The 62,337-nt window shown below is 39.7% G+C and overlaps 3 protein-coding genes and 1 long non-coding RNA gene across 5 annotated transcripts in view; 3 read left to right on the top strand and 1 right to left on the bottom strand.

The window, feature by feature from the left end:
• Positions 1-6,729: 6,729 nt before the first annotated feature.
• On the bottom strand, positions 6,730-15,434 carry LOC143124826 (uncharacterized). Its single transcript, XR_012987102.1, has 3 exons — positions 15,346-15,434; positions 7,277-7,364; positions 6,730-7,187 (listed from the first exon to the last, which is right to left on the bottom strand). It is a non-coding gene; the product is annotated as an uncharacterized LOC143124826 (long non-coding RNA).
• Positions 15,435-18,595: 3,161 nt separating this feature from the next.
• minpp1a (multiple inositol-polyphosphate phosphatase 1a) lies at positions 18,596-37,187 on the top strand. The gene is made up of 5 exons (XM_076285351.1): positions 18,596-19,215; positions 20,405-20,599; positions 25,542-25,639; positions 25,970-26,100; positions 36,278-37,187. Exons 1-5 carry the CDS (start codon positions 18,654-18,656, stop codon positions 36,651-36,653), a joined length of 1,362 nt encoding a protein of 453 aa, XP_076141466.1. The 5' UTR covers positions 18,596-18,653; the 3' UTR covers positions 36,654-37,187.
• Positions 37,188-37,665: 478 nt separating this feature from the next.
• On the top strand, positions 37,666-53,451 carry LOC143124070 (bifunctional 3'-phosphoadenosine 5'-phosphosulfate synthase 2-like). Its single transcript, XM_076285350.1, has 12 exons — positions 37,666-37,849; positions 40,644-40,758; positions 46,162-46,397; positions 46,720-46,858; positions 47,134-47,252; positions 47,979-48,092; positions 48,552-48,663; positions 49,290-49,495; positions 49,964-50,099; positions 50,832-51,100; positions 51,753-51,982; positions 52,451-53,451. Exons 1-12 carry the CDS (start codon positions 37,823-37,825, stop codon positions 52,590-52,592), a joined length of 1,845 nt encoding a protein of 614 aa, XP_076141465.1. The 5' UTR covers positions 37,666-37,822; the 3' UTR covers positions 52,593-53,451.
• A 5,724-nt stretch (positions 53,452-59,175) lies between these two features.
• Positions 59,176-62,337, top strand: part of LOC143124069 (phosphatidylinositol 3,4,5-trisphosphate 3-phosphatase and dual-specificity protein phosphatase PTEN-like) — a 16,972-nt gene continuing 13,810 nt past the window's right edge. The window contains exon 1 of one of the 2 annotated variants that reach the window (XM_076285349.1): positions 59,176-60,186. In XM_076285349.1, coding sequence (XP_076141464.1) covers positions 60,108-60,186 — 79 coding nt within the window. In that variant the 5' untranslated portion in view covers positions 59,176-60,107. The remainder of the gene's footprint in view (positions 60,187-62,337) is intronic. The other variant, XM_076285348.1, reaches the window with a different exon arrangement.

Genomic DNA, 62,337 nt, shown 5'->3' with positions numbered 1-62,337 from the left:
TCTAGGCTACGAAGTAATAGCTCAGGTGAGGGGAAGTTTTAGGCCTTCAACTCCAGAAATATTTTTTTGGTGGTGAAAACAAATAAACCACTATACAACAACATTCAAAATGATTTTTAATATGTTGAAATATACCTAGACTGTCTTATTATAGCCTACCCGTCATAATCAACAGTAAAGAGTATGCCTAGGCTATGGACAAACACAAACCAACAGCCGATGCATATTATGCCAATGCTAGACTGGGTCAAATGTTAGAAATGGCAAAACAGCGGTATGTTACAGTGACATTTTCCTTTAAAAACTCTGGTATAAAGTGTGGTTGGTCCCCTTGCTTTCATGTTTGTAGCGCTATGTGGTAAATGGTAAACACGCTCATCTCATCACTTTAAGATAGGGGTCTCAAACTCAAATGAGCCAGGGGCCACTTCTGCCAATGTCATCTCGTTGGAGGGCCACTTCAGTGTTAAAGAATAATACAAAAAAATAACGGCTATTTCCTAAAATGCAATGTTTTTTCAAACACAAAACTACAAACAGAAAGTGCAAGACTAAATGTATCTATTTTTAGACACCTGTGCTAGCATCCTTAGCTTACAAATAAAATAATGATTAAATAAATATGAATACAAATTATAAAAACAAACAAATAAGCATAAAAACAGGTAGGCCTATGTGTGTGTTTCACACCAAATAAAAATATTTTCTTCTCATAACTGTTTTAAACCTGGCAAACTAGGCGTCAGTGTTTAGAAAGCAACCATTGGATTTTTATATCAAAATTTCAAAAGGCCATGGCTTGAAAGTGGCCAGAGATAAAGTATACTGTAAATGTGAAACAAAAGTTTATGAAGGGCGTACATTTACCCATCTAATTTGCCACTGGATGGCAAGCAAATTATGCACCTTTCAGTAAATGCTGGATGAACATATTTGAGCAGATTTAGGCTACTTTCTTTTTTTGTCATATTACCCACATAACAAATTAACAGGAAAACACCTAAGATGTATACCAACAATAGTAAACTATTACTAGCCTATAACCACAAGGCTTACAATAAAGTATCCTGGTCAAATCACTTCCTATATCGCGGGTGACTTTGTAGTTCTTCAGAGTCCTATTTCTACAACCCCTGCTGTCTGTACCACGTCCATTACGGACATCATCAGGATTACCACTGCAACCTCCAAGCTATGTTGGGCAGAGGCACGGAAAGACGCACCTCCATTCACACCGTGACCATCACTGTCAATAGACGATCGATCATAATCTCCAACAGGATATTCTCCTTCAAAATCAGAATAGGTGAATATATGGCAAGCGATTTTAACATTTACCCGCTAGACTGGATATGTATTGCAGATATCTGTAATTCAGTTTTGCCTGGTCAAAACGAACATTTTAGATATCTGCAATTGAATTCTTCCTATCCATAATTGTCATTTCAGATATCCACAAAGACATACTTCCTAGGACAAATGACGCCACATTTGCCATTCATTTCTATGGGGTTTATCATTACGGATATCTACAATTCAGTTGCAGATATCCACTATGTGAATTACGGATATCTGCAATTGAATTGTAGATATCTGTAAATCCACTTAGAGATAGGCCTATCTACAATTTGATTCTGAGTCATAACTCCAGTTGAAGATATCTTTAATTCACCTCAATTCAAGATATCTTCATGTTCCTTTTCAGATATCTTGAATTAAGTTTTGACTAGGCGAAATTACATATATCTGTAAATGGAATTATGACTAGTCAAAATGACGTTGTAGATATCTCAAACTGGAGTTAGGGATAGTCATAATTTGATTGTAGATATCTATTATCAAGTTGTAGATATCTTGAATGAGTTTTGATTAGAGATATCTGAAATTGGAGATATCTATAACTTTCATTCTGCCTAGTCAAAATGTAATTATAGATATCTTGAATTAGAGTTTTGACTAGGCGAAATGACGTTAGAGATATCTGTATTGCTATGCAAATTAGGCCCGCACTTTAGATTTTACACGAGCATGTGTATTTTTATAAACGAAGACATTTCCCTACGTTTGAGCCTTTCATTTAGACGCAAACGGAGAATTCGCCCCGCAAAACGGTTATCCAAAAAAACTCCGGCCAAGTGGTTTTTTTTTTGGAAAACTTTGTTTATGCGTTTGGTTGTAAACTGTGGTAAACAGAGTTTTGGGCAGCCAACGTCACAGTATGTGACGGAAGTACACCAAATGTGCTACCAACATTAGGCTTGTTCATCTTGTCTGAGTCTGACTTTCGTCTGGCTTTCTACGTAAACGTGATCTTCAGAGGAGAGGGAGTTAAGTCATTTTCCGACGAATGACCGTCGCAGGAAGTTGCGTCATAACAAAGGGACGCTAGACCCTCTTGTAACAGCTGTACTCGGTGATACTGCAGACTCGTAAAAGTAGTTAGAAAATAAGGCAGAAAAACGACAAGTTTCCTCATGCTGCTTCCATATGTTGGAATATGCAAAAATGTACAAACAATCAAGAGGATGCTTTCTTGTATGTGATTTCTGCAACAGTGATACTGCAAACGTGTTGATAGCCTATTGTTGAGCCTATTTTTATGCTGTAGCCTAGTGTAAAGCATGTCACACTAGCCTAGCCTACAGAAAACTAATTGATGTGATATAATGATAACTTGTATGCCTACAATGGTTTATTAAACATCGTAGTCATTTATTTAGCCAGTCATCATGTTCATGTTAATGAATAGGAAGGACATCTAAACGATACCAACATTTAAATAAACCAACATTTCGCGCAATATCTGCCGTGAGTCCCTATGCGTGAGTCACGAGCTCCTCCCAGCTGACTGGCAGATCACGTGGACAGTCAGTCGCGATCGATTATTTAATAAATACATGTGAATTACGAATAATAATAAAAAGATTCTACCTAATGTGACTATTTTTTCCATGAACTGTAAAAGAAAACACGTTTTTTCCCACTGTATTCTCCATAAAGAGTAAAGTAAATTATGTACTTATTTCTGGAATTGACGTCACTTCCTGGACTCGTCTGAGGCTGGTCTAATAGACCTCTGAAGTTCGCCTACAAAAAAGCTGCCATCTTTGACATCCGGTATCTGGCGATTTTTCCTATGGGAAAATAACATGGGGATTTTGAATAATCGCACCTGTTAAAGTCTCGTGGGGATGAAAAAGTCTGAAATGCAGACGTTTTCCTGAACACACTTTTGTCCTCTGCCTTCGAGTGGATACTGTGATCTCCGGTAAGTGAAGGCGGCACACTTAGATTTTTGCTACTCCAGAGCTAACTTGCAATGCAATTTGCCATAGGTAGTTAGCTTCAATTAACAACCGGATCTCCTTATATGGGCAAAGATGGCCGTTTTGGATCTTTTTTGTAGGCGAACTTCAGAGGTCTATGGGTCATTCGTCTCTATAAGACTTAACTCCTACTGCTTCAGAGGCTAGCCGGGAGGAGCTACAACAGAGGGCAGCTCATCCCGGACAGAAAGGCTACAGTCTGCCTGACGTGACTCGCGGGAGATATCGCGGAATGTTGTTTGCAATAAACACAGCAGAACTTTCATTCTTACTCATTAAAATGAGCATGATGACTGACGAAATAAATTCTTATGATGTAGTTTAAATAAACCACTGTTGTCATACAGTTAACAGGCCTGCATTGTAGCACATAAATTCAATATCAAGTGTTTTCCCTATATGTGTGTCTATCTATTTAGCCAACAGCAGAAAATAACAGAATATCCAAACTTTTTCAGTAGGCTAGCCTACCATTGTTGCAGAAATCACGTATAAGAAGCTATCCCTTCGATTTCTGTTTATTTTCGCATATTCCAACATAAGGAAGCAGCATGAGCCTCTAGTCATAATCGTCATGAGGACATTCCTCCCAAATGGCCCTATCACGTCTTTGAACTGACGTCATGAGGGCGTGTTTCAGCTCGTGCAGCTCGTGGAAGGCAACTGCAAGATCTGTCTGCAGGCTAATGGTGCATTCAGAGCACCTCGGAATGACAAGGACCGCCCCCATGGCTACTTTGTTTTTCCGACAGCAAGTGTTCATGTGCTTTGCCATCGGAATGTGTGACAAACACGGATGCCACAACAAAGGTTAAAACATACACTCACTAATCCTAAACAAACAACTGTATTTGCTTAAAAATATAGTGTAAGATGCTGGTGAAAGAAAGATATGCAGCTTTTAAGTGACAAAAACGGCAAATTCCCAAGTTCACATTAAACTGTTGGACATGAAAGGCCACATGGACTACAAACGAACTACAACGTGACGACAAAAGTGATGACGAGCCCCTAACTGGGCAACTCTGTTAGCAAAATCTAGCCCCAGTTTCCGACCTCTGACTCACACATTACGTGACGTGAATGACGCGGAATGATGATGTTTTCACTCGGAGAAAGGTTTTTACGAAGCCCATGAACGCTAGGTAAGACTCCCGCGATATTTTAAGGCCATGTGACATGGTGTCACGGTGGTAAGTCCCTCCCATAGACAGTAAAAGAAATGGACGAACAGACTCCGTCGTTTTCAATGGGAGGGCACTGAGTCAAATAGAACGATTTTTCAGTTGGTCCCCCCAGTACTGCGCAGACTCACACTTAACTTCGTGACGTTAGCCATCGAACTGAATCTTGTAACTCATATGATAGATATACACAGAAATTCTTCTCACACTTCCTTCGCCTTCAAAGTCATCAAAGTTAAACATTTATTTATGTATTATTAATAATATCATCCTCACCAAGTCGTGTTAATGTTGAAGCTACCATACATGATCATCTTCAAAAACAGTCATGCTAAAACAAAATTAAAAAGTTACAGCCTTGAAGCTAATCTTCTTTCCACTTTTCCGACCTACGGTCAATCCATCGAAAACCTCTGAAATGATTAGTGCCGTTTTTTAAAACATTAGGTTTACTTTTTTATTATTATTGGTTTGCCTCTGTGTAATGCTTTACCTTAACATACGGTCGTGTATGCTAGGTTTTGCTTATGAGTTACCGTCAGACAGTAAGGTGGACTGAGCTTCTTATCCAAACAATACGGTTATCTCCCTACGGCGCGAAGAAGAGATTACGTCAAAGCTAGCTTCCCTCCAACCGGACAAGCTAACCATTCTTCTTACGGGTAACCAACGTTACGGACGAGGTAGTGGAGTCTGTTTTGCCTTTGTAGTGTTTATGTGGATTACACAGAAGCTACAATATCGACACAGGATATATGTTATATGAAGTTATGGTATTTCAAAAAAATCCTAGAATGAATAGCCTTCTATGGGAGTTAGCAGAGAGGTGGTCCCTCCAGCCTACGTCGATTCTTCTACTTCCGGGAATTTGCCTGCCCCCTTGGTCCCTCCCCGGCTGACAGAAGTCGGACAGAATTTCTAACCAGTATGCATTGCGTCCATCCCAGTATGCATTGTGTTCAACCCAGCATGCATCACATCAAGTCAGATCTGCCGCAAGTCGAACTCCCCTAATTACATGTTCTCACGTGCACTTTTCAGGGTTCTGATTGGTTAATGTGAGCTTGAGCTTATCGTTAGACTGCCACTGTGGTTTGGCGTGCTCATGACAGCATGTACACAGGTTCTGTAAACACATTTAAAAAAAAAAACGGTCTCGTGTAAATGCAGTTTTATTTGCAAACGTAGATGGCCAGAAATTCGTTTAGGAAAATACCCTGCTTCGTGTAAACGTAGTCTTAGGCGGGAGCAGAGCGTATTGTTCAAATCATCAAATCACATAGCACCTGTTAACTGTTAACTTTGTAATTAGCACTAATTAGCATCATGTCAGAGCAGCCAGAGGGCAAGGAGTTTTTAATCGTCTTTTTAATGCTGCAGCCTATGCAAGACAGGAGCTGGCAGCAATAATTGATGATTCAATGTTGCTTTGATTTTTTCGATTAGCCTACAGCCAACACCATTATGATGCATTTAGTAGGCTAGCCTAGGCCTAGCTGCTACTAATTTATGTAGGCTACGAAACAGAGATCAGTTGATAACGTGAGAGTCTATAAACCACACGTGTCCCTGAGTTTTAGTTATTTTAGATGTCAACAAGACATTACAGCCATGACTGCTTCTTCCATTCATAGAAATAAGGAAATAAGCCCACTTCTTCTTCGATTATGTTGGGGAGGGGAAATTAGCCTACGGACAGAGAATGTCTAATAAGTAGCGGGCTCTGCTACGGATCTAAAGAGCAACGTCTTGCACAATAATTTGCACAAGTCTTTATGACGTTTGAGATATCTTCACCTTTCATTCTGCCTAGTCAAAACTGAATTAAAGATATCTGCAATTGTCATTTAAGATGTGTGACGAGTTGAATGTTGTTTTCAATGACGTGATGACAGATATCTGTAATTCAGTTTTGCCTGGTCAAAACTAAATTACAGATCTATCTGACGTTTCGATTAGTCACAATTACATTAGCCTACAGATATCTTGAATGACAATTCCAACTATCCAAAATGTAATTGTGACTAGTCAGAAAGATGTTGTTGATATCTACATGTTAATTCCAGATAGTCAAACTTAGCAGGTAAATGTTAAAATCGCTTGCCATATGAATAACATAGACTACCCAAGACTTCATCACACGTGAACGTTTTTCACCATTTGGTGTAGGCCTGCTATGTCTGCTTCAATTTGTGCAAAACTATTGCATCCCCAGCAAACACACTAACGTGGCCATCACGTGGCCGCAACGTGATTTTCCAACCAATGTTTACGTTGCCGCCACGTTAATTTCCAACGTGGCGGCAACCGGAAAAGTGAAAGACGCCTTGATGTTGCCGCCACGTTATTTGACAACATTACCGCGACATATCGGCGACATGCAGGCAACCTTCCTGCAACTTAATGGCCACGTAACCGCAACGTTATAGCAACATTGAAACCCATGTTGGAGGTCGCCAGAATGTTGTCAGGATGTTACAAAAACAGCTCTGGGCGGATCTGCAGATGCAGTCCTCATTTGCCCACTCACTTGGTTTAAGAAGATCAGAGCGACATTTCACATTTGATTACACCATTTATTTAAATTAATTTAATTTGGGAGTTCCTGCCGATGACTTGATGTGCTGCTGCTGCTGCTCCTCCTCCTCCCCTCCTCCTACTGCTGCTGCTGCAGGGCCTGCAAGCAAAGAAGAAAACCTTTAGCTTTCAGGTATAAGAGCTGCACTTTTTTTGAATTTGTGCAGACTGTCCTTAAGTTTTACTTACGTTTTATTGTGCTGCATACTCCGGGTTCCGAGCAGTGGCAGCTTATCCTTCCCCTTCAGGTTGCTGCCTCCAAATTTAGTAGTGTGGGCTACAGAAAACAACATTTCAATTAAGAGAGGCACAACATAGCCAACGTTTTCGGTCACCAACCATGAGAGAAAGGGTTCCACTTTCATCTCACACACACAGGCTACTAGCTCGTGTCTTAGAACATGCCAAACTAACGTCTTCTCTGGGGAGTCCGTTACTGCATATTCACCTTATTCAGCCCCGCCCATTTTTTACAATTCCACATTGTCTTTAAACTTCCGGTCGGTTAGCTACGTCTAGTTAGCTTCATTGGGATAACACATAGATATATACACTAGATGTCGCCTTCTGCTTCTCAGCATGCGTCAACACCGCCGCCATCTTTGTACAGGGATCTGAATCGCTAAACTAGTTCTCCTGTATTGTCAGCGTTACCTATTAGCGACGTTTGGCCATCCCCAGCGATAGAAAACCTTTTTAGCGATTAGCGACAAATTTGGGAACTTCTCACAATGATGGCAGATCGGCTTCTTTGTTGTTGAAACGTAAGAAAATCACCTTTCTCATGGCTTTGTCATTTATGAATTCAGCTACATCTCGTTTGCCCATGGCACTGACCCATGATTATAAAAGTAACGACTGGCGTAGCCTATGTAGTAGCAGAGGTAAATGTTCTACAGATCTACAGCAACTTCTGGTGAGATTACAACTTACATGAGTAAACGAGACGAGGGGTATGTGGCCTCAACCAGAGCCTGTCTACGAAGAGCCTGTTTACTTTCATTGTATCGAACCTGGTTGCAGTTTACTCATTGTTCCTCTAGGGGCCGCCGCTAGCTAGTGCAGAACGAATAGGAGTCTTTGGGGCTAGACGGGTAAAATGTATCTTTATTATCGTCTTAAGCTTAGTTTTCTGTAGACTCAACCATAAATACATGCCTGTCAGTTGGAACAACCCAAAAAATTAGATAATTGCTTGAGATTTTGACGATTTATGGTGATTTTATTTTCGCTAGATCTTTGCCCAGATTGACGCTAATGCATTATAGAGGAGTGGATCACTGAAGCAAGATGGCGTCTCGATTGACGCATTCGTTCCAATGAACAGCAGTAGTCAAGGCGACATCTAGTGTATATATCTATGGGGATAACACAGCAGAAGAGGATAGAGAGGCTAACTTGGGAGGAAAACGACAAATGCCATCATGAGGTCAGATTTGCAATTGTACTTCGCTACCCAAGGCTATTCACCCCTATGGAGTGGGTAGACGATATGCGGCAGTGGCCGCTGTATCGTATCGAGAAACTCGCAAATCCGTATCTGTTTGGTAACTATGGTAACTAGTTTAGAAAGGCATTACAGAACAGCCGCTCCAAAGTCAGTGTTTTCCTAACTTCAGATAGGAAAGGTGTATAACAGAAATGTCTTAAGTCATCAAAATCCTAAATAAACGTTCCTAACTTTAGGATGACCCATAACATATGATGCCAGTCATCTCGATAGAGCTCTGCTATCTCAATGTATCGCAATGGATGCTACTGCTCAAACGGAAGTTCGGAGACAATGTGGGCAAAGCTAGCGCCCCCATGTATGCGCGCGGAATAAGGTGAATATCTCATAAAATCATAGTACACCATCTACTAATTACACTTGTCATATTCAATAACATTCACATATCATATTAATATTAAAACACTAACATTAAAGTACAGTAACAAAGCAGTACAGTAAACGTAAATCTCCGATTGTTTTTTTTATATCATTCAATTAGCTCAAAGTTATCCTAGCATGCTACATGCTAGCCCCATTCTAATGCAATTGCTGCTACGCGATGCTAATCACTCGCTAGCCTTAACAATCTTTGCTAGCAGATAAATTACTCACCGGCGTTCAGAAGAAGTGGATAAAGACGTGAAAACAATGAGGGAAGATTAAGGACAAAGTAGAAATAGTAAAACGACTTAAGAGGTATTAAAAATGATTCACGATAGAAAGGTGTCAAGGAGTAAAAGGTTTTGATTCAAAGTCTATTCATTCAACCGAGGTGAAGTTAGTTTGATATTTGATATTCGGATATTCGACAGATATTCAAAAAAAAAAAATTATGCAGCCGGTTTCACCCCGTGTTTGCAGACAATGTACAAACAGATGACCTGTCTACTTGCTCCCAACCGACCTTAGGGACCGTCTAAAAAGTACCTTCTGAATTACCTTCATAGTCTTTTTTGTCAATAGCTTTGACATCATGTGACCTAGTGACTCCAAACCAATTCAAAATAGTTATCCTATATGGGACTCATCAGACATACCTCTTTTTATAGTCACTATATGCACACAGTATTTTATATGAATATTTTAAAGAAAAGACCTTATTTCCCATAAGAAATGGTCTCCTTTTTTCAATACCTCCCAAGCCATGTGACCTAGTGACTCCAAACCAATGCAGAATATTTATCCTATATGGGACTCATCAGACACACCTCTTTTTATAGTCACTGTATGCACACTGTATTTTATATGAATATTTTGTAAAAAAAAAACGTTATATCCTATATGAATGGTCCTCTTTTTTCAATACCTCCCAAGTCATGTGACCTAGTGACTCCAAACCAATGCAGAATAGTTATCCTATATGGGACTCATTGGGCACACCTCTTTTTATGATCACTGTATGCACACTGTATTTTTTATGAATATTTTAAAGAAAATATATTATTTCATATAAGAAAAAGTCTTCTTTTTTCAATACCTCTCAGGTCATGTGACCTAGTGACTCCAAACCAATGCAGAATAGTTATCCTATATGGGACTCATCAGACACACCTCTTTTTATGATCACTGTATGCACACTGTATTTTTTATGAATATTTTAAGGAAAATACATTATTTCATAAAAGAAAAAGTCTTCTTTTTTCAATACCTCACAGGTCATGTGACCTAGTGACTCCAAACCAATGCAGAATTGTTATCCTATATGGGACTCATCAGACACACCTCTTTTTATAGTCACTGTATGCACACTGTATTTTATATTAATATTTTAAAGAAAAAACATTATTTCATATAAGAAACAGTCTCCTTTTTTTCAATACCTCCCAGGTCATGTGACCTAGTGACTCCAAACCAATGCAGAATAGTTATCCTATATGGGACTCATCGGGCACACCTCTTTTTATGGTCACTGTATGCACACTGTATTTTACATTAATATTTTAAAGAAAATACATTATTTCATATCAGAAACAGTCTCCTTTTTTTCAATACCTCCCAAGCCATGTGCCCTAGTGACTCCAAACCAATGCAGAATATTTATCCTATATGGGACTCATCAGACACACCTCTTTTTATAGTCACTGTATGCACACTGTATTTTATATGAATATTTTGTAAAAAAAACATTATATCCTATATGAATGGTCCTCTTTTTTCAATACCTCCCAAGTCATGTGACCTAGTGACTCCAAACCAATGCAGAATAGTTATCCTATATGGGACTCATTGGGCACACCTCTTTTTATGATCACTGTATGCACACTGTATTTTTTATGAATATTTTAAAGAAAATATATTATTTCATATAAGAAAAAGTCTTCTTTTTTCAATACCTCCCAGGTCATGTGACCTAGTGACTCCAAACCAATGCAGAATAGTTATCCTATATGGGACTCATCGGGCACACCTCTTTTTATGGTCACTGTATGCACACTGTATTTTACATTAATATTTTAAAGAAAATACATTATTTCATATCAGAAACAGTCTCCTTTTTTTCAATACCTCCCAAGCCATGTGCCCTAGTGACTCCAAACCAATGCAGAATATTTATCCTATATGGGACTCATCAGACACACCTCTTTTTATAGTCACTGTATGCACACTGTATTTTATATGAATATTTTGTAAAAAAAAACATTATATCCTATATGAATGGTCCTCTTTTTTCAATACCTCCCAAGTCATGTGACCTAGTGACTCCAAACCAATGCAGAATAGTTATCCTATATGGGACTCATTGGGCACACCTCTTTTTATGATCACTGTATGCACACTGTATTTTTTATGAATATTTTAAAGAAAATATATTATTTCATATAAGAAAAAGTCTTCTTTTTTCAATACCTCCCAGGTCATGTGACCTAGTGACTCCAAACCAATGCAGAATAGTTATCCTATATGGGACTCATCGGGCACACCTCTTTTTATGGTCACTGTATGCACACTGTATTTTACATTAATATTTTAAAGAAAATACATTATTTCATATCAGAAACAGTCTCCTTTTTTTCAATACCTCCCAAGCCATGTGCCCTAGTGACTCCAAACCAATGCAGAATATTTATCCTATATGGGACTCATCAGACACACCTCTTTTTATAGTCACTGTATGCACACTGTATTTTATATGAATATTTTGTAAAAAAAAACATTATATCCTATATGAATGGTCCTCTTTTTTCAATACCTCCCAAGTCATGTGACCTAGTGACTCCAAACCAATGCAGAATAGTTATCCTATATGGGACTCATTGGGCACACCTCTTTTTATGATCACTGTATGCACACTGTATTTTTTATGAATATTTTAAAGAAAATATATTATTTCATATAAGAAAAAGTCTTCTTTTTTCAATACCTCCCAGGTCATGTGACCTAGTGACTCCAAACCAATGCAGAATAGTTATCCTATATGGGACTCATCGGGCACACCTCTTTTTATGGTCACTGTATGCACACTGTATTTTACATTAATATTTTAAAGAAAATACATTATTTCATATCAGAAACAGTCTCCTTTTTTTCAATACCTCCCAAGCCATGTGCCCTAGTGACTCCAAACCAATGCAGAATATTTATCCTATATGGGACTCATCAGACACACCTATTTTTATAGTCACTGTATGCACACTGTATTTTATATGAATATTTTGTAAAAAAAAACATTATATCCTATATGAATGGTCCTCTTTTTTCAATACCTCCCAAGTCATGTGACCTAGTGACTCCAAACCAATGCAGAATAGTTATCCTATATGGGACTCATTGGGCACACCTCTTTTTATGATCACTGTATGCACACTGTATTTTTTATGAATATTTTAAAGAAAATATATTATTTCATATAAGAAAAAGTCTTCTTTTTTCAATACCTCCCAGGTCATGTGACCTAGTGACTCCAAACCAATGCAGACTAGTTATCCTATATGGGACTCATCAGACACACCTCTTTTTATGATCACTGTATGCACACTGTATTTTTTATGAATATTTTAAAGAAAATACATTATTTCATAAAAGAAAAAGTCTTCTTTTTTCAATACCTCACAGGTCATGTGACCTTGTGACTCCAAACCAATGCAGAATTGTTATCCTATATGGGACTCATCAGACACACCTCTTTTTATAGTCACTGTATGCACACTTTATTTTATATTAATATTTTAAAGAAAAAACATTATTTCATATAAGAAACAGTCTCCTTTTTTTCAATACCTCCCAGGTCATGTGACCTAGTGACTCCAGAATAACTATTCTGCATTGGTTTGGAGTCCCTAGGTCACATGGCTTGGGAGGTATTGAAAAAAGGAGACCATTCCTTATGGGAAATAATGTATTTTCTTCAAAATATTCATATAAAATATAGTGTGCATACAGTGACCATAAAAAGAGGTGTGCCCGATGAGTCTCATATAGGATAACTATTCTGCATTGGTTTGGAGTCACTAGGTCACATGACTTGGGAGGTATTGAAAAAAGAGGTCCATTCATATAGGAAATAATGTATTTGTTTTACAAAATATTCATATAAAATACAGTGTGCATACAGTAACTATAAAAAGAGGTGTGTCTGATGAGTCCCATATAGGACAAATATTCTGCATTGGTTTGGAGTCACTAGGTCACATGGCTTGGGAGGTATTGAAGAAAGGAGACCATTTCTTATGGTAAATAATGTATTATCTTTAAAATATTCATATAAAATACAGTGTGCATACAGTGATCATAAAAAGAGGTGTGCCCGATGAGTCCCATATAGGATAACAATTCTGCATTGGTTTGGAGTCACTAGGTCACATGACCTGGGAGGTATTGAAAAAAAGGAGACTGTTTCTTATATGAAATAATGTATTTTCTTTAAAATATTAATATAAAATACAGTGTGCATACAGTGATCATAAAAAGAGGTGTGCCCGATGAGTCCCATATAGGATAACTATTCTGCATTGGTTTGGAGTCACTAGGTCGCATGGCTTGGGAGGTATTGAAACTATTTCTTATATGAAATATTGTATTTTCTTTAAAATATTAATATAAAATACAGTGTGCATACAGTAACTATAAAAAGAGGTGTGTCTGATGAGTCCCATATAGGGTAACTATTCTGCATTGGTTTGGAGTCACTAGGGCGCATGGCTTGGGAGGTATTGAAAAAAAGGAGACTGTTTCTTATATGAAATAATGTATTTTCTTTAAAATATTCATAGAAAATACAGTGTGCATACAGTGATCATAAAAAGAGGTGTGCCCGATGAGTCCCATATAGGATAACTATTCTGCATTGGTTTGGAGTCACTAGGTCACATGACTTGGGAGGTATTGAAAAAGGAGGACCATTCATATAGGATATAATGTATTTTTTTTTACAAAATATTCATATAAAATACAGTGTGCATACAGTGACTATAAAAAGGAGGTGTGTCTGATGAGTCCCATATAGGATAAATATTCTGCATTGGTTTGGAGTCACTAGGTCACATGGCTTGGGAGGTATTGAAAACAGGAGACCATTTCTTATGGGAAATAAGGTATTTTCTTTAAAATATTCATATAAAATACTGTGTGCATATAGTGACTATAAAAAGAGGTGTGTCTGATGAGTCCCATATAGGATAACTATTTTGAATTAGTTTGGAGTCACTAGGTCACATGATGTCAAAGCTATTGACAAAAAAGACTATGAAGGTAATTCAGAAGGTACTTTTTAGACGGTCCCTAAGGTTGGCTGGGAGCAAGTAGACAGGTCATCTGTTTTCACAGTCTGCAAACATGGGGTGAAACCGGCCGCATAATTTTTTTTTTTGAATATTTGTCGAATATCCGAATATCAAATATCAAACTAACTTCACCTCGGTATTCATTCAAGTGTAACGTTATCGAGTAGAACGTAAAATAAACGAATTCTGGTATCCAAGCAACACGCTTGTCAAAATAAAAGCATTTCCCGTTGACTAGAAAATCGTATGTCCTTCTTCTGGATTTTTAATTATTTTGTTATTTATTCAATTTATGTACCTATTTATTTAACATTGACAACTAATTTTGGGTTTAATAACCAATGCTTAGGTGGGTTAAACCTTCACCCCTCTCCATCGACTTTGTTTGTGCATGCACATAAAAATGTCAAAGCAAAATAAGATTTAGGTAAGCATAGACTCAACCTAATGTTACATCTAAAAGGCAAGCTCGAATTAACAATGTTTGGTCTCGTTATTGCCAATGCACAGGCTGCAGAGGGCAGCATGGTGGTACTCCTCCCATCTGGTGTAGAGTAGAGTTACAGGCATAAAAACAAGATCAGTCAAAGACTTTCCAATGAGGAGACAGCACTCAAAAAATCCTCCATAGAAATGGATGGGGTACTGTTGTCTACACATATCCCACCCCTTCTTCGCCAAAATGTCGACATGTGTATACATTGAGCCAATCATGTGGTGTGATGTGACTACATTGAGCCAATTATGTGCTGTGTTGTGCAGACATCGTGCCAATCATGTGTTGTGAACTCGCCACTGGAGCACACTGGTGTCGTAAAGCCTTGTGCACGCATATTTCTGCCGAATAGGATGCCCGATGAGTACCCAAAAAGTGTTGCAATATGACTGCCGAGTGGAGGGACTTGCCTAAAAGGACTTTGGAGCAGTCAAACTCAGCTAGCTAGACACAATTGTTCTTGTATAGCTGTCTATGCACACTTTTTCATTTCGCTTGATATTTTATTAAACTGTGAGTGTGTGAACAGAAAGTATTAAGACATTCTTACCTTTTTTTCTTTTCCAGGGACCGAACTGAAGAGGGATCGATCCACCATTTTGGAGACAACCGGAGGCAACATTGATAACCCTGACTCAGTTGCGACAGCAGAACCAGCATCTCTACGGCTTATGGACAACTTCAGCTTGATAGAAAACTTGCAACACTTAATTGACATATGAACTGATGTTGGATTGGCTCCACTTAGCCTACTTGCTGATCGAATAATTTGGTGAATACAATAATAATTGAATTATAATTAAGCTGGTGTAATGTAGAATTATTTTCTCATGCTATGATTTCATACAACATTTGGGTTCTATGGAATTATTTGTTTTCTTATTGGACAGGAGACAGCTATTCCCAAAAGTGGGAATATCCCACATCAATAAAATAATCTGGTGTTTTAAGGTTAATTAGTCGGCGGCAGAATTAATGTATTGAATCAACACAGCATTTGTGATCGCAGGGTTGTTACCTTCGCCACTCGGCCTCAGAACCTCGAGGTTACAGCCAAACAAAACACCTGTGATTATATCATTACCCAACACTCCTACTCACACAATTTCAAATTGCTTAACCTCTTTTCAGCCTTGGTAACTGAATACTAAAATTAAACTTAGGTTGATTGTCAGTTATCAGTCTTATCCTGTGGGTCATGTGCACTGCTGTTATTTTCTTATAACTTAATATAAAGCATAGTTTGGATTGGATTCTGATTAGCAGTCAGTGGTTTAGCTACTCTCCACCTCAGCCTCTCCAAGGTCTTTATGCTCTCTCCAGGTTGACCAATGCCTACCCTGCAACGTGGTTTGTTTGTACACATCACTTGAATTCATGAAACACATGAATTTTACTTCAAATGTTAATAGAAAGAATTGTCAGTGTGATTTATTAATGTGTTCCCTACATGCATTTAAAATAAATTATTCATCAATTCAGTATCTGAATATATTTGATTGCTATTTTTCAACTGGGTCAGAGTTTGTGGAAATTAGAAAATTGTAGTTCTGGATGGCAAACATTAATCTCAGTTTAGCATTATTTTTGTGGGGATGAGTCATCAGGTAGTAAATAAATAGTACAAACCAGTGGTCCATTTTTCTGGCTGGAAGATAGTTTGACTTAAAAAATAAATAAATAAATAATATCTCTGATTATTATTGCATTTGATATAACCTCAGCTACAAATTGGTGTTGGGAAACGGCAACATTGCTAAATGACCATAGGGCCACGTTATGGCCACGTTGCTCAAGTCACCAAATGGCGTTACCAAATGACCATAGCGCCACGTTGCGGCCACGTTATTTAGACCACTAAATGGCAACGTTGCCAAATGACCATAGGGCCACGTTATGGCCACGTTGCTCAAGTCACCAAATGGCAACGTTACCAAATGACCAAAGCGCCACGTTGCGGCCACGTTATTTACACCACCAAATGGCAACGTTACCAAATTACCATAGGGCCACGTTATGGCCACGTTGCTCAAGTCACCAAATGGCAACGTTACCAAATGACCATAGGGCCACGTTGCGGCCACGTTATTTACACCACCAAATGGCAACGTTACCAAATTACCATAGGGCCACGTTATGGCCACGTTGCTCAAGTCACCAAATGGCAACGTTACCAAATGACCATAGGGCCACGTTATGGCCACGTTATTTACACCACCAAACGGCAACATTACCAAATGACCTTAGCGCCACGTTGTGGCAACGTTGCTCAAGTCACCAAATGGCCACTTCATAGTGGCAACGTTGTGGCCACGTTGCAGGAAGGTTGCCAGAATGTTAGTTGGCCGTGACCAACTGGCAACTTATAGGCAACGTGGCTGTTTAGTTGTGTGTTAGCTGGGTCGCTTCCGCGTCATTACAAATGCATGTCTTCGTGTTTCTCGCGGGTAATAAGTATTTCCTAAAAACTTAGTGCAGCGATTTTGGTTTTAATCAAGCACTGGATGTCTAGCAAATAGTGGAGGAGAGTACAAATGAGATTTGTCACGGTACTTGGATCTATCGCAAGGCCGTAGTCATTATGTCAACATTGGGGGGGACCAAATCTGTGGTGGGGTCTGAGGGACCCCCAAACAGAATTTCAATACATTTCCTACCATGCAAAAATATTAGGTCAGTCAATTAGGGTATTCCAAACTTTTGACGGACATAGGCATGGCATGGATGGATTATGAACCCCTATTTGAATATTGGGGGGGACACGTCCCCCTCAATGTCTATGGTGACTACGGCCCTGATCTATCGTCTATTTTAATATTGTTGTTTGTCGCAATTAAAAATACCCTCAAGGGCCGGATTACATTATTATTTTGACATATTGCCCGAATTGGGCCAAACGCGGGCCGGATTTGGCCCGCGGGCCGGGAGTTTGAGACCCCTGCTTTAAAATATTGGGATTGAATTATACTGTAGCCTACACAGATGGGTCCAAAAGGGATGCGAGAGTGGGAGTGGCTTTTGTTATTCCAAAGTTAAAAATAGCCTCACGAAAAAGAATTAATGATAATTTAGCAGTCTGCAGAATTAATTGTTATTTTAATGGGACTTTCTTGGGCTGAGCAATAGCCCAAGAAGTAGTTATTGCTTCAGACTCATCTTCAATTCTGATAAGTATTCAGAACATAAAGTCACAATCTAGACAAGACATTGTTATAGAAATGGTCCAAATGGCAAGTAAGTCACTAAAAGCTGGAGTCATTGTTGGATTTGTATGGGCTCCCCTATCATTAAAGGAAAGATAAAGGAGAAGTGGCAAGTCTTGTGGGATAGCCTACTGGTCAGACTGGTAGGAAGCTGTAGGTTAGTATTCAAAAAAGAGTGGGGATGAGTAGATGTACTTGCAGAAATACACAGGAGGAGAACATATTTTCAAGAATGAGATTTGGGCACACTGGGCTTAACAGTACATTATTTTTAATGAAGAAAAAAAACATGCTGATTGAGGTAGTGTAACACACAGGAAACATAGAACATGTTATTGGAGAATGCAACAGTTAATCCATCAGCTAGAAGATGAAGAGCTATCTTTGATATTCAATTATATTTTCTGGAATTATATATTCTGGAGATTTTTGTTTTAAGTTTTTCTTTTCGTTTTTAGAAGAACTGGTTTACTAAGGATAATTTAAGTGTAGGGAAATATATTATTCAGACCCACACTCCGTTTCAGAAGGTGGCGGTAATGCAGCCAGACGTTGTTTGCCAACTGCCATAAAAACAAGAAGAAGAAGAAGAAGAAGAAGAAAAAAGAATAATCTCATCACTTTCACTCATGAAGGCTGCCTGGAGAGAGCAGCGATGATTCGTAAAGTTCTGAGAGTGATTTTCTCAGCATACCTGAGTTTTAGTTTAGGCCTACTTTGTGTACCCTGCTGTGATATTCCCTCGATAGCCACATATTTTGGCACGAAAGGTCGCTATGAAGAAGTCAATACATACTTGATCAATGACAAACTCGCAGTAAATGAAACGTTAATTCGTGGGGCCTCTTCAACGTGTAGTGCAGTTCATCTAACAGCTGTTATACGTCACGGTACTCGGTACCCCACCACCAAAAATGTCAAGAAGATGAAGGACTTCTACAATCTAGTGCAATCCAATGCGTCAGATTGGAGTCATAAACTGGACCTATCTCAATGGAAGATGTGGTATACAGAGGACATGGACGGTCGTCTAGTTGAAAAAGGACGGGAGGACCATACAAACTTAGCAAAAAGACTTGCAAAATATTTCCCAACTTTGATAACGGAAGATAATCTAAGAAATGGGAGAATGAAATTCATCACAAGCTCCAAGCATAGATGTGTCAACAGCACCATCTCTTTCAAGACAGGCCTGATTGAATATTTTGGTATTGAAGGTATGTAGGCCCCTACAACTTTTGGAGAAACATTGGCTGGCTGCGATCTCTTTAGCGTAGCCTAGGCCTATCTGTGCCGCTGCATTGGAACGTATTTGCACAGAGCTGGACCAGTCCCTGTCCGAAGTCGAATCAGATCAATTTCGCTTCTTTTGAGCGTTTGTGCATTTGGTCTGTTTGGCGGATCTGGGCCAGGTGATTGGTTGGGCGTAGATAGGTCTGTGTCTATCTGAGCCTAATTTAGGGACAGTGATTAGCAAGGTAGCTATCTCTCTCTCCAACATCACTTGATCTCCTCCAGTCCTGTCTTCCCAGACCCCTTGTGGTATTGATAACTTGTGGACTTTGGTGTGTGACCTTCCAGTGTACTTCAACCGGCTGACTTTAGTCTCAGCAGTCACATGAGTTTTTCCTAATTTTCTGTACTGCTCTAGAAAATCCAGTTAATCAGGGCTGGAAAACGCTGAGACAAATAGCCCTCCAATTTAGCCCTCCAGAGTCCAATTTAAATTCAACTTTAATATCTCCAAATACCCTGTTTTTCAATTTATTCTCACCTCGCCTTATTTCTCCTAAGGGTCCCTCATCCTAAGGGTTCACATTTGAAATTTTGATTTCCAGAATGGACCAAGGGTGAAAATGTTTCAGAACATTCATCAATGACAGACAGAAAATAGGAAAGAGTAACTGTAATACAGTGATTTCCCGGATCTTAAAAGCATTGACACATTGGACTTATGGGTGACCTCAACAACTTTATTGTTCACTTTTGATACTGTTGCTTCATATTTACACTCTTGTGTTAAGGTCTCTCTGAGTGCCCCATTCAGAGACCCATATGGTTAGGATTAGGGATATGCAAAGAAGACCACAAGAGTCCACAAGAATGAATCATTTCAACAAGTAGATATTCTATGGCACCAGATATAGTCCATCTTGATGTTTTGCATCTCAAGTCTTAAGAAGGTGGTATGCTCCTCTGTGTACATCATTGATGCACGGTCACAATTGTTGGAAGGCAGACAACAAACACCTCTGCATGCTGCGTTGATGGCGCAATTCTCGTGACACACCGCGTGCACGGGAGACACAGACGCAGGATACCAGGCCAGTTAGTTTAAGATTCCCTGCGGTTTAATTTCAATATGGCCTATGCAAAGAAACTGAGTGCTCTTTTTTTGTTTCACAGGTGGGGAGTTTGACCATGAGGTGAATGATGCACTCATGCGGTTCTTTGCCGAGTGCGCCAGGTTTGTTGCAGAGGTGGAGAACAACAAGCATGCCCTGGTGGAAGTGGATCTGTTTAATGACAGGCCAGAAATGAAGAGGACAGCTGAGAAGATAGCAGATCGGCTGCAGGTTCCCTACAGCCAAGTTACAGCAGGTCTGGAACCCCTCAACATACAAACAAACAAACAAACAAACACACACACACACACACACACACACACACACACACACAGGGGCAGCCGTGGCCTACAGGTAAGCGCTTCGGACACTTAGTGTGTGCTTCACCTCACTGTGTGCTCACTGTGTGCTCCTGGAAAGCTCTTATGAAACCTGCAGTATGATGCAAGCTCAAAGACACCCATTTGGATCAGATATGCTTTGTTGAACAGCAGGTGGCGCTGCTTGTTAAGTGTGCTTGCAAAGCAGCACAATTATTGTTCTTCTTAAGTTTTATTAAGTGTGCTTGCAAAGCAGCACACTTATTGTTCTTCTTAAGTTTTATTTTTCCCATCTCCCTAATTTTTTGTCAGCTCTAGCGCCTAGGCCCTTTGAGACAGAGACACCGTTCCAACTTTAAAACGTTCGGTCAGTACCGGTGTAAGTTGGTCGCGAAGATGATGTCAGGTGGGCGTGTCGTTCACAACTTTGGTCCGAACGCCACGAAACTTGACGTACATTATCCTTGGACCAAGCCTCACAAAAGTTACCAGAAGGATTTGCTTTTGCCCGTCACAGCCAAACGAAATCGGCGGTGAAGCTCCGAAACAGGAAGTCGTCCATATCTCAGGAACACTGTCACATATAGATACCAAATTTTGTATTTGAACTCGGGACTCCAATGTGAGGGTGCATAAGCTAAAAAAAAAAGAAAACATTCCAAAAGTTTCCAGCATTTGACAAACCACCCACCCGTATTTGGTAACTATCACCTTCCACATTTGCAGTTGTACTGGTACGTCTATCACAATGCCTTCCAAGTATGCACAATGTCTCTGGGCAGCCACAATGTCTCCAGGCAACCTTGCCCAATCATGAAATCCTTGCTCTGCAATGGGATAGTATGGACTTACGAACTGAAATGGTAAGGAGAACATTAGCTATTTATTGCTGACGTAGTACAGTTATTTTCACATTGACGGTATTCAAATTACATTTTTCATTATTGTTAAATATCATGATGGGAGAGTATTATTAAAAATGTTACAAGTATGCAAATGCATATGTTTACGGGCATTTAGGTTTTACTGTGTTGTTTTGTTGTAAAGACATGCAAGGCATTCTGGGCCGTAATGAACAGTGGTCGGCAGCACTCTATAGTATTAATATGAATAGGTGTTTCTGTAAACCTAGGGACAATAAACAGCTATCTCTGTTACAAAAACGAGCTGGTAATCGCTCATTGAAGAGGGAACTATGATAAAAAGATTGTTTTCCTAAAAGCATGGAGTTGATGAAAGAATAAGCAAGCAATGTCACGTTAATGTTAAATAGCCTACATCTGAACGCTAGGTGGCAACGTTGTATTACATTTCACTAGTGTACTTGAAATACAGTGTGAGCTTTACAAGTAAGGAAGGTGCAAATATTATGTAATTTATCATGGGCAATTATTGGAAATGTTATTTCTTGTTTATTCTAATTGCAAACCACACACATCCATTCGTAATCACACATACACTTTTAATACCTTGAAAAGACTCTCATTTTGTTTATTTGATGTTGCCTAGCAACACAGCCTTCAGAGCAAAGATTCTAAAAACAGAGCTTCAGAGAGACACGTTTTGAGTTCGTGGCCAAGTACCTAAAATATCGGTTTCCATGTGTATGTGTTGGATGGTGTGCTTCCTTTATGAAAGTAAGTGTTTTATAGAGTTACAGACATAATGAGTCATGATGTTGTAGTGGTCCACATAAATGTGCCCCTTCTGTTATTAGAATGCTAAGCGGAGATTTAACATCATTCATTTCTTGTGTGGCTAGAAGCTAGCTAGCTATGTCATAGGGAGGAGATGTTGCTGTAACGTTATGGGATTTATGTTGCTTAGCGTAATGCCATGGTCATTTGATATGAGATGCTTGTACTCGTAACTTCGTCACTCGTAACTTTAGGACTCCTATTTTTAGGAAGCATTTTAGCCCTAAAAGTAGCGCCTGAGTCTGTGACAGCTTAAGCGAGGACCCCTAATAAGACCGATTCACAAACAATGTTTTGTGGTGGCATTTCACGTTGTGATGTTTTGAAATGCGTCTAACAATCACAAGGGAACAATTTTGCATTGTAGGCATAACTAAGGGATGCAGTAACACCACCAACAACAACCAAAATTAGCCTACTCATTGTTTACATGTACATTAAATGTAACGGTTCATTGTGAATCAAATTAAAAGATTCTCCTCTTTGCAAACGTTGGCATAGGCATATGGTGACAGATTCATTAAATAATGTTGCTGCTTGAATCACGGTAAGCGCGAATGAAGTGGCCACTTCTTAATGGGACTCACTGTATGGAAGTAAGCTAAGTAAAATAGAGATGTTTAAAATAAGATAAAGTTAGGATATGCCCGCTTGACAACGGCAGAGATAACTGGCCTTTGGCCATAGCAACCATCCATTTAGAATGACTGGCCTTCATAGCAACCAAGGATCTTAGCTGTGATTCATGTAGCTACAGTATGCATGCAATGTGATGCAAAGTATAGAAAGGTGATGAAATATACAGAGACAGGTCAAGAAATATAGTGCAATGTAGACAGTAGTATACAGATGATTTACAGAAGGTGGTTTAGAGTAATATGAATTAAATATAAATATGTGCAGTGTATTAGCAGTTATCTCATACAATAAGTAGAATTATGTAGATGTAGCAGTAACATTATAATAGTAGAAATAATAATATAGATATATGCAGTGTATTAACAGAATATAATAAAACAGAACAAATATGAATATTCAATATGACAAATATATAACAGATATACATAACATACAGCTACAGTATGTGCAGTGTGGAAACAGTGTCATTGTAGTGCAGAAACAACATTATAAGAGTAGTAAGAATAAGTCTATGTGCAGGATGAATAGTATAAAGATCAGTAGAATAACTATGTATAAATGTAATTACAGTAGGCCTATGTACATTTGTAAATAAATAGAAAACTATGGGTGAGAGGGATAAAATAATTTTATTTAATCGTAAAAGTAAATTGCATTCAATTAAATTGCAATTAAAAATCTTTCCAGTAGGCTTTAATGTCACGCAAAAAGTACAACCAAAGCTGAGCTTGATCAACTAGAACGTCTAAAGAACCAGAACTTGAGTGTAGTTTTTTGCTGGGTCCCAGGCCATGTTGGTCTGAGGGGAAATGAGAAAGCGGACAGTGCTGCTAAGCAAGCCCTCAATGAAGAAGTCACAGAATGTCAAATCCCTGCCCCAGACCTTAAACCTATACTAAACTCGTACATCTCAGATAAGTGGCAATCTGAATGGGATTAATGTACCAACAACAAGCAAGGAATGTGAATTTTGGCACATTTTCATGATCCACTGGGTCGTTATGGGCCACACAAAATACGGTGTTGCTAAAATTACTCCTATTGTGGCTATTAGAGACATGCGTTCATGAGTATCCAGCTACATTCAATGAGTTAAGTAAAATACATTCACACACACAAAAAAAACATCACTAATGTTGTGGACATTCCTTTATTCTGAGATACATCAATAGGCTCTCAAAACAATCCCAAACAGACATAAGGTCTTTATAGAGCAAATCCATATAGATTATTTGTCAAATAAAACAGTAAAACAGAATTAGGGGATGGAATATATAACATTCACACTCATAGCTCATATTTTTAAAATAAATCAGTGAAAAAGTATCCTGACAAACAAGCATCATTTTAATGCCTAAAGCCCTCCTTACACTGACAGACTTTGGAAAGATTTGCAAAGATTTGGAAAATATTTTTGAAAGACTACAGTCTCAGACCCTCTAACATCTAAAGACAAGTAGTAGAGTTTTAAGTCACAGACTATGATTTTGCAATGACTAGGGATCTTGCAGGGTCACTAATTACAAGACTGCAACTAGATTCCTTTAAATTATTACCCATCGTGCAATAGATAAACAGGAACTGAAATGATAGCCTACTAAACTCAAAGTCATATTTTCGTGTTTCAGCAGCATTGTTTCATGCGTGACATCCCTAACCGATATAGAGTTGTTCTGTCACGTGGAAGAGCCGACTAAATATGTAGCCTATAAGAAATGACAAATATTATAAGAATAACAAATAATCTTATAGGCTACAGCTGTCGCCTACTTTGCCCCTTCCTGTTTGGTTTTGGAGAGAGGTCACTATTGGTTTTTATAGTTCACGTCACTATTTGCATGAGCCACGACTAGAAAGACTTGCGATAATATCAAACATGTTTGATATTGTCGTAACGGCAAAACTAGAAAAGGACTGACTCCGACTGACTTAAAACCGCTAAGATTGGCACCTTACACTTAACGATCTAGTTGACGGGAGCGCACCGCGATTCCAGTACAACTCCCATGATTTCTGTCCGACTTTGGAAATTTAGTCGCCGACTGTGAAAACAGACCAAAATCGTACAATGTAAGGCCGCCATTAGTCATATTTCATAATTTCACATTTTTCTCTAGGTTACCTGATGGCTCAGTTTGAGAGGTGCAAGACGCGTGACATTATTTATTTTTGCAGCCAATCACTGCTGTTGTTTTATTTTATTGATTTGATTTTAGTCATAGAAGCTAAATTCGAAGGCAGGCCACAGGTAAAATCCAACGAACCGCATTCACCCCGCAAGGCAATAGTTGAATAGAGCTTTTGAGGTATTGCCACTGCTCCAACACTGAAAGGCACTGTTAGAATGCTTGGATCAAGGCAGGTTCAGCATAGCGTATGTCACTGTCTGCTCACGTTGGTGACCGGACCAGGGCAAGCACACTTTCGCAGTTCCCGCCGGAAATGCAGTCTAGTTAAATTTACACTCCAATGTGGAAACAATTAAGCTGAATGTACTTACTTTACATTGTTTTAAAACACTGTTGTTCTTACTTTGTTGCAGATTCGGTGGAAGCTGCATTGTACCTCTGTGCTTATGAGTTTGCCATAAAATCTATCAACACTCCTTGGTGTCAACTGTTTGATGAGGTGGATGCAAAGGTACTGTCAAGTAAATTAGTTTTGTGTCCACCAGGAGTGCTGCTGAGCTTAGTCTGACGGAATAGGATTTTCCTTCTACCTGCAGGTGGCTCTTGGGTTCACTTTTGGGAAGTGGGGAAATAGGTTAGGAGCCCTTGATTACAAAAAAAAAAAACAATATAAGGGTATATATATATTGGGGTAGGGGTACTGCCCCTTCACCCCCTCTGAGATTTGTGACTAAACAAATGTAATTCATTTGCATGCTTGCTTTTCTTGGCCTTACTGATGCTATATTTGTGTGTGGTGTCCAATGATGTTTTCTGTCAAACATCATTATCATTTTTGCAGGTGATTGAGTATGCAACTGACTTGAAGCAGTATTGGAAGAGGAGCTACGGCCATGATATCAACAGCAAGTCCAGCTGTGCTCTCTTTCATGACCTGTTCAGGCGTCTTGACCAAGCTGCCAATGACCACAGGTGAGCCCCAGCAAAATTTCTTCAGTGGTAACTCTGATATGGACATCTGGGCCCGTATTCACAAAGCATTTTATCTTACCACTAGGAGTACTCCTAAATCACACTAAAAACCTTTACCTCAGAGTTTTCTCTTAAAAGTTATTCACAAAGGCTTTAAGACTTACTCTTAGTAAGGAAAAGTGACAACTCCTAAGGTAAGATAAGAGCTCTGTTGCTATGGTTGACGTCATTACTCATGCACGTGCTTGATTGAAGTGACCATCTTGATTGGCTGATGATTATCAGCCAATGGGGCAGCCGTGGCCTACTGGTTAGCGCTTCGGACTTGTAACCGGAGGGTTGCCGGTTTGAACCCCGACCAGTAGGCACGGCTGAAGTGCCCTTGAGCAAGGCACCTTACATGCATGGCACCTTACATACATGCAAATTACCCCTCACTGCTCCCCGAGCGCCGCTGTTGTTGCAGGCTTGGGATAAATGCAGAGACCAAATTTCCCTCACGGGATCAAAAGAGTATATATACTTACTTACTTATAACTCGGGAATGATGGTAAAAAACCCTCCCCTATGATGATGAGTGACAGGTGACAGCTCTTTGCTACTGAGAATGCGTGCGCTACACAAGTGCTGTGAAGGATGGACAATGATGAATAAATAGCCTAAATGAATAAAGAGTAAGACAAAGCAAATAGCCTATAGTAGCATAATGAAATACAGGAGGCCTATCTTTGCAGTTTGAAGCAGTATCTTTGCAACAGGTTTTAAATGAATCTTTGAAAAGTAGGCCTACATTCCCAAAGAGGAGAAACAATTTGATTTACAATGAAACGTTACATTTAGTTTACATGCAATGAATGGTTTTGGTTGTTGGTCGGCGGTGGCGTTATTGCATCCCTTAATTACAATGCACAATTATTCCCTCGTGATTGAGAGCTCCTGTAATCGCATATTCATTTCAAAACATCGGCATCGCAACGTGAAATGCCACAAAAAGCGCCTTAGGATTATTTGTGAATAGGTCTTAGCTAGTGAGAGAAAGTGGAATAGAGCATTATGTCCAATATTCCAATTTGTGGTTTAATGTTCTGCATTTCTCATTAGTGTCCCTGTGTATATCTGTGTGTGACTGTATTTAAAGATAAGCGGGAATATTATGACGTTGCAGTGTTTCACTGTTCTGCATGGCTGTGTCAGTAGCTATCTGCTCCGGATTGCCAGGTTGCCACTAATCAGGGTCTGATTCAGTGTAGTCCACGTGAGATGGGATGACTAACGCCATCTCCCATCAGTCTGGAATGATACTTAAACCCTAACTATTTCCTTGTCTAGTTAGAGCAGCTGATGGATCTTTAGGTGAAGTCATGCTGTCTCTCCCTTGATGCGCATCATTGTAAATAAACTCTGTTCCTGATTTTTCATACTATTGGTCTGACTGGGTCTCTATTAAATCTATGGTATCAAAATTACCATCACTAGTTAGGAGTCCTCTCGATTTCTTTTAAAGTCCTAAAGTTACAAGTGACACGCCCAATATTTTTAGGAGTTTCTCTTAAATTTGTCAGTTAGGAGTTACTTTTGGCCTTAAAATTATTTGTGAATACGGGCCCTGTCCCATAGTAGTTATGGATTAGGTGGGCCTGAGGAATCATGCAGTACACCATTGGATGTGGGTCACTTTGTTGTTTTTCTATTATTAAGCATGAAGTGTCAGTATGAAGGTTGTACTGCAAACTTTTGTCTTTTTGAGTGTTTCTTAGTACTTAGCCAGTTTTAGGGTTAAACACAAGCATGTTTACACATCGGTTCTAATTTTAGGGCATAAGTGAGGTGTAATTAATATTACACGCACACAGAAAAAAAATCTGCCTCCCATTTTGTTACGTCACATGACTTCAGAAATGACGGCAGTTTAATTGAATTTGCATACGTGTCACTCATACCTATGTCAAGTTTGCTGTTTACATTTTAGGCTAGGTTGTTGGGTGAGTATGAGCATTTGCATGTGACAGTGAGAGGTTTGGCCAGAAGGGGAAATCACCCACCAAGAGCACAAGGATATTTCTTACATATTTTCCTGTATAACTAAATCTACTGATTAGGTCATATCTATGCCGTATTTTTGTACTGACAAGATTAAACACTAGTAGCTGAACCATGTTCTATTCCCATTGTCTATAACAAAATCTGCACCCATTTTTTGGTTTTCAACTATTCCTTTTTCGAGAACACTCCATAATAAGGTGCCATAATAAATAGCAAACTAGTAATTACCTAACCCTTTGTTAATATTTGTTAATTGTTACTAAAATATCTATTTGGCACAAGTTAATATTTTTTTCATCATTAAATATTAGGTGTTTACATAAAATCTGTATGTTAATGTTTTAACAAATCTATTAACTAATACTGTATTAATATATGTTAATAGTTAACTAAATATATTTTTGGCACTAATTAACAGTTATTTCTTAAATCATTTAAATGTTAAATGTTTATTTACAAACTATATGCTAATATAAAAGTTAATGCATATTATTATTTATCTAGCTTTTCTGATTAGCTTTGTGGAGAATTTGTGGAATTTATGGTTTATGGATTTATGGCTTTATGGTCTTGTGGGGTGTATAAGGCACCCTACTGCCAGTGGTTGGTTGTGTGAGAGTTTGCGCTCCTCTTCTTCCACTTCATCCTTATTGGATACCTTTGTGGTTGGCTGTCCTGTAATTGGTGACGTTCTGTCTAGTCTTTGAAAGTAGTGTACTCTTTGCCTTTGGAAGTACTATTTGGTTGCTGCTTGACTTTGGTGAAATTCAGGGGAGGGGCGTGTAACAGAGTTAGAAATGTAGTTTAGTGTTTGTATGTGATTTTCGCCGTAATTCAGCAGCTTTATTACAGTGCATGAAAATGCACTGTTCTGTTATCCGAAGTCTTATTATTATTATTATTATTACAGTGCATAAAAATGCATTATTCTGTTATCCGAAGTCTTCTTCTTCTTCTTCTTCTTCTTCTTAGCCTAGAAATCTAGACGCGCCCCTAGCAGGGCTAGTCTAGCAACTCTCCGTTGACTTGTGAGCTCTAGAAATCGAAACTAAATCTGGCATTGAAATCGTGTATAGAGTCGTTTGTTGGGCTTAACATAATGATTGATGGCAGAGTTGCAACGGTTTGGCTTGAATTCCCTGCTACTTGAAAACAAATATCCTATTGCGTGCAGAGGGAATTTGAAAGACAACTGATTATCCCGACCCTCGGACTGAGCACTGCGAACGGTAAGTGCCCAGACCCTACATTATAATGTGGGTCTGGCTCGCCAGGCTATCTTCTTATTCTTCCCACCAAATTTCTGCGTCTAATTCAGCTTTAACCGTTTAACGTAGAAACTTCATTCAAACTTTGTAACGTAGGTCTTGAAAAGGACACGTGGGGAATGTATTTTTCACTTTTGTAAACTTTATACTTTTTGAGATATTAATAAAAAACAAGCTTATTTTTCCCCATAGACTTTGCATTAGCACTATGACATCACAATGGACTAATTAACTTGATTTGCACCTGTATCAACTTCCAGCTGCTCACTACTAGGACCATCAAAGGGCCAGTTAAACTGATTGCACCTGTATCAACTGCTTTCTGCTTAACTAGGCAAACTCTCTCTGTGTCTCTCCATTCTACAAGGATATAATGCACATTCCATCCAACTTTCTATCCATTCATCCTCTTCAAACCATTCACTCATCCACCCATTAAACTATACATCAACATCCATTAAACAATCTGCCTATCAACATCCATTCAACTTTCTGTCTATCTTTCTAACATCCATTACACTATCTACATTCAACTTTTAAACTATACTCTGTCTCAGGCTTTAAGCATACAATCTGGCTCTCTTAAGACTACTATTTCCTCTGCCCACAACTGTTTCAAAATAAATGTCCTCACTACAATAATTCACTATTAAATAATTTAACTATTTAAACTACTCAACTATTTAACTGTTCAGCCATTTCAACTGTCAGTTGTTATCAACTATGACTCCTGCCAGCTGTTTCCAAATAAAAGTTTGTTTGGCATTTTATGTTAATATACAGTACGTTTATATTTTCATGCACTGGTAATTTCCTCGAAATTACATTTTCTAGTTGATATTGGTGTTTTGGAGCCCCCTTTGGAGAAACGCTATACTGCAGCTCTGCTGCGTTTTGTCCTTGTATTGTTGCCATAGCCGATCAGAAGCGGTATGATTTGCATTGGGTAGGTTGACTGTATAAAGCACTCTCCACTTTGTTTAAATGTTGTAACTGTAAAATGTCGTTTAACTTCAAAACTTACTATACCACCTGTATTATGTTACTCTACATGTATTGTTAAGATTTGGGTGCAATTCTAGCAACTTAGAGAACGTTTATCAATGTTTTCATTATGACCTCGAGTTCATACACACTGAGTCTAACGTGACTAGCTGTAAACTCCGCTAGCAACTTTCCATGCATTCAGTGTAGTTTAGCTTAGTGTGCATGGAAAGTGCAATTCAGTCTAGCAGGAAATGAATGTACATTTAGTTTAGCATTATGTTTATGTATTACCTCCATATGGTCTACGTCTGTGAGTGTTTAGTGAGTCTCAGAATATTAATAAACTGTCGTTCTGTGCACCTGAACATTCCATGTCTCCCTTGCTAGTAGGGCTGACAGATATGATGCATGTAATATAGCCCATTCAACTACTTGTTGTTTTGTTTTAACTTTTCCTAGGAATAAATGTGATAAGCCAGTTTTGGTCTCAGTCCCTTCACCGTCTGACTAGTTATATATTACTAATATATTAATAAAGCTTAACCAACTTTATTATAAGGGTCCCCCATACTGATAGTTATATATTACTAAGCTTAACCAACTTTATTATAAGGGGCTCCACACTGATAACTATATACTACTAATATATCAATTAAGCTTAACCAACTTTATTATAAGGGGCTCCACACTGATATCTATATACTAACCAACTTTATTATAAGGGTCCCTCATACTGATAATTGATATATTAGTAATATATAACTAAGCTTAACCAACTTTATTATAAGGGACCACACGCTTATAGCTATATACTACTCATATATTAATTAAGCTTAACCAACTTTATTGCAATTGGTTCCGGCGCCGACAACAGTGGCAGTATGTCAAGGTAGCTCCGTGTTTTTTTTTCTTGAATTTCCCCTTGGGGATCAATAAAGTATCTATCTATCTATCTATTGTAAGGGTCCTATGGAGAGTGGTTCATATTGGGATAGGCAGAAGCACAGTTTAATAACAATTAGTTAAATAATAATATGTCATTAACTTTTCTATTAACCTATAGTTTGCAAATAAACATTTAACATTTAAATGATGTAAGAAATAATTGTTAATTAGTGTCAAAAAGACATTTAATTAACTATTAACACATTAATACAATATTAGTTAATAGATTTGCTAAAACATTAACATACAGATTTTATGCAAACAACTAATATTTAATTAATGATGAAAAAACTATTAACTTGTGCCAAATAGATATGTTAGTAACAATTAACAAATATTAACAAAGGGTTAGGTAATTGATATGAGGTCATCCAGAGTCTTAATCCTGGAGGACACTTCCCTAATGTTGTTGTGGTGCATTTTCCTAGTATACGCATTGTAAGCAATTATCTGCCCTCTAAGGTATGCTTTTAGCGCTTCCCACAGAGTTGAGGCTGATAAGTCATCTGTTTGATTTGTTTCCAGATAGAAAACTATTTGTTTTGAGACAAACTCAACAAAGTCAGAGTCAGCCAGCGGAAGTGGATCTAATCGCCATGACCGCCTAGACCTTTGAGACTGAAGTTTTATAGTCATACTAACAGGGGCATGATCAGAGATCATAATGGAATTGTACTTACAATTACTGATAGCATTTAAAAGAAAAGGATCATCTATCCTTGAAAATGACTTATGTACACTGGAAAAGAAAGAATATTCCCTTTTAAATGGATTTCAAAGTCTCCATGGGTCTATCAGTTTATGTGTGTCTATGAATACTTGCACTGTTTGTGCTGATTTAGTTATTTTTGATGCAGTGTGAGATGAGCGATCTAATACTGGGTCCATTACTAGATTGTAATCACCTGATAATATGAGGTGGTGATTGTCAAGATTGGGGATAGAGTTAAACAGTCTCTCAAAGAAACAATGGTCATCAAAATTAGGGGCATAGATACTAACTAAAATAACAGGGAGCTAAAATAGCTTCCCCACAACCATGACGTATCTACCATTTGGGTCCGATATGGTGTTTGTGGCATTAAATTGAATATTTTTGTTAATAAGTATGGCTGCTCCTCTACTTTTGTTGTCAAATTTCGAATGAAACATCTGTCCCATCCAATCTCTATGGATCCTGGCCTGATCCTTTTTGCACAGGTGAGTTTCTTGTAACATTGCTATGCCAACTTCCAGGTGTTTTAATTGTGAAATTACCTTTTTCCTCTTAACGTTATGGTTAAGGCCCTTTACATTCCAGCTTATAATATTGACATCCCTGTTACCTGGGATTACTGTGGAATAATTATGTGTCATTGCAAGTAAATATGTAAAAAGTACATGGGCCTGTCCTATTTAAAGAAGCCCTATGCAACAATTTTAGCAAAAATGACCTTAATTATGCAGGTTGAGAGTCGTTCTGATGGTTCTACAACACTTTTTGGGTCGTTTGGTGCGTGTTTCGTTTCCCCCTAGTGCTTCTCCGCAGAAAAAAATGAATATGCAACTTTCTGGTCGCAGTCCGAACACATCCGGATGTGACTCAGCGGAAGTATCCAATCCTGCCTCGAAAATGTAGTCAGATTGTAGTTTCTAAGAAGACTGCAAAACGGACTCCGACTTGGCTTTGTTGCTGTTGAAATTTTAAGTAGCCTACCCTTGGGTAAACTTCGTTTTTGTAATGTGGTTTGATAGTCTCTTGAACAATGTGTTTGCTCGACCGATTTGTTGTGAGCCCTGTATGTGTTTAGCTTGGTTTCTTGATGGCTAGCTCGCTAGCTAGTGGGGGTTTAGCATAGCAGTCATTTGCTACCGAAGCTGCAGGGGGAGCTATGACGTGTAAAATGTGAGCCCAAATGAGGCGAAAACCCAGAAACAGCGAAGGAATAACCAGACCTGCATAGGGCTTCTTTAAGTCATACTGAAAGAGGATGGATGCGCAAAGAAAAGAAAAGAAATAAACACAAATACAATTACACTTAACAATTATGAAACATAGCCCTAATGCCTGAACATGGCACCCCCCCCCCCCCCCCCCCATACACATTAGGTTTCTGCAAACTCCCATTTGCAACCCTCCTGCGGTTTAGCAAGTAGTTTCAACTTTAAACTCTGTGAACCTTAAAGTTTTGACAATCGGCCAAGAATAAGTCCTCTGACATGACATTAATGTAAACATGAAACTATCAAGCCAGTGATAATGACAGTGGAATTTGGGGGAAAATATTGTTCATCTTAAGTATAGTCATATTGCTATGCAGAGACTGGGCTACTGAACGTGTAGCCTGATCGTGCTTCCTTTCCCCCTAGGCTATTGCATTTACAGTAGGGCCTATATCATGTACCGTATTGTTGTTCTGAACTGACTCATCTTCCATATCATCCCCACATTAAAATGTAGGGTCTGGGCACTCACCGTTCGCAGTGCTCAGTCCGGGGGGCGGGATAATCGGTTGTCTTTCAAATTCCCTCTGCACGCAATAGGACCGCGCTATGAGTCCCATGCGTTTTTCCACCAGCGGAGCTAGTTGGCTAGTTCAAACTTTTGCCAACTTAAAAAAAGCTTAACTCGTGTCACACTGTTCGCCAACAGCAACATCCATCTTCTTTGTTTTCAAGTAGCAGGGAATTCAAGCCAAACCGTTGCAACTCTGCCATCAATCATTATGTTAAGCCCGCCTAACGACTCTATACACGATTTGATTGGCCTGCTAGAAGTTAAATTTTTCGAGCTCACAAGCCAACGGAGAGTTGCTAGACTAGCCCTGGCAGCTGCCGCTAGGGTGCATCTAGATTTCTAGGCTATATCTTCAGTGGAATGTGGAGGAGATTTGCCAGTGATGCGGTTGTTGATGTAAGCGAGCGCTTTCGCGGGGTCGGTGAACTTCACTCCGTTATTGCCATGGTTGAATTGTAGTGTGGCTGGATAATACATACCAAATTTGATATGTGCGGTGTGGAGCAGCTGCTTGCAGTCGGAGAAGGCTGCACGACGCTTGTTGATGTCCAGACTTAGTCAGGGAATAATATGAAGTCTTAAGCGTAGGGTAAGCGTTCCTTTCTCACGTGCAAGGCGCAGGATCCGTTCTTTGAGTTAACCGTTTTGTTTGGCATCCTCTCACTTAGTTCACAGCCAATGAATGAAATATTAGGATCCGGGTAATTTAAGGTCCACAAAATATGAATTTTATGAAAGATTTTGCTGGAGCTGCGGTAGATGCGTCTACTCTCTTGGCATGCTCAACAGCGCCCTTCTGTTCCCATATTCTTATCAGTTCCTCCATGCCTTACTGCTGGTGGAGTTTTCAGATACTAACACAACATCAGTGATGAGTTAGTTCATAATCTCCTTTGGCAACAGGCACATGTTCAGATAACAATATTAATAACAATGTCAGGGCAAGTACATCATGGTTTTCAGGATATTTGACAGGTCACTGTTGTACTAGGGATGGCACACATAGCCATATCCCAGCTTTTGTGTCTATTTTGGTTAGAGACAGAAAAAATAATAATGTTCTCAGTTTAAAAATCTATCCAATCAGCTATCTTTCGCACACTAATGTAATTTGTCAATAATCTCATCCCTACAAACTGAACTGGACTCTCTAGCCTATCCCTAACAGAAATTTGACATATAAAGCTTGAGTATAAGGTACTGTTGTTCATAGACAGTCGTGGCTCTGTAAATAGGAAAACCAGTGCGAAAGAGAGAGTTGTGACACTCTTTGATGTCGCCGCTACGTGATCAAAAGTTCCAAAAAACCTGTACTGAATGGCTGTATCGCAGGTGGGTGGGATGTATTTCTAGATGCTGGAGGAGGTGATCCAGTAATTAATTGACTACTGACCAAGTAATTGGCCATTTTCAGTTCCAAAACTCACGCCACTCTGTCGCCACTTTGTTTTCTCTACCGCTCTGGAAATATCCATAGTGGACAAGTCCAGCCAATCAGCACACTACTTAATGAGCATGGAAAGGAAGCCTATAATTTGATTGGCTGTTGAGTTCAAATCAATAACCTTTCACCAGCATCACATACTCTGCCATTTGCTTTTGTGCACAGTAAGCACAACTCATCCTAATCACCATATCGGTCTTCAACCAACCAGTAGTCATAATGACTTCTTTTATTACCCAAATTATTGATGAGGGGTTTTCAGTCAACGCACTGTTTCTAGCCCATATGTTATACAAGATGGGACCCTTGATGGGATATCCATCATCAATGCATTCACTAACTGCTAGCTCACACGCTCACATGCAGTTCTAAAGTTCTGTATACACCCATATCTATCTTGACTTAAAAGAGGTCGAGGTAAATACTGTGTCAGAGTGACTTTCACTTTTTTATATAAACTCACAGTGAGTAAGTATGATTGGGTGTCATCTGTGTTGTAAGAGACACAGTTTCAATTTCAGACCTACTGTGTAATTATCATTATTCATTACTACTATGTTATATTTGTGTAATCATTTATTTAAATATCATTTTATTGAAATGTTGCATATTGGAGACAGGACTATCATGAATAACTGGATATGGGCAATTGCACACAAAACTGTCACGTCCATAATGCCAACTAAATACAATGGCATTGTGTTGGCGTTATGGATGTGACAGTTTTGCGTGGAATTCCCCATACATCTAGCTGAGTGATATTGTTCTAGCTTACGTCTCGAGATCAACACATTCTTATTTTCAAGTATTAATGTCTCAGTTCTCTGCCTAAAATCTGCCTCTATCTTTTAATTTATCTTTTAGAAGTGCTAAACCATGTTACCTCTCTCTCGCTCTCTCTCTCTCTCTCTCTCTCTCTCTCTCTCTCACTCACACACACTCAATCTCACACACAAACACACACACACACACACACTCTGTCTGATGTCTAAGGTCTGGTCATGTGTCGGAGGCTGTGACGATCCAGGTTGGCCATGCCGAGACGTTGCTCCCTCTGCTCACCCTTTTGGGGCTGTTCAAAGACAATGAACCCTTGACCTCCACTAACTTTGCTACCCAAACCGAGAGAGTCTTCCGCTCAGGGCATATAGTGCCCTATGCTGGCAACCTAGTCGTGGTCCTGTATAATTGTGCTGATGGATTTAGGCTTGAGGCTCGGCTAAATGAGCAGCCCTTGGTGCTTCCCAAAATGAACACTGATTTGCCACTGTTTGATGACGTCAAGCGTAACTATGCTGAGCTTCTACAGGGATGTAACCCAAAAACTGAGTGTGAACTGGTGAATGTTCAGCCACGTACAATGGATTGATCACATCATTGAGAAATGGAGTGGTGCTTTGCAAGGAATAAATTGAAAACCTTCTATGTTTTTTCAACCACAGATCAAACCACTATATTCAAATATGACCTCATATTAACATGCAACAATAAGCATAATAATATGCACATAGACAAAACAATGCACACATGATTATCTGCTGCTGCTGATGTTATCAAAGATTACCGTATGCAATATAATTTCCTTTTAAAATTAAGCATTTCCATGTTATGAATGAATGTCAAATGAATGCAAAACTAAACTCTGGGCCATGTGATTTGATACAATTAGCAATATGCAATTGCACTGAAGTACCCTGATGAAGACTTTATAAAGTTATGCCTTTTAGCAATTTCCCCCATTTGTCAAAGCACCTGATGTTCGTCATAAATAGTCATTCCCCAGTAGGCTATCACAACTACCAAAGTTAAAGTATGAAATTGTGATTATTTCAGCATTCCAAATAATTCAAGGGTATAATAAGGGTTTGCTTTTTTAATGCCAATAAAAGATATAATGAAAATACGCCTCTTTTGTTGCTTATTCCTTTGACTATTAGTGAAACGTGAATGTATGTTCATCAGACAATAAACGGAAATACAAGACATGAGTAATTGTACCTTATGGGAACCAGCACATTAGGCATTTCTGGTAGCAATCTTTAGAAATTACCTGTGCAAGTATAATAAATGTGCGGAACGACGGACGAGCGTTACAGTATAATTTACCAAGTAGCCTAAGCGTTTTGGCAAACTGTTTCAGGAAGACGTTAGTGGAACTGATCTATTTACAAAATGTGCAAAACTGACCAACAAATCACCATCTTTCTCTGCCAAGTTAGCTTGTGTAGAGGCCTGTGTCTCTAAGAAAAAGAGGACACAGACTAGTCCTCTGTCTACCCCTCTCCACATAGCCTATCCTCCACCCACGCAGTGTTATCCAACCCCGCAGTGATTTTTGGGACCATAACCATTGGTAATATGCAGATTCTACACGGAAAGAGGCAGGGCAGAGAAACGCTACGTGTCTTAAGGAACTCTTAAAACCCCCGGCCCCTTCTATTCCTTACACTGGTTCTGCTACTCCCCGCCCCGAGCGCTTTGCCTCTACCGGCCCAGGAGACACCCGTCCAGAGTCCACAGTTCAGTCTCGAAATCACGATGTCCGGAAATAAAAAGCAGCGGACGGTAAGGCAAATGAGCGTTCTTTTCGTGCTTTGTATAGTCGTTAAAAGAGGCACCATGCTTCAGACAAAAGCATGAACACAATTTGAAAAGCGAGGACTGTGCTCTTTTGTACGGGCTTGTTATTTTTCTTTGACAACTTAAATTGGCTGTAAACTTTTTGAGTTCTTATGTAACCACCTAGCCAATGTCTGGACCTGTGTAGGCTAAGAAATTGATGCTGTTGGAGCAGTGTAGGCTACAGTTTAAAATGACTCTTCCGCGCTTATGTTGCCATTATGATTGGCTGTAGCCTAATAATCAATAAACAAAATATCGAGATTTAGACTGACCAATTGAATGCACAACTTGCCTCATGCAATTCGTTTTGAGTTGATGGGTAAAGTATTGTTTCTTGTTCGATTATCGATTATTGTAAATCATTTGGTGTTCTATGGTAGGCTACATTTTAAAAAAAGCCTAATAAAAACTTTTGTTGGCCTATTATGGCTCTATTTATATATCGTTTGAGAGGTGTGTCGAGTGACTCTTCAGTCTTTCAAGTGTTTCTTGGAATAAGTGTAATCAGTTTATCCTGTGGCTAACTTGAGTAATAAAACTGTCACCATATATATTTTAATGAGCCTGACAGACATTAAACAAAGCATGTCCGTACTTATTTATAGGCCTATTCAAGATATTACACCAGTGTAGTGATACAAGCTTTCCGTTTACCTATAATTGTCCTTCCAATAGATGCAAGTGAAAAACTTTTTTGTAATATTGTCTTTTACAGGGTGGAAAAGTTTAATATGATGGTGAATTTCATATTTCAGCAAGGATCCTATCATCATCTTTCATATTTCAGAAAGGCATATCAAATGTGATACTCGGTGGGAAATGTAATAGCCTAGAAACTTCGGTGGAGTAGTGGCTTGCTTGTTGTAGAGTAGTACAGATTGTGCTTGAGCTTCAGCTCACTCCCAGACGTGCTATCTGAATGAATGAATGAATAGGCTTATTTGTTTACCTCCAACATCTACCCTCCGAATACTAGCTGGAGTGTGTGCTGTACGCCCATTGGGACCGTCACAATGTGGGTTTACACACATGGAAAGGACATTATTCACCACTGAGATAAATGTAGTTTTTCAAACTCAGGTATATGGGAATGCAGTCTTATGTATGAGGGTTTTGTTCACTCTCATTACTCCGACTTTTCATATGCGCCACTGGGATATATTAGTTTAAAGAAGCCTTAGCACTTAAACATGTGTCTGGAGGTGTAGGTCAGAGCAAGTGTGTCTGAAGGTGTAGGTCAGAGCAAACTGACAGATGTCAAGAGCTGGCATTGTATCATCAGCTTGGGTGGGGGTAGGCAGCATGGTTAGGTCTTGATACTTGTGTGTCTGTGTGTGTGTGTGTTTTCAAAAGCATCTGGGAGGCTCCTAAGCAAGCGGGCACTGAATCTGCCACATCATCGCTGCTCAGCTGCAGCACACTGACCACATTGTCCATTCGACTCTCTCAGAGTAACCACTGACCAACGTCATGGTCCAAATAGTATGCCTTCACACAGTCACCCTATCCAAAGCTCTGCCTGCCAGCCAGCCAAGCACTGGGTGTGATACTCTTAAGCAGACACACAGAGATGATTTTGGTGTGGCATTTCTGAAATATACTTGCATACAAAATGTGTGCATATGTGCATGCACATGACTTTCTTTTGTCATTGCAGTCATTAAGTTCAATCACAAAAACAATAGATGCTTTTTCAAGCATGGGTGGCAACTGCAAAGACTCTTATTGTATTTACTTAAAAGATGGAAAATGGGATAAAGGATAAGAAAGGTTTATTCTAGAAACCATATTACTGAAAGTGTACTGCAAATAAGGTTTATCTGTATTGGCAATTCCCATGTACAATAGTGATAAAGTATTTCATTTTGGTTAAGTCAAAGATCTTGAAAGGTTCTATCCTACGAAATACATAAGTACAGACACACACACACACACACACACACACACACACACACAGGAATGTAATGAAATGTATGAAAATTTAACCTCACGGTTATAGTGACCAAAATGATCACGGTTTTCGGTATGATCACGGTATTTCTAAAAGTGTCTTCAATATGTTCAGAAAGCACTGATAGGCCTACACAAGCTGAAATAGTTTCAAAAAGTGTCCTGTTCACTTTTTTCTTCATGTTTAATTGGCTATTTGCTTAGCTTAACTTACCCTACCATAACTTGCAGTTTGGTATTTCTGTTATTTGGATCCAATGAGTGAGACCAAAGTAAGTGTTCGAAATAAAACTTTAGGCTACTGTATTCTACTGGGTGGATTTAATGTGGACGCGAACATAAAAAGACGCAGAGTGGCTACATGAAATTGCACATTTTGCGGTGAAAATGTTCCGCCTTTTAAAATCAGGTGTAGCCTTATCCGAATCGTAGTTAAAACCATCAATTAGACAACAGAATCAGTAGGGTACCAGTTTTATTTCATTGTACCAGGCCTACTGTATGTCAAAAGCAGGCTCGGATGTAGCTGGGAAGGATTAAACACACAGTTTCCACACCGCGGTAATCAACTGTGATCATGATATTTGAAAAGAAAACGGTAATTGTTATCGTCAACATTTTTATCGTGGTTTACCATTATACCGGTAATCATTACATCCCTAATATATAATTATTTTATTGTTTTTATTATTATTATATTGTTATTATTATTATTAAACACTGTATTTTTGTAGCAAATTATAAGTAATCAATTATTAACACTGATACATTATTGTGTTTTCTCTAGGATCTACAAAGGTCCACAAATGTGGTGTACCAGGCCCACCATGTAAGCCGCATCAAAAGAGGTCAGGTTGTGGGAACCAGAGGTGGATTCAGAGGCTGCACTGTGTGGCTGACAGGTACATAAATAAATACCATATTTGACAGTGACATACTGTACATTCTGCTATCACAAAAGGCAAAAATAAAAAAAAATGTCATAACTACATGACATGTATCCCTAGAATGTGCCTCTAGTCTAGCATATCTAGTTAGATGTTTAGCTTTCGTCACTTACTCCATTTAGTACTTTCAAGTAATCATGCATCCCATTCTAGCACTCACTGAATGCTACTTCATTCCATATCATACACCAGACTGGATATACAAACAGATGTAGCAGATAAAGCCTGAGCAAATTATGAGTTCAGTTTTAAATCAAACACATTTTATTGGTTACATAAGGTTATACAAGGTACAGTATTCAGTGAAATGTTTAGTCCTCTGACTCCAATGACTGTGTGTGCATTAATACATAGATATGTATAAAATAAATAAATAGAAGATATGTATATTGTGCAAAGTGAGGTCCAGTCACGGAGAAGTACAATCAAGATACAGAGTTTATTTTGGCAGTAGGAGAGAGGCACACACTAAGCACAATGCACTCCAGAATATGCGTCTCTGATTTGACACAGAATTATCCCGGGTTTAAGTACACAACAGCAAAGGATAATCATACAGTGGCAGAGTCAGGAGACATCCAGGCTACCCTAATCAATGATGCAGATGGCTTTTGATGTAAAACAAACAAGAAGAAATGTTATCAACCCTGACGCCTTACATTATCCATAATTGGGACAGATATCATAAAGGGTCATGAAGTAGGACGATACTTTTAGTGTCAAAGTGACCTACTATTGGACTACTATACTACTATTGGACATACCGGTAATGCAGAACATTAAACCACATACTGGAATATTGGACCTAATGCTCTATTCCACTTTCTCCCAATATGTACAAGTATGTTATCGTGCCATGTGGTCCATATAGGCCTATAGTCCTCATTCAAGATGTAGATAGATTGCGGATATAAACCTTTCCTCAGTCTCAGCTCAAGCAGTGTTAACGTTTCTATGACTATAGCACAGAGAAGAGACTACTGTTGGAATGACTATACTCTCTGATGAATTTTTTGGCTCTGGACTGACATCTTCTGGTATAAATGTCCTGAAGGTTGGGTAGTGTTCTCCTGGGTGGTACTTTCTGCTGACCTCACCACCCTTTCATGAGTACACTTTCGTGCAGCACCCGTGCAGCACGTTACGGCTCCCACACACAGCTGCGTGCATCGCGTTGCTGGAGACGCATCCCATTCACTTTAAATGGGCTCACGTGATCCGTTGCCGAACTGAATTGTGGGTCCGTCGCGTCGCGTTTCTCCCGCCGCTCGCGTTGAGGAGTTCAGCTGTTGCTGCACCGACAGACGGCACCGGCCAATCAAAGCCAATCTACGGACGGCACCAACCAATCACATTACGGTTTTACTTCAAGTCATTTGCATAGCTACCGTCGGGAACACCCACTGGCATGCATTGACGGAACGCAGCTGTGTGTGGGAGCCGTTAGTCTCACGCATGTACAGGCAAAACTGTATCAGTAGCCTAACGTTGGTAAATCTTCCATTGCACAGAATGATTTTTGTAGCACGTGCAACAAATGACAGTCGAAAGATACAATTACAGTGCTGCTATCAATTTGCTTGGTATATCCACATTTCTAGTTTTCTACAAATGCAATCAATCAAATTGGCCTCCATCACTCAACCAACACTAACGGTAACATTACCTAGGTCCTTATTGATATTATAAGATTAACGTACCTGCAGTAAAAACCAAGCATGTCCGATAAACATCCTCAGATTTATGTCGGCTTCAAGAAGAAATGGGAATTACATTTCATGTGAACATCGTCCTATCCTTATTAGACGTTCTCTGCGGTAAATTACAGTCCTTGTAGGAAGCGTCCATTGTTTTTTTCAACCCACTTTTAACTTCCAACAAAATTACGTCTCACTGCAACGATGCGCCATCTAGTGGACAAACGACTACTTATCGCCAATACTGGAAATGCAGCCATGATGATGGTGATGAATATTTATTATGGCTTTCTTTTAATCCTACTGAATTTGTAATTATGTATCGGCCGTTCTAATACCGATAGTATGTGGGTGCCTGTGTGTGTGTGCATGTGTATATGTGTGCACCGCCATCTACAGGCCAATGAGTGTACAGTCACTAAATGTACACATAACCTAATTTTTTTAGACCCCCCCATGGATGAAATTCTACGAAACTTGGCATACCACCAGAGAATGCCAGGTCAATCATACACATAAAATTTGGTGCAGTTCTAAATATCTTAACTAAAGATAGGGGCGATTAAAGCAGAATAATATTGCATTTTCATTTTTTACCGGGGGGGTGCAAATCACAAATGAGTGATTATGGGCCAGGTTGATGTGGGCCCTTGAGACCAACATACCATAAAAGATTCTTCATCCTCAGTGCCACGGTTCAGGTAGTTATTTAGGAAAAACTGCTTTTTTTGCGGTTCGGGGGGCCCAGCACGGGGGTGGAGTGGCCCCCGGGGACGAAACGAAATTTTTCCGTAAAAGTCTAGTGGGGCTACATGCCCACCAAATTTCATGTGCCCCGGTGGTTCGGTGTCCCGGGTATCGTTGACCAAAAATTCAGGAAGTAGATGACGAAAAAAAAAAAAAAAAAACTTTGACAATCCCTATATGACCGCTTCGCTAGCGGCGGTCATAATAATGCCCAGTCAGACATAAGGAATTTTCTATCAGAAAAACTTTATTGGACCATGGCAGTCATACATATTTCATGGTGAGTTCACGGGCAACTCCAACTGAAATATCTGATGTTACATGATTAGTGCTTGGATCCTCATCTAGCCTATAACCAGAAAGTTGGACATCAGTTCCACCACGAATAGCCTAACTGCTTAACAGTTATAGCCTACCCATTAGAGTGGAACTTCTAATGGGTGAGCTATAGTTACTTTTTGTTGCAGTTGCTATAGCTTGACCTATTTGGGAAATGCACTCTTTTTCAGTGACTTCTGTGGGTATACTTAGTTACTTATTGGTCATAGGAATAAGTTGGCTACTGCTTTTCTTGATTGCATGTGGGAAAACAAATATCCTATCCTAATCTTACAAACAGAAGCAGGTATGTATAATCTACACACCTATGGCTGAAAAAGTTAAGGTTCATTTAGCAAATGTTATTTTGTAGTATTAAAAAAGATCGTTTTAGAATTTATCACGTAATTAGAACGTTTAAGATAATCACTGCAGTTGCAAACAGCCGGTCGGTGGACTGCCGTTGGCGTGACTGTGTTTCAACGTTGTAAATTCTCTTGTTTTAAGAGGCTGCGAGCGGTCTTACAAACTTCTAAAATTATCTCACAAATGCAATACATAATAATAATAAATAATAAAACCCGAAATCTTGCGTTGTTGACATTCGCTGCAGTTGCAGCCAGTCGGTGGACTGTGTTTCAACGTTGTAGATCCTCTAAATATTTTGTTTGACGCAGCTTGTCGCAGAACAATCCAACATTCTATAAACCAACATTCTATATACAATTGCTTGAGGCGCTGCGGTTGTTGTGACATTGTTTTAACGTGGAAATTCCACCTCCGACACTGCCAACCAATGTCAATGTTGTGACAACGTGTGCTTGCTATCTGGGAATGCTCTATTCCACTTTCTCCCAATATGTACAAGTATGTTATCGTGCCATGTGGTCCATATAGGCCTATAGTCCTCATTCAAGATGTAGATAGATTGCGGATATAAACCTTTCCTCAGTCTCAGCTCAAGCAGTGTTAACGTTTCTATGACTATAGCACAGAGAAGAGACTACTGTTGGGATGACTATACTCTCTGATGAATTTTTTGGCTCTGGACTGACATCTTCTGGTATAAATGTCCTGAAGGTTGGGTAGTGTTCTCCTGGGTGGTACTTTCTGCTGACCTCACCACCCTTTCATGAGTACACTTTCGTGCAGCATCTCCAGACTGCCAGTGAATTCACCGGGTTGGTCAGTTGCTAAATAACTTTGTTGGCATTGCATCGGTTGTAAAAACACAGCTCTGTGCGCAGTTTTCACGGATCATCATTGCCCTTGGACATTTTCAGCTGGTTTGGAAATTGGACTAATTTTAACATCACTTTTTCCCCTTTTAAAATATATATATTTTTTATTTGTTTATTTGTTTTGTTGTCTGTCTTGTATGTCTTGGTGTCACGGGTACGCTGGCGACTACGCCGCTCCGTCCGGCATTTTTTTGTATTTGTTATTTTTTAAATGTATTTGTCTTGTCTTGATGTCATCTTTTGTCTTGTTGTTATGTGTCTTGTTTGTGGAGCGCTTTGGATTGCACTATGTGCATGTTAAATGCGCTTTATAAATAAATCTGACTTGACTTGACTTGACTATGTGCACTGTGTGCTTACTGGCAGAGTTCGCAAATTCTAACAGACAGTTGTTGAGGTAGTTTAAAGTTCGTGAGATATCTAAAGCCATCCGTACACCAGAAGACAAGATTTGGGAAAGATTCTTGAAAGAATGTAGTCTTTTGAGTAAAGCTTGAATGGGGGGCGCATTAGTTAAAAGACTCCAATCATTCAAAAATCTTTTCCAAATTCTTCTGATGTACGGGTAGCATTAGGTGAAAATCTATATGCACATAATGGCTTCCCCTGTTGTCAAGGTTGGTAAGTGCCGTGTTGCTTAAAGGTTATGGCAATGATATGATAGATGGACATACATACTATTATTCATCCTGAGGGAAATTCTTCCACTGCATTTAACCAGTCCGTGGTTAGTGAACATACACACAAACATTAAGAGCCGTGAACACCCAGTCCGTGGTTAGTGAACATACACACAAACATTAAGAGCCGTGAACACATAAAGATGTCCATGGTTAGTGAAGATAAACTCAAACATTAGGACCCGTGAACATCCAGAACAGTGGACAACCATTGCTGCCCAGGAGCAGTAGGGGGTTAGATGCCTTGCTCAAGGGCACCTTAGTGGTGAATGTGGACATGGGAGCATGCTGCTCAGTCACTTCCCTCGCCCACTTTTTCCCTACCAGTCAGGCATCGAACCAGCCACCCTTCAGTCACCAGTCTGATTTTCTAACCTGTAGACCACGGCTTCCCAAAGCGTTTGGGCATTTTATTTTGAATTCAGGTTGATTATTTACAGTTATTGTAGAATTGTGTTGCTGTAAAACTAAATGGTCTGGTCACTCACACAATACAAAGAATCATTTGTGTCAAAGGACCACACCTAGGCCCAGTGAACACACCTAAGTACCCAGTGAATTTGATCTTATTGTTTTTTTGTTTTGTTTATATATTTGTTTTTCAACTGGATGGTTTAAGATAGCAGTATCTTTTGTAAAAAATAAATAAAAAACAGTTGACATTATGATTCCCAGGTCTGTCTGGTGCCGGTAAAACCACTGTTGGCTTTGCTCTGGAGGAGTATTTGGTGTCCCACCGTATTCCGTGTTACTCTCTGGATGGAGACAACATTCGCCATGGGATGAACAAGAACTTGGGCTTCAGCGCTGAGGACCGCGAGGAGAACATTCGACGCATTGCTGAGGTGGCCAAACTGTTTGCTGACGCAGGACTGGTTTGCATCACCAGCTTTATCTCACCATTTACTAAGGTCAGTGACACACTTCAATCACCAGGGGAAAAGCATGCACCACAGTCATTTCCTCTATCTGCTGTCAATAGATTGTACATAGATATCCTCCCCTGTAGAAATGTGTGTGTATATACTCAGTCAGTGGAAGCCTGACATTAGTAGGTTTGAAATCCTACCTCATAACAATCACATATCATATAATTATATAAAGAGAGCAATAATCTTGCGTTGCAGCCCAAGATTATTGCTCTCTTTATATAATACTGAGGTGTAACAACAAATTAATCTTGAATCTATAGGCTATCTCCTTTATCTCTTTCACCCTCACTCCCTTGTGTAGGACCGTGCTGAGGCACGTAGCATTCATGAGAAAGCAGGCCTTCCTTTCTTTGAGGTGTTTGTCAATGCATCTCTGGAGGTGTGTGAAAGTCGCGATGTCAAAGGTCTCTACAAAAAGGCACGTGCTGGAGAGATTAAAGGTAATGACAAACAAACACACTGCTTGCTTGTTGTAGTTTTGGAATTCATATAGGATGTTCAAAATTAGAGCTTGTCCTACTAGTCCTATCTGGTCCTGCTAGTCCTATCTGTTCTGCAAGTCGTACAGGGTCAAAGGGAAGGGGCGTAATATGTTGGCTGTTGAATTAAAATATCAACAACATTTTGCCAGAATTATGAATTGTGCCTTTAATTATATGGTACACACAGTTGAGCTCATTGCTTTAATTCACTTTTTATTTGTTTGTCTTGACAGGTTTTACTGGCATTGATTCTAACTATGAAAGCCCAGATGCACCTGAGTTGGTTCTAAAGACAGGAGAGCTTACAGTGAATGAGTGCATACAAGAGGTGGTGGACCTCTTGAAAGCACAGGTCAGAATGGACTGAACAACGAAATGTTATATACCCTGTCATAGCTGGCTCTGTTATATACCCTGTCATAGCTGGCTCTGTACTAGCAACATTAACTGTTACATAGCTCTTAGGAAACCTCTGATACAGTTACTGTGTAGAGGAGGAGCAATACTAAATCAGGGTTTCACTTCTTCATCAGTCCCCTGTTTCTGACCGGCCCACAAATATACTGGAGCACGGAACAGAAAAATAGAGCGCAAAACTCCACAATTCAGTACTACATCTCTGATTTTGCTTTTTAGGATCTTTAACTCATAGCAACTCTATTTAGGATCAATAACTCATAGGCTACATACTGTATAGATGTTAGTGGTGCCCTAAAATATCCATAAAAGTCCATGAAAAGTTTAATTTTTTTTCTTTATTCATTCATCGGTTTGTTACTGATTTTGTTTGTTTATCTGTGTAAGTAAGTAAGTAAGTAAAAAAAATATATAGCACATTTATACAGCTTACACTGATCAACGTGCTTCTTTCAAAACAGAAAGAAAAAGAAAATAAATATATAAATAAAATAATTGTGGGTCAAATACACATACTTCAAGTATCTGACTGTATATCTAACAGATACCAGAGGTGGAAAAAAGACCTGCTATGTCCTGTAAAAGTGGATATTAGAAGAAATTATTTGTAAAATGCAGCAAATTCTGTAATAATCCATGTCATCCCTCTTTCTGTAAATAGAGTATCGTTCCCAGTGGGGTTGTGGAAGAGGTAATTGAACTCTTTGTGCCAGAGAGCATGTTGGAGCTGGCCAAGGCTGATGCTAACATACTGCCCACAATCACCATCAACAAGGTAACAACCTCGTCTCCATAGAGACCCTCTCCTGTAGCTGCACTTAAATACCTCCCTATGTCAGTCTGAGCCAATTTCAAGCCTCTATTATCACACACTAGTAAACAGTGGTCAATATTTGACAGGATTTTATGTTTGGTTAGTTATGAGTTTATGATATTCCTGGGCACATTATAGTGTGTTTGTTGCATTAAGTACAGATTGTGTTCAGGTAGAGTGTCAGATTTCACAGATGGATATGGCTTTATCATTTATCTTGTGATTATTCATTTTGACTCTTTGTTGTACTTAGTTCAACTTCATTGGAATGTCAAAAACTGTGAAACAGTATTGGGCACCATCTCTCAAATTCAATGGCATATGCTCTGTAGAAATGATCCTTGCTGCAAATATAGCAGAAGATCATTAGAATGATTTAACAACACTCTTTCATCACGGCTGCTTTGTACATTTCTTCAGCTCGACCTCCAGTGGGTGCAGGTGCTCTCAGAGGGTTGGGCGAGCCCCCTGAAGGGCTTCATGAGAGAGAGAGAATATCTACAGGTTCTCCACTTCAATAACCTGCTAGATGGTAAATAACCCTCATTCTTCCTCTGAAGCACAGTCAGTCTGTCACAATCGGTGGGTGATTAAGAAGTAAGGAGTATGGAGGCCAAATACAGGACACATTCACATTTTTATAGTGTTCTTTAGTGAAACATAAATTTAGTTTTATTTATTTTCAAAGAGGAAGCTGAGCAGGATTAAGCATGTTTACATTACCAGTTTATTTGCACTTTACATTACCAGTTTATTTGCATTAGGATATTAGATGGACACACAACCAAAGCACATAAACCTGAGCCAGCAACGTGAGCACAAACAACTTATGACAGAACTTATTGCAACAGCATGGCATCTGACGTGGTTTTAATGAGCAACAGTCATGGAAGATCCTTTTAGTTGTCCAGCTATGGGCCATAGAACAATAGGGATTTGCAAGGGTTATACACAGCAAATATGGACAAAGAAAACATACCACCCTCAGAACACATAGTATGTGTGCAATATAGGTTTGCACAGGATTTTGGTTGTATGCAAACCTATTGATGCAATCATATTCAGTATAATACCCTTCAATTGTAGCAGTATGTTACATAGTGCAGTGTCATAAGGCAAAGGCTATGATGAAGTAAACTGCATGTGATCTCTCCTCAGGTGGGGCAATCAACTTATCCATTCCCATTGTCCTGCCCGTATCCACGGAGACAAAAGAGCAGTTGAATGGATCTGCTGCCGTGGCTTTGGAGTTCCAGGGTGTCAGGGTGGCGATCCTGCAGAACCCAGAGTTCTACGAGCACCGCAAGGAGGAACGTTGTGCAAGACAGTGGGGAACAACCTGTCCCAAACACCCTTACATAAAGGTGCTGGTTGCCTAGATACGTCTGCCATGCAACAGGCTTCATCATTTATAAGTGACACTGAGGGTCGTGTGCTCATATTTGCCTTCTGAGTGTTAATCAGTTACACTGTGCAACAGGCATTTCACTTCACTTCACTTCACTTGCAGTCAGTGTCATGCAACATAATCTTCAACTTAACCAACGGTTATGCTTTAGTGAAGTACACAGTCATTCTTTTGGTCCTGCTTTAGTAACTTGAAAACCCACAGGAATCTAAGCAAGTCAAGTCACTTTATTTTTACAGCGCATTTAAAAACATCAGGAATTGACCCAAGCCAGTGGGTCAGTTCCTGTTGTTTGTGTTTACTGTGAAATAAAGGATTTAAAGGGCAAATTAAAGATAAAAATAAACAAATTCAAGATTCCTAATAACTCCAAGATTCCTAATAACACCATTTAATTCAAGATCATGCACCTTGTCTTGGATAGATGGTGCTGGAGAGTGGTGATTGGCTGGTCGGTGGTGACCTTGAAGTGCTGAAGAGAATTAGATGGGAAGATGGTCTGGATCAATATAGACTCACTCCTAAGGAACTGAAGCAGAGGTTCAAAGAGATGAAAGCAGGTGAGAGGGACTGTCAACACTTGTCTTGTTGGTAGAATAATAGAACATACAAAATGTGCAGCATAGAAATAACAAATAAGTTTATGATATTAATTATGGTCAGTAATAGTGATAATTGTTGTATCATTCATTATGTAAGGGGTAATAGACAACACAGAGTTCGGGTATCAGTAAAAATGATGCACGTTCAAATGCACGTTGCTTGTTTATAGAACTACTTCTTTCCACCACACATCGACTCATTTCTCAGCTTACAGGACAAACTGCCTGTTCTAAATGGATGGTTGATATGGCCAAAGGCCAGTCATTAGTTCCAACTCTCTTGTTGTCAATTGGGCATATCCCAGGATTCTGTTGAGCCTTAGCTTTGTAAAAACACTGTTTTACTTAGCCTACTGCAGTGCAACTGAGCTAAATGCCACCTCAGTCATATGTTACAAAGTTGCTATGTTACATAGTTGCTATTAGTTCATTTAAACTTCTCAAGGAGTTTGGCGAATTGAAACAAGCGCAATGCAGACAAAAAATTGGAACCACTTCATAGATGTTCTGTGAAATTATATGAAAAATAACTGACATTCTAAAGAGTGCATCACAATAGGAAACCAACCAAGCAGTGGTATAACTTTAAAGGAAAAGTTTTCTTTTATTCTGTCCCAAATTAACCTTGAGTAATAAATAAATGGTTACATGTACAGTCCACAAACCTCTTGTGCCCTGTTTTTTTCTTAGACGCTGTCTTTGCCTTCCAACTGCGGAACCCTGTGCACAATGGCCACGCCCTGCTTATGCAGGACACCAGACGGCGGCTGGAGGAACGAGGATACCAGCGGCCCGTGCTGCTCCTCCACCCGCTGGGGGGCTGGACCAAAGACGATGACGTGCCACTACCCTGGCGCATGAAGCAGCACGCGGCCGTGTTGGAGGAGGGCGTACTTGACCCCTCTTCGACCATCGTTGCCATCTTCCCCTCCCCTATGATGTACGCTGGCCCCACTGAGGTAAGATAGGTGCAGTGCATACGAGGAACGCCAGACTGGAGAAGGCTCCTTCATCATGTCTGAGAATGAAGTGAGGATAAAGTCGTTGTATCATTACGTTCGGTCATTAGGTCATTAGGTCATTTCGCTGTCATATCCATGATATAAAAGACAGTGACAGAGGGATAGCAAGTCAAAGCATTTAACTCAAAAGTTAAATCAAAAGTATTCCGGAGAAATGTCTTATCAAAAAGGCAGTTATGGAAAACATTTCAGAACTATACAGTGTCTGCCTACTGAACAAACTGTATGACCAGTGCAGATGACACGTCTGGTACATTTTCACTATGGGGTAAACCCATGTGTCTGGAGAAAAGCCTCCAACTTATTTGTCCCAATCAATGAGGCTGGATCGCAACTCTAGCCAAATGGCCATACTCCTCTCCTGGAGAGGGGCAGATCTATCTATTTAATGGAAAGAGAACACCCAAGTTTTTCGCCAGTGCTTTAACCAGAGGGAAATATGGTAGCTGTATTCAATGTAAAAAGATCAGGATTGAACTTTGCACATATCTTTGTTGACATACTGGCAGTAACCAAACTGGTTTTAAACAAATGAAGCTGCTCCTTTCTTTCCGGATGTACCTTTACAATTCCTCCTGTGTTGACGTAGGTGCAGTGGCACTGTCGTTCAAGAATGGTGACGGGAGCCAATTTCTACATTGTGGGGAGAGACCCAGCAGGGATGCCCCATCCCGAGTCAGGGCAGGACCTGTACGAGCCCACCCACGGGGGGAAGGTCCTCTCCATGGCCCCTGGGCTCACGTCCGTGGAAATCATCCCATTTAGAGTGGCAGCTTATAACAAGACCAAAAAAGCCATGGATTTCTATGACAAAGAGAGGTTAGACCAAGTAGATATCCCCTTTTCTCCCTCTCACTCACTTACTCACTCATTACATTACATTTAGCAGACACTTCTTGACCAAAGTGACTTACATATGTCAGCTATATTACAAGGGATCACATTGTCCCCAGAGCAACTTGGGGTTAAGTGCCTTGCTCAAGGGCACAACAGTGGAAGCCGGGAATTGAACCGACAACTTTCAGGCTACTGCACGCTAGCCCAGCTCCTTAACCACCACACTACCACTCACTCACTCACACACACATACTCATACATACATACTGTGTGTGTGTGTGTGTGTGTGTGTGTGTGTGTGTGTGTCAACTTACAAAATATTACAGTATAACACTAGACAACTTTATAGAGCTTTACCTAGTGATTGATTGCTCTGAAATCTTAGAGATAGAGACATTCACTCACCCCCGCTCACACCTCATGTTCTATGTGTGTGTCTGTCTTCCTCAGACATGCTGAATTTGACTTCATCTCTGGAACACGGATGAGGAAATTGGCTCGGAGCGGAGAGAATCCCCCTGTTGGCTTCATGGCTCCCAGAGCTTGGAAGGTCTTGACAGAGTACTACCAATCCTTGCAGAAAGACCAGTAGCTGCTGTACACAGCACAGCCTGGCAAACTGAGAATACAAAATGGCTCCTTCAAAATGCCAGTGTATATTTACTACTGTAGTTTAACTATTGAAATACGGGTATCCACAAACCAGATGGCATTACACATACACACCACATACCACACAGCAGATAAAAATCTTTTCATTCTTAATATTCAACCCATACATACATGGCAAACTGTAAGATTCTGTGGAGCAGACAACAATAGTTGTTGTCTTAAAGTTCTCATGTAACTCAAAGGGCTTGCCACAGATTTCCTGGTGACAAAGAGGTCAAATCTGTGTCTGTGTCAAGATCATTACTGTTTTGTGTACCTGTATATCTGTCTAAATGTTATGTGCACAAGGGACCATTTAAATTGCATTTAATGTAAAGAAGTGTAAATTAGTGTCCCTCTACACTCTAAGGGTTTACTCAGCTACTTTTAGCTGTGAATTAATATTTCTAGGTGATTACTGTATGGACATGGACCAGGGCATTAATAAATGTCAGAAGTGATTATGACAATCAAATAATTCATACATCCTCATAAATGTTCAAGGTTTATAGTGAGAATAGTGCTATTTTTAAATAGTTGATGAGAACTGGAGAGGGATCTTCACATAATGTTGTACATGTATATTTGTATAAGGATTTGATTACATTTGTTTTGTGACCAATATAGGTTTGAATTGCACCATGAATGTACCAGGATAGAATACAGTTCTTATCTGGAAACATTTTAAATAATACAACTGGGAAATATCTCATGGTTTTGTTGAAGGCATCCTCTGCAATTTTGTATTTATTATTTGCCTTCTGGACCAATAATTAAACATTTTGAATTAATGGAAAACATTTATGTCTGAGAAAGAGCTTGTGTTACCTTGATGTCATGGTATATACTAAAGATGAAAAATTCTGAAACACACATCCTAGAAGGTGGGGTGTCTGAATCTGACATGGCTAGTGTCATAGTGGAAATAAATCTGAATACAACACCCCCATCTGCTGGGACAAAAGATTATGCAGGCTCAAGCCATGTATCATTCATTCATTGTACATGTCTATGCACATATTTAAAAAGTTAAGCAAATTTCCGTGTATAAAACGCCATAAAGAGTAAAATGGACATAAATAGTGGGTACACAAGTATCACAAGTCATATGTTCATCCTCAAAGCACTTTTGGGCCTCATGAGTCTCTGTTATAGCTATAAGGTACTGTGAATGAATTTAAGACTGCTGTGAAAATTGCAGGTCTTTTTATAACTGTATATTGCTAGCTGTACACTTTCAAAGATAGCATCTGTGGCCTACTTGCACAAGATCTTTTGTCGGTTAGTATTGCACAGACCAGAATGCAAAACTTAGAAAGAGGACATCTGAATATTTATGTAGATGCTGACTTGCAAAACTTGGTTCAAACACAGCACTGAGTCTGGAAGAATATATATACACTTGTGTCTGTGTGTGTGTGTGTGTGTGTGTCTCAAAATGTAGCACTGACAGGTGTTCCATAAATGAGAAGGTTTCCATCTGTAGTAAACTGTACACAATCATCAATCTTTGGATAAGAGAATATCCCATGGGTACAATAGCTCTAATAATATCCAATTAACCCTAAAAATGCCCCAGAGTTCTAGTGGAGTGACTGATTACAGGTGGCGCTAAGCCGATTGAACAGATTAAGGAGAAATGAGATGAGTGTTCTCCTATACCTGAAAGGGAATTCCCTTGTAGCAAAAGTGCAGACAAAATTGTTTGATGTGTCGCGTTGCAGGCAACCCTGTGTAAATTGGCCAGCTGTACCCTCTGTGCTTATACCAACCGAAAATCTGACCTGGGCAAAAGACAAAATTGATTAGGTTAACGGATCAAGAAAAGCAGCCTTGTGGTCCCCCTGATAAAGAGGGACATGGCAAGAATGACATAAAAATGGCAGTACATGTTTGTTCATGCATGGACATTATCTTCACACATTTAACATCTGGGATAAGAGCTTTTTGCCAACACACATTCAAGGTGGATTTGAGGTAAGAATGAGTACGTAACAGAACCCCATGCCTAAGTATGGTGGAGGGTCTAACATTCTGGGGCTGTTTTAAAGCTGCAGTTGGCAAGATTTCCAAGATTTTTTTTGATCATATTCACTGAAACCGACACTATGCTCTGACATCATAAATCAGCTGGTTTTAGAAAAAAATCTGCACTTCTACCTCCACCTAGAGCCTGCTATTTGTTTTGCAAAAATCCACAGCTCCCGGTTCTTCTGGTCCAATTAGAACAGGGCTGTGTAAGATCTGACTGTCAATCACAGTCTGGTGCAGTCTGAAAGCATGCAAGGTACTGTCATTTTACATTCAATACAAGACACCATCAAGGATGTTACTGTAAGTTGGAAAGATTAAGAAATTCACAAGATCCTGTCCATTAGAGCCAACGCCAAAGTCATGAGGCAAATTCATGGGAATACAGCCGAGAAATTCTACAAAAGGGTTGCTGTTTGTTTTCTCTGACTCTCCTGTCCACTCTCTCATTGATCCTGTGTGACCTAGCAGTTGCAAAGCTGAAATATGCACCGTGGATTCCATTTGTTCATCTGCCACGCTGTATGTGGTAAACAATGCGACACCAGACGCATATATTCTGCATCACATTTTTTTACAAAGCACCAAGTGGAATGCCATCCAATTTCATTGTATCCTGTAGTGACAATAAAGTATTCTATATCTATATACCTCGCCTCCTGCAAAGTCAACTCTGATACCACCCATCACTTAAACCACCAGGAGTATTTACTGCATGAAGAGCTCCCACCCATACAACGTCGGCTTGTGAGATTCATGTCTGAACACTCGACTCTGTTAGAAATCCTGTCCTAATCCACAGACATTTTCTGGAGGTCATGTAGGAAAATGTCTATCATCTACAGACCATGTTGACAAAAATGACTTTTTTGGATTTTTGATATGTGGCTCTGTTTGAAAGATGCATTAATTGCAATTGCAAAGATGCATTAATCTAATTTCAGGCCCACTGTGATTCTATTGCTTATGTCTTCTCTGGTAAAAGTGCTATCTTATCCAAACTTTCCATCTTTCCATTCCATCCATAGCTGCCACATGTCAATATCTCAAGATCCACTTTATGTAGATGTAGCATGGCGGAAAATTGGTTGTTGACTACAATGCCACCCCAGGAGTTACAGGGACCCAGGGAACACCCACTTAACCCAACCTATAGGACACAGGTTCGTTATACTTGAAAGACAGAGACGTGTGTACATTGAAACATACAATAATTTATTAGGGACACAGGGACAGACAACAGTGACATAAGGTTTGGCCCTATAGATGGACAGGGAAAGACTGTAATCCAGGAGTAGGCCTCCTTCTGGGACTTACTGAGGCAGGAGTTACTAGAAGCGAGTCACAAGAACACAAGTGCATCTCACATGGGATTGACTGTATTAAGCTGACACAGTGAAACACTACACAACACCAAAAAGGTGATTCAGTCTCCTTACAATAACTCTTGGCCTAGTCCATCCAATCAGTAGACAAGGCAGGGCGGCAGAAAGCCACACAATTACAAAGAACAGCACAAAGCAAAACAAATAAGGACAGACATAAAATTGCAACCAGCACGGAAGCAAGACACAACAAAGCAAAATAGCAGTGTCCGTTCTGACATCAACCACATGGTCCAGCGGCGGAGGACATTGGCTGGAGGTGGTTGAAGTGGCAAGGCTTATAAAACAAAACAAAATCACACTATGGCTCAATCAACCCTCTATGACCATAGAGCACATAGCCAGCACCATGACTGACTGACTGACTCACACATGTTGTACCCAACGATCCCAGCAATGAAGATAGCAGAGTGGCTAACGCTAAACACTGTCCAGGAGGCAACCCGGAGTGGATCAATGGATCCACAGTTATACGCAACAACAGCACAGGCTCCACACTATTCACTCATTCCACACCATTAAACATTGTAAAAATCAAACTACATAAAACATACCTTCACAACCATGGCAGCCAAACAAACAACTTTCGACCTTGGAGCTCAGGAGGAAGGGAGGCCAGCTGGGGAAGCAGTCAAGGACCCTCTGCCAGATGGCATCAATCTACCCTTTTTGTAGCCACTAAGACAGGGGTGGGCAAACTTTTTGGTTCAAGGGCCACATTACATTTTAAAAATCGGCCGATGAAAATTTGCCCACCTCTGCACTAAGGGCAGGTTAATTGGACTAAACCAATAGGTAGAGGTGCAGGGGAAACCAAAACACAGGTTAACAGCAGATAATCAATCCTGCTACATAGAAATGTGAAATTTGGTGTACTTACACTTGTCCCGTTTACTCAGTGACCTTCAACCTTTTCATGTTTAATGGAGAATTCCGGCGATTTTCACATAGATCTCTGTTTCGCAAAGTCACCGATTTATGTTGGTATGGGAAAAAAATCAGTGCTACCTAACTCGAGTTGCTACAGCAGGCAGCTACAGCACTACATTCTGGGGCCATGAACACAGGGCCTTTAACTGTTGACTTCAGCAACTTGAGCTAGGTAAAACCAATTGTTTTCATTTTTCTTCGTACTGACAGTACTCGTGACCTCAAGAAATGGAGATCTATGTTTAAATTTGCTGGAATTCTCCTTTAAAGGGACACCAGGCAAGCCTGATGCTTTTTCTCTACGAAACTCCCCCTAGCGTCTGTACATGTCGATACGTGTGCAAGCCCTCGCTCGGTCTGAAGCTCTTTTCCTTTTCTTTGCATCTTCCTTCAAGGGTTTTCGCTGCTTCTTCGCCGGCTTTGCCATTATACACACGTTTGCAACAATCGCTAGCGTTTCGTTAGCCTGCCTCTGTGCTGTGGATGCAGGATGTAAACTTATCCTGCTTCTCGCGATGTCCGCTTGCATGTTCAGTGTATCGTACGATACACTGAACTTGCAAGCGGGATATTCTTCCTACAGGCAGTATGGGGCGGGCGAGAGAGTCTTCATTCGCCCTGTAATGAGTCATTTAACCATATACCAACTTACGTAGATGATTAATTAACACAAAATCGTTGCCTGGTGTCCCTTTAAGTGCACAACTTCCATTCTACTTGGACCCCGATAATTACCGCTTGCGGTTCTATTTTCTCACTGTTTTCACTATAAAAGATAAAATGATAAGATTTTTTTTTACTCGTCTTTACTAGTGGTATATGTGGAGAGTACTAAAGGGTTAAGCTCACTGAAGATAACTGATATACTTATCTTATAAGAAAGGGTGTGCTTGAAGACCTTTGCCTATACTGCCTGCACAATCATGGACATTGCTGTAGGCTGATAATAGGGGTTTTTGCACTTGAGAAACATTGTTCTTAGAACTGTTGGAGGAAGTACCTCCTTTTCTGTATGTGTTCACTCTGCATTCTTCAGCAACCCTATGGTGTATGCAAAAAAAAAAAAAGATATGTATTGCATAGAGGAGCTCCCCAGTAGATGGCCCCTAGAACTGTTTGATACAAAAGTGACAGATGTGTGTGCATGGTTGGTCGCCATGGTCCATTCTGGTATGAATTAACCATGAGTTTGTTTTTCGATTGACAAACCTGTAGGACTTTTGTACAAGTATTGATGGTATTGTTATATTGGTGTTCATGTTACGCCACAAGTCTAATAAGTTTTTGGTTAGTGCCATGGTAAGTACATAGCTCATGTCAGCTTTAACTCCAGGTCTTATCCAAACATGAGTAATAGCCTAAGGATTCTGAGACTTTACCCATTACCACAATTAAATTATTACTGTCTGGCCCACAGTTGAGAGCCCACTATGGGGCCTGTGCCATATATATACAGCAAATGTGGATAATGATATCGCATAAGTGATGCCAAATCCACCATGGGCCCTGCACACAAAGCAAAACAGACTTATAGGCTATAGACATTTTAGACAATATATACGGTTTTTTTTTTGTTGCATTATTTGTAAGTCACTTAATAGTCTATTAAACGTACCTATACCTATTAAACGTATCTATTATGTTTTAGGTATAGGCGTAGTAATAAATCGATAGGCCTCAATAAGCATGAATTGTCTACCATTGACAGACAATTAAGAGAAAGCTGTCACTGACCACTACCGTTTCTTTCAGCCAGAGGGCGCAAAGTGCGTCGTCCAGAGAGCACTGATTTATTGACCCGAAGTTTCTGTAATGTTAGTAATGTTACCTAGGTGGATGCAAAAGATTGTTCTCACGTCCACAGTTCACTGCGTTGCATTAACCAAGTTTTTAGAAGTAGGTTAACGTGTGTGAACTATGTAATGTAAACTATCTAATGTCTTAAATGTTGTGCTGGACAACACTCTTTTTGTGAAGCTTGCCTATCGTCAAGCTACTAGCAGCTACCCGATCTTTTTCAAGGAAGCTATACATGACTGTACTTGGTCTTATGCATCTTGATGCATTCGGTGGTAAAACACAGTTTCGATCACGACGAAACAATACATCATCAGTTAGCGCGGTGTATTGGAAACTTCCCCAATTATCAAAACACGTGACCACTTTGACAGGGAGGATTGCTGCCAGTACTGGAGTCGTGTGTCCTTCCGCGTCTAACAAAGGAGTTCGCCGTTATTGCTTTTATCAACGTATTGCGTTTACTTGATTTTCACATCTCAATTTATTCCAATGCATTTATATGTGTGTTAGCTGAATGTATAGTGGGCTTTAGCATCAGTGGGACATTCTAGATCTATTTATTCACAGCGGTAGGATATTTTGTGAAACTGCCTGGTCTACCTTCTTTTTTCCTCTGTTGGAAGCCATGATGGAAGTTTAAGAGTTCAGCTGGGAGAGAATCGCGAAAAGAAAATGATTCCCTCGGACGAAACCATTAAATACCATCCCTCTGAATAATCACCGGTATAAACTTCATTTAAATCTACGGTGGAGCCTGTCACTTCCTCTGTTTATTTGTTCAATCTAAGGACTACGATGATCCGTCGCTAGGAGGATTTTGGGGAAGAAAGGGGCTGCTAGCTAGCCATTGTTGCTAGCTAGAAATGCTAGCCAGCTAGCTAGCTACGTCGTGAGTTGCCTGGGAAAGGGTTGTCTGAATTTATACGTTAGCAGCAATGGAGAGGGTTCTCTCCTCTCGGTGGACCTAATCACGGCGGCTGTAGCGGACTCAAAGACTTTGGCCGTGTCTAATGCGTTCCGATCCGGGTTCTCGATTTTTGGATATCTTCTCACTTGGTGGGTCGCACGACAAATTCCAGGATTGGGAAAGTCGGGCCTGCTGTGGTGGAACCGAGCAAGGCCCGTCTTTATGATCCAGAGGCCATTCTAATCCTATTCACAACGACAACCACTGTGCTAGCCTGCTAGCCCTGTCACCGCAAAGGAAGGACCTGCAAAACCAGGAGAAGCAAGGGTGATCGTGGGACAAAGCCATTGCAGAGGAAGCAAATATACATTGACATAACTGATAGAAGCTTAAGGACTTTGCAATGGCTGCAATAATCAAGGAAATTGTAAGTCGAAACAAACGAAGGTATCAAGAAGATGGATTCGATTTGGACTTGACATGTATCCTTGTCTAACAGTTAACATTAACATTATTTAGAAAGCGGTCCCTTTCCCCCAAGTGCATTGACAGTAGAATACATTTTACCTATTGCATTCTTAAACCGTAGTTGGTTTGTCTGAACAGTAACGTTATATTGATTGTCAGCAGAAATATCTTGAGCTAGCTAATGCTAGCTTGTCCTGAAAGTCTTTTTTCCGTAGCCATTTGCCTTGCTAGTTACTGAGATGTTGGCTAACGTTAGCTTGCTAATTTAAAAATCAGTGTGGACCGTAATATTGGAGATCTCACAACGATTTATGGCAAGCCTCCGAAACACCGGAACTAAGCGAATACTGTAGGAATTGTTAGTGATGTGTGTGGCCATGTTATATTTGCCATTATTTCTGAAAAATATGAGGCAAGTTATGTAGGTGTCAATTGACCGATACACACAGCATGCTGGCTAGCATTATAACGTGTAACGTCCCTAGCTAGCTGGCTAGCCCCATAGCTTGTTAATTAGGGTTCGTTTCCACACACTCAACTCAGTAAGCGTCCCATCATCTCTTAATAGATATATTATATCATAAGTGTTCTCAAAAGGGTCACCATGACTTGTGATTACTGATTGTGATTACTCGTTGCTTAAGACAACGCAAGCCTAATGTAATGGATGGACAATTTTACTAGTTTGATGTGATATATTCATATATATATACTTTTCATATAAGGTGGCATACTGTTAGCTCCCTGAATGTCGTTCTCATCGCTAGGTACTCATCCAGGTTGGAAGGGATCATGCCTTGGGTCATCCAGTACAGCTGCATTTTTCGTCAGATTCCGACTAAAATATTGCGTTGAAATACATACTACCACAGCCGTTGTCAGAATAAAACAATAGGCAAATAGTTTTATTTTGAAAATATGTTGGCTTCCTATCGCCAGATATTGTACGTTTAGGTGGAAGTTGCACTTTGGAAAAATGACTGCATTGCACTCCTTGCTAAGTTATGTCTCTCTTGAAATCATATGGAAGATGTACAGAGGTAGTGTGATGAGGCCCTCAGATGCAAGGGTGTGCACTTGGTTTTTGGGACGATCTAGTGTTCAGTTTGGCTGATAAAGAAGACATGGTGTTCTGCTCTTGAATTTGTTGCTGGTCTTTGGGACGATCTAGTGTTCAGTTTGGCTGATAAAGAAGACATGGTGTTCTGCTCTTGAATTTGTGGCTGGTCTATACTGCTTTGCATAACTAAATTTGCAACCTGCATTGGAAAGTAACGAGTACACAAACTAGTTAGATATAATGCCACTTAAGGGTTTGGTGGTGGTGATGTATTCAGGTATACTGTCTGTTAGAAATGACAAGCCTTCAGGTCATATTAGTGTGCGTCCATGTACTACCTCAAGTATAGTTTCTCTAAAGTTAAAACAAAATAAGGAACAGACATGCATTCCAGTAGTGCAGTGGTCAGTTAGATTGGGTCATGCTCTCATCTATTGCTATTATCAGTAAATTGCTCAGCATTAGATCTGTTTAGATTCAGTTTTTTTTACTATTTGCATTTAATAGTGTGTTTTAGTATGTCTTGGCAATGGTGCTTATTGGCGCCACTGAATGGAGATGCTAACCTTTGTTTCTTCTGTGCTGCAGAAACATAAAATAGCTTGTATTGTGGCTGCACAATCGATCAATTTTAATTTGATTTGGTAATTGCAAAGGCTGCAAGTAATCGTGCAGCTCACAACTCTGTCCCAATGGTTAATCTTTTTATATTCATGTAGTCCTCCTTGTGTGAAGCTCACCCGACAGAGTTCTTTGCTTCTCATGTTCAAGGCATGCTCACCAAGCATAAGTGGCCCAACTTGAAGCAATATCTGGAAAATTGAATATTAAATCCAATTGTAATATTTGTGGGGAAAATCACAATTAGATTTTATCCCCCCACAAATTGTGCAGCCCTAGCTTGTATCCATTGGCAACGGCCCACTCCCACATCTGTAAGGTGATCCAGCAAGCCTGTCAACCTTGCTCAAGAAAAGGTTGGAGGTCATGCAAGCTGTCATGACTGAAGACTGAGTTGTATAGCTTAATTGTGCACAGCAACATTAATCTGGCTGCTGAAATGCATGTTGTGATAATGTGGATCTTGGCAGAGGCAAGCTGCGGG

This window comes from Alosa pseudoharengus, unplaced genomic scaffold (assembly GCF_046254945.1).
Source record: "Alosa pseudoharengus isolate Yale_2024_CS ecotype anadromous, Long Island Sound unplaced genomic scaffold, YU_APseudo_1.1 YU_APseudo_1.1_scf_15, whole genome shotgun sequence".
Taxonomy (NCBI): domain Eukaryota; kingdom Metazoa; phylum Chordata; class Actinopteri; order Clupeiformes; family Clupeidae; genus Alosa; species Alosa pseudoharengus.
This window is presented reverse-complemented; position numbering and strand designations above follow the sequence as displayed.

Bases quoted from the DNA above. Each gene is read 5' to 3' on its own strand.
- minpp1a (XM_076285351.1), top strand. From the start codon at position 18,654: ATGATTCGTAAAGTTCTGAGAGTGATTTTCTCAGCATACCTGAGTTTT. The intron at 19,216-20,404 runs GTATGTAGGCCC...TTTGTTTCACAG, and splicing joins TGAATATTTTGGTATTGAAG to GTGGGGAGTTTGACCATGAG. The intron at 26,101-36,277 runs GTGAGCCCCAGC...CTGATGTCTAAG, and splicing joins CAAGCTGCCAATGACCACAG to GTCTGGTCATGTGTCGGAGG.
- LOC143124070 (XM_076285350.1), top strand. From the start codon at position 37,823: ATGTCCGGAAATAAAAAGCAGCGGACG. The intron at 50,100-50,831 runs GTGAGAGGGACT...TTTTTTTCTTAG, and splicing joins GTTCAAAGAGATGAAAGCAG to ACGCTGTCTTTGCCTTCCAA. The intron at 51,983-52,450 runs GTTAGACCAAGT...TGTCTTCCTCAG, and splicing joins GATTTCTATGACAAAGAGAG to ACATGCTGAATTTGACTTCA.